Raw genomic sequence first — 72,089 nt, forward strand, 5'->3', positions numbered from 1 at the left:
TTTCCCCCATCAACCAAATTCACAGTGTTTATAGAGTGAACCCTATTCTGTTCTTTCATCTGGGAAGCACTTCTGTAATCACTGCCTGGTGTCACATAGAAGGGAAGGTGGCAGTTTATTTCTCAAATCTGATATTTTTCAAAGAACAGGTGCCTAAATTATTAATTGGTGAAAAATGCAATGTCCAAGGAATGGTGGCCTATTTAAAACAGAACTTGAAAAGGATTTTGGGTGTGGTATAGCAATATAACTTTTAGGTTTTTTAGATCCATAAGGAGCAAATTTATACCTATTTCTGAATTAAGCACAAGATAAAGGACAGCTGTTAATATTTTTAAAAAAGGTAGTTCAAAATGTGACTTTATATAACTGACAAAAACGTCTTGCTAATTTTACCTAATATTTGATCATTAATCTCAGGACAACTTACTACAGGGCCAAAAAAGGGATTGTCTCCCAAGTAGAACTGTGAGAGTACGCATAGGTATCATTGTTTTCTATTTCCACTTTTACATGAGAATCACAAATTTTGTTCAATTGCTTTATAAATCTATATAAACCTGAAGATGTTTTAAAAACCATATTAACAGCTGTTAGAATAAAAAAATCAGTACATTTGTTTGGGGTCATTTTACATTGCTTTATTATGCTTACCATGATTTTCAGTGTTTTGCAATTATATTACTAGTACAAAATAAATGGCTAATTGATGTGTTAGTTTAAGTAGTTTTGGCTACACTACTTACTAATGAGATTTTAATAGTACCTAAGGGATTTGATGGCTCCATGTAATGTTCCCATTAATGAATGCTTCTTAATATCATTGGTTCTACTGATATTTTCCAGTTTTGTTCTTATGTCATCTATTTACAGTATGGATTATACAAAAAGTAAACTGGGGTCATTTTTTTAATTGGAGGAAGCTGAAAATAAATATAACACAAAGCACTTAAATTTATTTCTTAGTGAACTGGATTCTCTTAAACTTATGTTATTACTTGGAAGCTTCTATAAAATTTTCCCATACCATGACTTACAAAAAAACCTATTCAATAGTTCATATGCTGAGTTCTTGTTACACTAGACAGACATATCATTAAGTGGGGGGGGGAGGGGGAAGGATAAGGTTTAGTCCTATGTCTTTGAAAATTAAAAATTTTACCTGATTCTCATATAGGGTCTTCTGCCATGCTTTTTTGTGGAGTCTTAAAGTTATAATTGCTCAATATGTTTTTTGAACAATGTACTAAATAGCAAACCTACTGCCATATTATTATCCTGGATATACTAAAAAATTAAGCTAGATTACAGTTTAATAATTAAACTGTACATACTGTGCATATAAAGAATTTTTATCTTATGTAAATTATTTTTACAACACAAGTTGGGTAACATGGTTTCTGTTCATTTCATTTAATTAAAGCTACCTCTTATAGTGGCTGCCAGTAGCAGAATGTTAAATTGTGGTTTATATACTTTTTTCATTGTAAATAATCTCGGTTGTACATTGTCAGTGTAAAAACAGAATCTTTGTATATCAAAATCATGTAGTTTGTATAAAATGTGGGAGGAACGTATTTACAGTGTGTTGTAATTTTGTAAGGCCAACTATTTACAAGTTTTAAAATTTTCTATCACGGTTTGTATATTTAAACATCTGATAAATATTAAATCATAACTTGGTAGTAATCTTAATTAAACTTGTTTTCTCAAAATTCAAGTTATTGAAAACTTTTCATTCATTTAAAAAATAGAAAGCAGATTTATAAAATCTGTGGTAAACTGTGCTATATATTGTATGAAATACAATACTCTATGTTTTGAATTATTAAAGTTTCTAGAGAGCAATATATTTTGCCTTAATTTGTAACTAAGTATGTTAATGCATTTATTAACTATTATGGAGACAAATTTAAAAAGTTTTAAATAGAAAAGACAGTATTCGGAAAAATGTTGGAAGTAACCATTAGAAAATATTGTTTGATAGCTATCTGTCAATATTTAAGAACACTTAAACTTAAAACTTTTATCCTGTCTTAAATCTGAACTATATTGTGGAAAACATATTTTGAAATATAAGTGAATACCACCAATTTAATCTTTATTTAAAAGCAAATGATTAAAAATATCTACATGATATTAATTGTAGTCAGTTGCCTAGAAATGTAGTATTACAATCTCCAAGCTCTCTTTGGACAAATGAGAAAACAAAGGGTTTAATGAAATTTAAGTGAATCCCTGAACCACAGCAAATTAGATCCCAATCAAAACTTAGTTCCTCTTAATTTTGGACACATTTTGTAGGTGTTAGTAAATGTGTATGCCTCTTCCTGTTTTAAAATTTATATGTGTTTGAAATTTTCACAATAAAAAGAATGGTTTAGGTACCCCTCTCGCTCTCCCCTTACCATACCCACCACCAAAACCACAACACACAATAAACCCTGTTTCATCTTCACCTTATTCACTAGCCCCTCAATCCTTCTGCCTCTTAGATTATTTGAAGCAATCCAAGACATATTGTTTCATCTGTAAATGTCTAGGAATAATTATTTTTAAAACTAATTGAAAATGGCATGATTTTTGTACAATGTCATACAGGAATTTGTAAGGAAAAGTCATTCTTCACTTACAGGTTACAGAACCAGTAAAAAAAAAAAAATCTCAAATATATCATGAAAGTGAAAATAAATGAGTAGTAAGAAAAGACATTAGTAAGTAAAACTTATTGGGAAAATCTTTTAATGCTTTTAATACCCTTCTTTATGACTTCTTGGCCCCAATAATGTAAAGGCAGTATAAGAGACCACAAGACTTGACTACATTCAAATATGTGTACCTACAGTATGGAATTGCCCCATAGTCTTTGGGTCTCAAGTATTGTTAACATATAATGTAATTGTCATAATGATGACCCTGAAGCATGAAGGAAAGGGAATTTTTTATAAAGCATTTTTTAAAAAATAAAACATCTAAAGGAGGAAGGGAAGTATATAATATCTTAAATTCCCATACCAAAAAGTTACAGTGCAAAAGCTTTGGCATTCAGGTAATACAATTTACTTTTAAATCTGTCAGATCCTGAACTAGAAATTTTGAGGATTAATTAGACAGTATGACTGTGATGTAGATTATTTTCTTAATATTATAGAGGAGTAAATTAGGATCAGAAAGTTCAACAGCTTATTTATGGAAATTTATTAAGAGAAAAACCATTGGTTAATTTTTTTTCTTTCATAGATAAAACCTGTGAGTTTTCCACTATGCTTGCATTAGGTTTGTTGGGAAATTTCTCCTAAAGCTTTCTTCCTTGTGAAGTCCTAAAACAGTTTAGGGTCTTTTGATATTACTGATTCTCAAAATGTTCTAATGAAAGGTTTCAGCCAGACATGCCAATATTGAATTATTAGGGTAGAGAATGAAAAAAAAAACTCTACTAAATAAGTTTTATTCTTTGATCAATTTATTATTCATTTGAATTGCTCTGATTTTCTTCATTTCACTGTTGTTACTAAAATTTAAAAATATTTCATTTAAGAAGTTTTAAGCATGCATATTTATTTATTTTTTTTTTGTGGTAGGGGAATCAAACTCAGGGTCTCCCATGCTCCATGCCTCTAGCTGGCATATCATGTTTTATTATAGCTTCTACTTCCAGAATTGTCTTTGATTGTTAATATTTTTATCATATCTCATTGTCCTGTGTCAAATTTTGTAGATCTAAACTTCATCAAGGATGGTGTATTACTCTTTGATCAGTAACAACTTTATGTGCTATTTTTAGCCACTGTCCATTTTCACATTACCAGTTATACAAATTATGAACTAGACAGAGCTAAATTTACAACAGTATAAATAAATCATCCAGCTTTATAATGTTTGTCATCTTTCTTGCTACCTTTATCCCCATCTCCAATCCCTGAGTTCCCACAAAATATTCTTTCCTCATAAAATACACATCACAGCATATTTTAATTAAATTTTTGGCCACCAAAAGATGAGGAATTTAGAGTAACAGCAGCTTTTACCCCAGTGCTTAGCAAAGGTTAGAGGCTTAGCACATAATAGAGGCTTAAAAAAGTAAAAACAATTCGCAGGTGTAGACAGACTAGTTGCCTTAAGACGCCAGGCAAACAAGATGTATCAAAACACTAAAAGATTGTCCTAAACCTGCATTATTTTTGGTAGCAAGGATGGAACCCAGGGCCCCATGCATGCTAGGCAAGCACTTTACCACTGAGCTACATCCCCATGCCACCTAAACCTGCTTTCTTGGATACACTTGTAAAGTTAAATTACCTCACCCTCAAAAAAGCATGACCTGTTCAAGGAAATCAAGATTGGTGCACATAATCCTGATTTTATGTGTGTGTTGGGGTGGGGGGTGGGGTGGGGGGGTGGATGTTAGTCCTTAATTCTGCCTCTTTCCCTTTAAGAGGAGTTGCTTTATTCAGTAATAACGTTATTTCAAATACCAAATGGTCTGCAACAACACCTCAAAAAAAGCCCAGGTCCCCGCGAAGGTGTCAGCTGGAAGAAAGGCAGAATTGAGTAAGTTCAAAAGCAACAGGCACCTTCCAGACACAGGAAGAAGGGCAGACAGAGAGGAAGCCACGCGCTATAGGCCCAGACACAGCCGTCGCATCCTCCTTGCGTCGCCATGGCAACGCGGCACCTGGCCGGCCCGGATTGGCCAGGCCCAGCGCGAGGGGCCTGCTGGGAGAGCATGTCCCCACCTCAGCTCAGCAGGTTTGAACTTGACGGGCCAGACGCGGGCTGTGTGGCCGTGGAGTGTTGCTTCTTCCCCTCCTGGCATCCTGTTCTCTGCGGACTGCAGTTCCGAGTCTGAGGCCTCCGTGGCCTCCTTCTCCGCCTTCATGACGGGTCCCTGGGGGCGGTGGCGACGTCTATCTGTTGGTCGCCACTGCCTCAGAGCTGCAGCAATTCCACCATGTCACTGTTGTCTCCCCTCAGCCACCACAGCTTCTCCTTTGACGATGAACATGGTGAAGGAGAGAATGAGGAAGATGTGGACGAAGATGCCCATGACGTAGAGACCGAGGTGTTGAGCCTAAGAGGAACAGAGTTACCGGGGCGCGCCAGGTAAACCTGAGGCTGCCCGACCTATACAACCGGTCCCAAGGTTTCTTGGACCCTTCCAAGTACCTTCAGCAAACCAAAACCATCTCCTGTCTTCCACCTTAGAGGCTGAGCAGGCGCCTGCATCCTTAAATGCAGCCCTTTCTGCAGAGAGTCCTGGGCCATTTCTTACAGATGACATGTTTTCTGATTCTTAGCTCTTTAATTGCTGCTATCTCAGTTTCCTTAAAAATGACCCGTATATAGTCTCAAACACACGAAACTGCTTCTATTTCAGGAGTTTTACGAATCCTCAGAAATCCAGATGGTGAACTGAAAAACTCTTGTCCATAATCTTAGTTCCAAAATGTGTTTTATGTAGTAGGTTGTAATAGTGTAAACAGCTGAAGCACAGATTTTAGTCCACGACAACATGCAGAGGCAGGGTTGTGTCTGATCTGAGGACAAACTTTCAGTGGAATAGTTATTGTTGTATCAAAGAATATTTGAAGCAAAGGGATTATTAAAAACCATCATAATGTTTATTTCTACAGTGATTCAGTCAGCAAACATCTATGTTTTGCCACATATTAGTTTAGGTACTGGGGATCATAAATAAAATATTCAAGATTTATTAAATTAAAGCCCAGCTCGGTCCACTCTTTTACATGTGATAAAACTGCATCATAGAACACAAATAAAAAGTCTGACTCAAAGGCATACACCAATTTATTAGCAGACCTGGGCCTAGTAGTGAGGTAAACTGATCAGGTTCCCTCTTATACAGCATGACTATTTTAGGGTGTATAGAAATAGAAGCAAAAGGCCTATCACTGTAATAATGTAGGTCTATTTTGGGGTAAACGTCATCTTCAGAAGCCAATTTACAAGTTTCTGATCATCAGACTATATAAGGAACAATACAGGAGATCTAAAAAATGCAGACCAGAGAACCCATACTTTATGTGTGAGTGAAAAGATGGCCCCTCTCTGTATAAGGAATGAATGAATGGAATGTGGAACCATCTGAAATGACCCATACATGGTTACAAAAGTTACTCTTTTAAAGATGAGTGGTATGTTGGTGGAAATGTAAACCAGGAAGAGTAACCATGCAGGCTGTCCAGGGTGCTTGAAAAAACAAGAAAGAGGCCATCTCATATTAACCCCATAGACTCAGTGGTAAGAGTTAGGGTTTTAGGAGACCATTTTCATCTATGTTTTATAGGGATTATTTAGGACTTAGTGGGTATTAGATATTTTTAAAATGAATTTTAAAGATGTGTGAAATACCTTCTGAACATAATTAACAGGACTAAACAAGGTGGACATAGTTTATCAGCCTGAGGAATAAATGACCATGAAAAACTGCAGCTCAACTACTGAGACCCTGCATTAGCTTCCACAAGCCAAAATGCTAATCAAATGGAACCTGTCAAGGGAGGAGCCAGACCTATCTATGTCTCACCCAAAGCCTGAATGAGCTAATAGGGCTAAGGCTGCCTAAGCACATTTCATTCCCCATGAGTCAAAAGAATGCTGAGGATGTGGGTCTAGAAAGATTGCAGAATTTGTTAGGTCTTGTGTGTGGCAAGTGTTAGATTTTTATTAGGTACTCAATAAATGTGTGTTGAATGAATTCCTGTTTCTCCTTCCTGGAGAATAGTTAGATACCATGATTATTTTCAAATGGTTCAGAAAAACTAGCACTTCTTTTCTTTTAGAAGATGACTGTGTTCCTTTAGTTGTTGTTCTGGATAGCTTGTATGGGATGAGATAAAGGAAGGCAGCCTGAGTCATAGCCCAGCCATTGTTTTGGGCTATCAGCATCCTCTGTAGAGTACAGAGAAACCAAGAGCTCTGGGATTTTATGCCTCTCTCTGCCCCTTACTAGCTACATCTGATTGTGGCATACTAGTAGAGTAAGGCTTCTTTGAGATAGACTCAGGCATTGGCTGCACATATCTATGTGCTCAGATTTGTGTGTGTGCTGGGCCTCATACATGCCAGGCAAGCATTATGCCACTCAGTTACACCCCAATCCCTCAAGATAATTTTCAGTACAAGTAGATTTATGCTTAAAAGAGGATTAACCTTCAAGTGTATTGGCTGGGATTGAGAAGATGATCAAAGATGACCTCAAGACAAGATGATGAAAAGTATTTTTCTGGAGTCTTTTATAATATGCTTTGGGCCTACTGCTTTTCTATTTAGTTCTTTTCTGTCTTTCATATAACTATATTTAGAAAAGTTATGCCTTAATAAGTTTCTTGTCATAAATAGCTAATTATGAAGCTTTTCTTTATTAGGAGTATATCTGTAGTTTATATGCTATACATTTTGAACACGTTTGCTAAAAATGTTAAGGCAGGAAGTATTTAAAGTGTTATCTAAAAAAAACTGATTTGACTAATTTCTTCTTTCAACAGTGTTTCATAATCTAGACCCTCAGTCTAGACATATTTGGTTTTCTTCCTTCCTTTTTTTTTCCAGTCCTGGGGATTGAATCTAAGGTGCTTTAATCTACAGCCTACTAATCTACAGCCCTAAACCTTTATATTTTTCCGCCTCAAACATACAATCCTCCTATCTCAGCCTCCTACATTGCTGAGATTATAGGTCTATGCTATCACAACCAGCCATGTTCTTATTTATTTATTTATTTATTTATTTATTCATTCATTCATTCATTCATTCATGTACTTTTCTTTAAGGAACTCATGGCCGGTGGCAGAGGGAGACCAGTGACAGGAAGCTCAAGGCAGTTAATCCAGAAGTTTTTAGAAAGTTTCCCAGACAATATAGTATCAGAATAAATCTTGAAGGAAGAATAGGAGTTAGTTATAGTAATAATTATAATAAATGGCACAGCATGTACTTACTGAGGGTCCAGAACTATACTAAGTGCTTCACTTCTTCATGCAGCTACTACTGTCATCTCCATTTTACAGATGAGATCTCTTTTTTAGAGAAATTTTAATATGTGCAGAAACTAGGAAGAAGCAGATAGAGATTTTATCCCCAGGCTGTTTTACTCATGAAAGTAAGCTCTTAATCTGGCCATATGTGAAGGTAGAGGAAAGGCATTTCAGTTTTAGGCAAAAGCTGAAGAGTACAACACCATAGTGTATTTACCAACCCACAGAAGTTCAACATGACTGAAATGTAGAGTCTGGATCACCCATTTATGAAAAGAAAGGCAGGAGTCAATTTATGGATGTCAGGCTAAGGAGTTTGGATTTCATCCTGTGTGCAAATGGACCCTGAAGAACTTTGAGATGAGAAGTTACATGATAAAAGGATGCATTGGTAGGGGCAAATCTGGCAGCAGGTTTAGAGAATGATTTAAAAGGGAAGGCTAGGCACTGTTTATGTTTGGAGTGCTTGAAAGGTTTGAGAAGAGAATCACTTGAGAAAATTGAAGGATGTAGAACTGATATGACTAGTGATTGTATGGGCATGAGGGTAGGGGGAATCAGACATGGAGGGGTAACGGGTGGAGTCAGATCTGGATTTCTGGATTAGGTAACTGGGTGGATGGTGGTAACATTCATTTAGGATTATAAAAGGAGTAAAATTTTTCTTAGTGGGGAAGAAAGAGGGTGATGGATGCTGGAAAATGCTTAGAATTTTTTTTCAATGGACTGAGTTCAATATCCTGGAGCAGTCTATAAAATTGTTGGAAATAAGTCTGGAACTTAAGATAGAGATCTGGCCCAGAATAGCTGATCCAGATATCACCAGCATGTAGTGATAGTTGAAGCTGAGAACAGATGAGGTCATAATGCAAGACTGAAAAGGAAAGATGTGCCTAAGAAATAATATATTAACAATGTCTCTTTTCCACTTAGAATACAAGTTCTGAAAAGACATGAATGGATGATTAAATAACATAACCCCCCCAAAAAAAATTAGGGAAACTGAATCTATGAGGTATAAAAAGTGGTACAAAGCAGTTGTGAGGCAATTGTTTGTTAGAAGGAACAATGTTGAAGATACACATACCTGAGTCTATATAATAAACTTGCCCCTGGAGCTATGTTGGGTACTGAACAACCTTCCTATCTCTGAGTACTATAAGTTTTCCATAAGTTTTGTGAGGCTTATGTATCCAGCCAAATCCTTCTGTTCTTTATTTACTCATATAGTTAATTTTCTGTGTACCCAGAAGAGTCAGACTGATAGAAGGTACAAAGTGGAGATGAAGACAATGATTAGAGATAACCAGATTGGAGAGTCTTGTATATTCTAAGAACTGGCAAAAGGTCATCAAACAAAATATTAAATGTTGAAGGAGAGAAGGGCCACAGCAGTTGTGGGTGTAGCTCAGTTGATACAGAGTATACTTAACATGAATGAGGCTCTGGCTTTGATTCCCAGCACTGAAAAAGAGAAGGGTATATTTTTTTTCTATAGCTTTCTATTTCAAAATAATTTCAAATTTAAAGAAAAAGAATATAAAAAACTTTTATATTCTTTTTCTTTAAATCCTTTACCCAGAATTCCTAATTATTAAATTATTTGCTTTTCATCATTCTCTCAGTATATATGTACACATTACTTTTTTTCTATTCTATATAGTGGAGGGAAAGGAAAAGGTCTGCCCCAGGATCTGATTAACATTATGTGTATATGTGTGTATGTGGTAGTGGAGCTGTAGATATAGTTCAGGAGCATGTCCAAGGCCCTGGGTTCAATGCCTGGTACCACACACACACACCTACAAAAGATTATGTGTACTAGTAGTAATTAGTGATTACTTGTATAGATAGAATTTTTATTAATAAAAAATAAAATTTTAGAAATAAATAATTTCCTCAAGTGACCTTGAGTTACATAGGTTGGGCTCAAGCTATTCCATTGGGTTTTTAAATAATTTGGTTTTTGAAGAGAGTGGCATAACTAAATGAGTAAAGTAATTCAAAATTAGATTTCCTTTTCCTGATTTTTCATTTTTTTTGCTTTATATAATTGATTCATATGTTTTTAAAATAACAGTATTGAAATTATGTTGTTAGATTTTGTTTTCATTGTATAGTTAAATGATTTTTGACTAGTAAGAGAAGTATTTCGTGTACAAGTTCTACAGTATCCTTTCTTTCATAACAGTAAAGTTGAATCAGAAGATAACCAAGAAGAACAGAAACAGGTCCACTTAGGAGAAAGCAGCCTGACACCATGGGAGGTGTGGTTTGTTGGCAAAGAAAAAGAAGAACATGACCGGCTGCAACAGAAAGCTCTAGAGGTACAAGTAGACAGTATTCTTTCTATATGACAGTGAGCTCACAGAGTAGAGTTGCTGTTGTAAATTAAAATGTTAATCTTATTGTTCCTGAAAACAATGTGTGTGCATTTATTTGTATTTGTTTACTATGTTAATCTTAATAAATCTAATTGTAGAAGCAGTATATTTATTAGAAGTACATTTAGAAAATATAGCTAAATATAATTAAGAAAATGAAAAGCTCTTTTAATTTCACCACCTAATAATAATCTTTGTTAAAATTATGGAATATAGCCTTCTAAACTTTCTTCTATGTAAGTTTTTTAAAAAATAAAAGCAGTCATCTTAAGTATCCAAGAGGTTTGATTCCAAGACTTTCTTGGATTCCAAAATACTCAATGCTCAAGTCTTTCTATATAAAGGCATTTAACGTATATATCTCCCAATCTACTTTTAATCTTTTCTAATTACTTATATCACCTAATACAATGTGAACACTACCTAAGTAGTTATTATACTGAATTGCTCACAGCATAATGACAAGAAAACAATGTGTCCCTGCTCAGTATAGGCACAATTTTTTTGGCATATTTTCAATTTATGCTTGATTAAATCCATGGTTGCAGAACCCATGGATACAGAGGGCTGATTATATGTACAAATGTATATCTAGAGAGACATACAATAGAATTTTGCTCTTAGGTAAATTAAACTATATACTCAGGAAAAGTTCTAGGAAAGAAGAGAAAAATTGAAATAGAGACAGGAATCTATTCTACCTACCAAAGAGCATGTGCCCTGGCAAGTAAATAGATTTGTGTAACTTGCCATCACCTAAGCTCCCTATCCAGACTCACTCTCTGATTTCTTTTTATCACAGAAATGGTGAAAGATACTTCTTGTTTTTAGTGAAATAGTTTCAATCTTTTTAATCTGTTTTTTTGCCTGTTATATTATTAATATGTTTCCATGTTATTTTAATTTTTTTTGTACTTTTTGGAGCTGCATTGGGGATCTAACCCAAGGCTTTGTGCTTGCTAGGAAAACATGTTACCACTGAGCTATATCCCAGCCCTCATTAAATATTTTTCAACATCACTATAAAATGATTGTTTATTATTGGCTGGGGATATAGCTCATTTGGTATAGTGCTTGCCTCTCATGCACAATGCTCTGGGTTCAATCCCTAGCACCACAAAAAAAGAAAAGCAAAGAAAAGAAAAAGATTGCTTATTATTAAAATATAATTAAAATGTATTAATGTGTATTAAAATATAGTAAACTGGTACACTATGGTTGGATATTTTAGTTTATTCTAGTCTGTTAGTAACCATGTTATTATAAAAAATCATGGGAACTAAAGCTTTGCACTTTCTTTGCCCTTTATGATCTTCCTTGAAATTTTTCATATTGGTTTTGAAATTAGTTGTTATTTTTGTGATGAGTTTATACCAGGTAGGCAATCATCTGTTCAGGAGACTTGGAATGATTCAAATGATTGTGTAAATTAGTATATTCTGGCATTTCCCTTTTACATGATACTTTGTATTCTAGAATACAAATTTATTCCTGGAAATGTACACTGTGAGAGTAGTATTTATTTCCTCTTAGCAAGCACAGGGCTTGAAAAAGACTTTGTGGTTTGGTTTCAGCCAGGCTTAATAAAAGCTCTAGTTCTAGTCTTTTTACTTGCTGGATGATCTTAGCCAATTTATTTAGATTTCATACTTCAGTTTCCCCATCTGGACAAGGTGGGAAAAATAGTACCTGTCATGGGATTTTTGTGAGGATTAAATGAAACAAAGTATAAAGATGGCTGATTTGGTTTTTTATTGGTATTGGCATTTCTATCATTGCTAGTTTTAGCCTTTGGGGAAGATTTTTTTAAATTTGTTTTCATAATTAATGTTTATTTTTGAGACCCCAGTCTCTTCCCATTACCTCAACTTTAGATTTTAACATTACTAGTTCTTTTAACATTACTAGTTCCAATGTTTAGTGTGGCTTTTATTTTTCCTGCTTCTTTTTTTTCTTAGACTGCTAGAGATCAAACCCAGAGCCCTGCACATGCTAGGCAAGGATTCTACCACTGTTCATCCATCCTTGGGTAGTGTTTTTGAAAAATATCTGTTCACAGTGAGAAATCTAATTTTTTCATGTTGAACATAACTATAAACCTATACATAGATGTATATACATATATATTTGAAAAAGTATCTTACTTTATTCAAAACATGGTATTCTTTTTTATGAAAGTCAATTATAATCTGTTAAATTGATTTTAGACTTACAACTTGGAAAACACTGGTAGAGTAAATTAGTGGTAAAGCACAGTTCATTTGTGTTTTTTTCTAGCTACTATAGAAGTCACTTGTAAGGAGAATCACTATCAGTAAAAGGGGGAGAATAATATTTACCTCTTATTGTTATTATGAGGTCTAAATGAATATCAGGATATGGCCTACTATATATAAAGAATTCAATACGAGTTAGTTATTACATATGAAAGTATATAATAACTACTCTGAAGATTTGTTTCAAGAACAGATTAAAATAATAAATATAAAGCCCTTACCACAACCATTAAGCATATCGCAGGGTGTAATTATTTGTATGTATTAAAGCCTTTTAATGTTTTGAGTAATTTGACATTTCTTATGGCAACTTCATTACTTAACTTTGAAGCAATTTAAGATATTTTTGAATGAACCTTGCCTGTTAGTTATGCCAAGGAATTGTACCTATCAACCATAACATACGCATCATATACTCAATGTTTTGTTAGCTTATTTTGAGCTATGATGGTCTTTATATTTTATTTCTTTTGAGTGAAAACTTTATTTATTTTTTTTCTTTTAAAGAATACTGCCTAAAACTATTATAGCTTTCTGCAGAAATAATATTTAACTTCTGTCATCCAGAAAGTGTAAATTGGAGGTACTTTCATTGGAAGTAGGATCAGTTTGCTTTGCAGGATATATGAGGGACATTTGGTGTTGGGGGACTGATGATATTGGTAGAAAACAATGCAGAATTAGAAGATGGCTTATCATCATAAATTTCAGCCAAAATCTATTTGGATTTTCATGCCTTTCTCTTTATTTCCTAAGTCCTGCTTTCCCTTATTTTTCTATTCCCTAATTTGCTTACAAACCATGTCATTAAAAGGACAGATTTTTGACCATAAGGAATTGTTTATTTCAGATCCTTATAAAAGCTAAGAAGCATGAAGGCGAGAGAAGTAACTTTGCCAAGGTTTCGGTTAGTAGCAGAGCTGGAACTGGTATTAAGTTCTTTAGATTTCCAATTTATGTGCTTTTTATTAAGAAACATTCTAGAAATAAATAGATCAGACTTAGTATTTGCTTTTTAACTTATTCTTGTTTTCTTATTTTCTTCCTTTAACATTTAAAGAAAATTTTTTTTCAGTACCACGCAGAGGTACTTAACCACTGAGTCACATCTCCAGTCCTTTTTTGTAGTTTATTTAGAAACAGGGTCTCACTAAATTACTGGGGGCCTCACTAAGTTGCTGATTGCTTTGAACTAGTAATCCTCCTGCCTCAGCCTCTCAAACTGCTGGGATTACTGGCAAGTGCCACCATGCCCCACTTAAAGGATAGTTGAATCAGTAAAAAGCTCATTTCATTCATGAATTTGTTTTCAGTAACAGACATTTAAATTTGTTTTAGACATCTCTGTGAGATTGAGTTAAAAAATTGTTTTAACCCTTTACAGTTACCCTATTAAAAATGTTATACATTTGTAATAATGTTGAAATGATAAACATGGTAAACACTGAAAATTAACATTGACATTATGCAAGCTAGCATATTGGTTTTGTAGGTTATTAAATATAGTTACATTTTTATTATTTAAAATAATTCTTTAATTCTTCTAAGTTCTCTGTGGTCTTTGGCTAATTCTAATTTTTAACATTTGACTTAACATTTTAATGTAATCTGTTCAAAATTATAAAAATTATTTATTTTGTGACTAGTCCAGGTACTTTTTTTCCTGTTATTTTTTAACCTCACCATTTAATCTTCAGCTATTTAATTTATCAGCCATTAAGGAAGGAATAGGGTAGGATATAGAGTTGGTGAAACTCAAAATTGTCAGTTTGTTTTTTGTTTTTGTTTTTGTTTTTGTTTTTGTTACCTTCAATAGTAAAAAATCATTTGAAAATAGGCAAAGTGTATTGAAATAATGATGCATGTTTAGGACCCTCTTTGGAGTTTTGTTTTCCATTACCAAATGTTTATTCTAAGGGAAAATAGCTATAATCCTGTTGAAATTCAGTGGTGTGCCAGAAGAACACACAGGGTCTTTTGGAAAGAAGACTCCTGCTGTATCCTGGAGGAGGCCTGCCTCAGTGGTGAATAGATGGAGCCATTCAGCATGGGAAATTCTAAGAGTAGCTAGCCTTGGAAGAGAGGGTAGTGTATGAGAATGTGATGTATATTCTGGGTAGCCAAATACTTAAATAGACATTATAAGAATACAGTACTATTCAGGTCAGTGGTAGCATTTTCTAGCTACTTTTGGATCTTTTATTTATTATCACCTATATCAACATTAACTAAAATTTGGTATTCATAAAATAGTAATGCAACATCTTAATTTTCCCCCTTTTGAGTTACTTGAAGACTGTTAAAAAGTATATAAATATAATCAATTATGCTTAATCATACACTTAAACTTTTTTTAAACAAAAATTTAGAACTGGTTTGGAAAATTTTGAATGTATAGTTGTCAGATTTATATCTAGCCTTTTACTATATGTAAATTTATACACATGTATATACACATACATACACACATGCGTATCAGCACACCCACACACACTCTGTGTTTTTCTCCTTTTACTTGTTTTCTGGCACAAGTCCAGAATGTCTTCCCCTTATAGGGTATATTGTCATAACCTTCTAGTCAATCTCCCTCAGAATAGTATTGATCATTTCAAACTCAGCCTTCAGTCTTAATAAGAGCTCTAAATCATCACTTTTGACTTTTATTCTTCATCATAGTGTTCAATTTACTGTCTTCAAAAAACCTCTTTCTATCTAAAGAGGAAATTAGTACCACACTTTAAATTAATCGTCATCCCCACCCACATCTTTCACTTCTTTTAAAGTCATCTTCTCTCACTATTTTAAGAAACTGCTCATTTCTGACTATCCTGGTTCAAACCATTTCTCTTTGTCTTCCCTTTTTGTTCTTTTCTCCAAACTCCTTTTTTTATACCCAGTAACTCACAGTGTAGCACTTTATTCTTTGGTATATATTGAAAAGATTAGATGAGAGACTTCTAAAATTTCATCTTTCTCTCTGTGTGTGTGTGTGTGTGTGTGTGTGTGTGTGTGTGTGTGTGTGTACATGCACAGTTCTTGTTAGATCAATAGCAGGCACTCAATTAGAGTGTATTGAGTGAGTAATGAAGGAATAACAGCTATGAGGTAGTGAAGAATCCTATCAAGGTGGATATTTGTTTTGTGGGATATGGTATTTCAAGGTTTGAAGATTTTCTAAGTGAGACAGGGCAACTATTTTCTTTGCAGTGGAATTTTAAGATCAGAAGTCATAGTAAACAAGTATCTTTTGATTAGTCATTCTAAAATGCAAAAAAATATGTTCTTGGTGTAAAGTTTTATCTTCATTTAAGACCCTGGAATTAACCTGAGAGTTGGAAAATTGCCCATGGAGGTAAGTATTTGGAGAGAAAGGAAAGATGGGAAGGAGAAAGGGAGAACAATGGAAGATTCATAAATGTATCTGATTATTAGTATCTAAGGAAGAAAGAAAACTAACCAATAATTATGATTGTAGAGTCCTAGAGAAGTCTAGTTTGAATAGCTTTCTCAACTAAAGCCATAATTTAGTTGATGAGTGACAGAGTGGTAGCATTCAACTTGTAGTTTTATTTGGCCGTACCTTCCACATTCTTTCTTCTAAGGAAATGCCCAGACGTGTAGATTCTGGTGACAGCAAGACAGTTAAATAATCTGAGGTATGAATTTGGTTTTGTTTTATATCCCAGTAGCTATAAAATCTGTGAAGAAAACTGATTCTTTTTTTCTCTAAGGAAAACTGAATACCTTTTTTAGATTTCTTCTTGGGTGTAACTCTGATTTAAAATTTTAATTTAGGGATTACTTAATTCCTATTCTGTAGCTTCAGTAAGAATCTTGAACCTTTTTATAACTGTAAAAAAAAGTTGCAATTCTCTTGAGCCACTGCCAATAGCTTACAGTGGTGCCAAAATTTATGTATGGGAAAGTTGATTTCAATGAGGGTAATTTAGCTGAAATTTAGTCTAAGAAACTAGTGTTTTGCTGCCAAGCAATTATTTGCATTTCTAAAAAATGACTTATATTTTTACCAATGCTTTCTTTCATTGTAGACTAGTTACTTAAGTAAGTTATTATCAGTAGTGGTATATATTGTATAATGGAAACTATATTCTTGTTTAATTTGGTTAAGCTCAACCTTTTTTAAAATATGTGATTTGGGAACTTCCCTTAAACATTGCCTTTTGTTTAAATGAAATCCACAGGAATTAAATCAACAACTAGAAAAAAGAAAAAAATGGAAGAATGTGAAAAAAAAAGATAATTGCTGAAGAAAAGCACAAGGAATGGGTTCAGAAAAAGAATGAACAGGTTAAAAGGAAAAAAATGCATACACAAATCCTAACATCTCTTTTCAAAGTCTTTCTTCCAATTAGTCCTTAGCTATATTTTTCTTATATTTCTCTTTGGTTCTTTCTCTTTTGGGGTTTTGCTTTTGTTTTTTACCCCTACCCTCATGAATATTTATCAAGTCTCTTGTCTTCTGCCCTTTGCCCTTTACTCTTCTTTTGTTTTTGGTACTAAGGATTGATCCCAGGTATGCTTTACCACTGAACTACATCTCTGCCCTTTTTATTTTGTTTTGAAACAGGGTCTCACTAAGCTGCTGAGACTGTCTCTAATTTGCCATCCTCCTGCCTTAGTCCCCTTGAGTCACTTGGATTAAAGGCATGCACTACAGAGCCTGGATGCCCTCTAATTTTATTCTTTTCTGTCCCTGTGAACTCTACTAGTGTCTGCCTGAATTCAGCAATTCTAAATATTTTAAAAATATTTTTAGTTGTATATGGACACAATATCTTTATTGTATTTATTTATTTTTATGTGGTGCTGAAGATGGAACCCAGCACCTCACATGTGCTAGGCAAGTGCTCTACCCCTGAGCTACAATGCCAGCCCCACCAAGTCTGAATCTTTAGACTTGAATTTTTTGAGTCTTGGATTTCTATCCATTAGATCATCAGGAAACTCCAAATGTGTACACCTAAAAAAAATACCTTTGCTCCATTCCTCTTCATAGACTTTTTCCTATTATTCCTTTATTTCTATTACTTCTACTGTGTCTTCAGCCACTTAATAATAATAATTATTATGTTGCTCCAAAACATCCCTTTCTTTACTATATATAATTGCTGCTTCTATTTTATTTTCTGAATGGTCTCATTACTTCCTTCAACTTTATTGTTTACTTCTCCACACTAGGATATAAGTTCTTATAAGATCAGGAATTTTGCTTCTTTTTTTCAGTTATCCAACAGCTTAGTCATTACCACACATTAGAGGTACCCAGGAATATTTGTTAAATGAATAAACCCTTCCTGTATGTCTCTGCAAGATTAATCTTTGCTGCATAGATCTGACTGTCATTCCTTATGTCTATTTTTTTTATGTTCCACACCTGTACTGTCTTCTGACTGAGATTTTACCAACTCTAGACTGACTGGTTAAAGTGTCTCCACTCTATTCCCTGAGCCAAAGTAGCATTTCAGCCATGTCTACCATCTGTTTTCTCTTTATTCTATGCTGATTCTTTTTACTGAGATTATTTAGGGAGCTCACACAAGATAATCACAGCCGCCCCCAATCTTCTTGGAGTATTAGTTTTACTGGAAATGTTTTGAGAGGAAAATGTTATATTTTTATAGTAAAGCAAACATAGGTATATAAAGAAGTAGACTGTAAGTTTTATTTTTATTTTATTTTTCAAAGTGTTCATGATCAAACCCAGGGCCTTGCATATACTAAGAGAGCACTAAATTTTTTACATTATTTTAAAGATACAAATAAATTTCCTAGAAATCTTGAGCTTTTGGCTGTACTTCCCAGGCCTCAAGAGTATGTATTCTTGAGAAATTTTGAGAATACTTATCTTTTTACTATTTTTTATTTCCTAATTTTTACATATGGTATTTTATCAGGATGGAATCTCATCATATCCTCTGTTCTACTTTTCAATTTGTCATCTAACTCAGATTACTTTCTATATACAGATTGGCTGTTCACATGTTAGAGATTCTTCCCTGTGAATCTTTGTTCAATTTATATTAACTTTAATAGCACTTTATCATATGGTGCTTTGTATTTTCTGTATGTTTTATAAAAAACGAAAAAAAATGGCTGTTTTGTATTATGTACATCCCTTTGCTTTCCTTGTAATTTTAAGATCCTTAAGATCAAGAATTCTTTTTTATATTATTTTTTATCCATTACAAGGTTTATAATCCTTTGTATATAGTAAGCTTTTGTTAATTGAATGAGTGAATGAATTTTCTTTTTTCTTTTTTTTTTGCAGTGCTGGGGATCAAACCTAGGGTTTCACTCATGCTGGGTTTTACCACTGAGCTATATTCCTATTCTTCCTTTCAATTTTTGTTGTTGTTGTTGTTGTTATTATTATTATTATTATTATTATTATTATTATTATTATTATTACTTTTTAATTTATGGTGCTAATTGAACCCATGGCCCTAAGCATGTTAGGCTAGCATGCAACCATTGAGCTATCCTTCATATCCCTACTTTCAATTTTAATACATTCTAATGTTGGATCACACATTAGAATTTTTTTAAAGGTCTTTATTTTGTTTATTAATTTTTATATGGTGCTGAGGATCGAACCCAGTGCCTCACATGTACAAGGCAAGTTCTCTGCCACTGAGCCACAACCCCAGCCTGATACATTAGAAATTTTAAAATAACTGGGCATAGTGGCACATGCCTGTTGACTCCAAGTACTTTAGAAGCTGAGATGGGAGAATCACAAAGTTGAGGCCAGTCTGGAGAATTTTCTGAGACCCTGACTCAAAATGAAATGAAAAAAGGTCTAGGATAGGGTGTAGCTCTGTGATAGACTGCTTATCTAGCATGCGTGAGGGCTTGAGTGGAATCCCTAATACTGCCCCCCAACCTCCATTTAAAAAAATACTCTGCTATCACTTTGTTTTATATTGTGATTCTGTATGTTTCAAATTGATTTTATTATTAAAATATAACTATGAATTTAGATAAATTCTCAAATTATAGGACAAAGATTTAAATTTTTAATTATAGCTTTTGTCCTTACCTATTGTTGAATGTGATGCCAAGTGATATTATTATGAGTATCAAATAATTTCAGTAAGTTGAAGATAACATAATCTTCATCATCCAGGCATTAGAAGAAGGAAATTGGTTAGAGAGGTGTCTGTGTGTGTGTGTGTGTGTGTGTGTGTGTGTATTATAACCATAAAAGTATTCAATCCTTACTTAGATTGTGTTTGTTTAGAAATCAATTACTATGGATTGTGTTTGTTTACTTCATCCCCAAAAGAGTACTTTGAATAAATGTCACAATCAAAATAAGTCTATATGACCATTACAAAATTTTGGTTGACACATTTTTGAAGTTTATATAAAAATAGTTCTCCATGTATGGTGTGCTCTCTCCTCAAGAAGCTTCTCTTACCTTCTAACTTCATTAAGCTAATTTTACCATGCCAATCAAACATAATCGTTGTTTTTTCTAAGAATGTAAGATGCTGCTGAGGAATATCTGATATATATTCACTGTTTTAGTTAGTGGTAGTAGACCTCATCCAATTATTTTTGAGGTAAAAATTCTTTTGGAGTAAGTGGCTTGCCATGACATAAATCACTAATTATTGAAAGCAAGATTCCATAAGGTAGAAAATGATTCAGATATGAACCCTGAAAAATTAATTTACCTATTCTGCAGCATTCTTGTGCATGTTAAAAAATAATTGATCCCTCCTTTTTTTTCTTAAAAACTATCAGATTTCTTATTCAGCCTTAGTTACATTTACTTGTATTTGTAAAGACTGCTCTCCTGGTTCTTCTCTTCCTGTCTGCCATCTAGCTTTCTGTTTACATTTCATGGTGTGTGGTCCTCTGCTGCCTACAGCTTCATTTTAGTTTTATCTTGGGCTGCTATTTTCTCTAAATCATTTTCACTGTGTTTTATCAAAAAATCAGACAAAAGAATTTATGTACACATTAGTAAGATTGCTTTCTTCTAATATGACTGTAAATTGTGAAATTCTTTTAAAACAAATATCTTATCTCATTGAGTACACTTAATATTTGTGTTGCTATGCTAAATTATTTTCCAGATTAATGTTTTTACACATTAATACGAATTTTGAAAAAGACCTCTACTTTCAATGTTTTAAAAAGTTATTTAAAAATAAAATTGTTTTTAATTCTCAAAGCACACTGATATTTTATTTGAAAGACTTAATTCAAATCAACAAGGTGTATGATTGATAACACTGTTATCAGTGTATCATTCATGATTTCAACAAATGTTTACTTAGCTTTTTCTATGTGCCAAGTAGGCCCTATTAGAAGAATTAAAATAGAAAGTCAAAAACTTTAAGTATCCAGTTGTTAATTTCTTTTACTTGTAAGAAACAAAGGTTCTTTCAGGGCACCATTTTAGAAAAGAATGATTAATTATTGTCCTCTGTGATATAGAACCAGTGTGCTAGAAATTCCGAAACCACTTAATGGCAGACTGCTTTCTCAGTAGCAGTGACTATTCTGACTGCCTGCTGTGCAATAAAATACACCTATTTTAAGTTTATGAGTTTGACAGATGTGCATACCTGTATGATTAATAAGCACCACAGTCAAGAATACAAAATTTTCATCACTCCGGAAATTTCCCTTCACATCCAACCCCCATTCCCCTTCCCATAGCCAGCCACAGCTCCAAATATCTTGGTAATCTTTCTATTCTGTACATAAGATTGTACTGTCTATACTTTCTTAAAAGCAGAATGAAAGAATGTGTTGGACTTCTTTGTGTTGGACTTTTTTTGTTTTTAAATATATCCTGATATTTCATATATTGTTGATTCATTTTTATTGATGAGTAGTCTCCCATGGAATAGCACAAATTGTTTATCCATTCACTAGTTGATGGTCAGTGGATTGTTTTCCATTAGGAGATATTATGAATAAAATTCCATGACCATTTATATACAAGTCTTTTTTGGACATTTGTTTTCATTTGTTTTGGGTAAATGTTTAGGAGCTGAATTGCTGGGCTATGTGGTAAGAATGTGTTTATGAGAAATAGCCAAAGTATTTTCTCAGGTGCTTATACCAATATATATTCCCATGACTATTTATAAAAGTTCCAGATATTTTACATCTTTGGCAAACCTTATAATGTCAGTCTTTCATTTTTGTTCTTCCAGTGTATGTGTAGTATATGCCATTGTTTTAATATTCATTTCCATGAGATCTAATGCTGTTTCACATCTTTTTATAAGCTCATTGTATTAGTCTTTCAGGGATGCCATAACCAAATACCACAGACTTTGGTGGTTTAAACAACAGAAAATTTTCTCACATCCCAGTGTCTGCAGGTTTGGACTCTATTTAGGCCTCTGGCCTGCAGATGGCTTGTCTTCTGGCTTTTTCTCTGTGCACACATATCTTTGGTGTATTTTCCTCTTTAAAGGACTTCAGTCTTATTGGATTAAGACCTCATTTAAGTTTGATTTACTCTTGGAAGGTTTTATCTCCTCACACTGGGAGATAGGCCTTCAACATAGGAGGTGAAGGGACATAATTTAGTTTATTATACTTGTTGACCATGGTAGGCAGCATTCTACAACTGAGCTACATTTGTTGTTAGCTTCTTTTGGACTTGTTTTGTGTCAGTTTAAGTCTTTTGCCCATTTTTTTGAAGGGGTTACATGACTTCTTATTAAGATATAAGAATTTGTAAGAATTCGCGGTTGAGTAAAACTTAGTGGCAGAGAGCATGCTTAGCAGGCTCTGGGTTCAGTCCTCAACAAGTCTCCTTTCTCCGTCAAAAGACATGTAGGAATTATTCTTTCTTTTCTTTTCTTTCTATCTTTCTTTCTTTCTTTTTTTGAGATGGGGATCTTGGTGACATCACTTTTTTACCCCAGTTGACCTCAAATTCCTGGGCTTGTCAGGTGATCCTCTTGTCTGAGTCTCCCAAGTAGCTGGGAATATAGGTACATGTGACACTGGGTGAATTTTGTACATTTCTCTTCAATTTTTCTTTTCTTTTTTTAATGTGGTGCTGGAGATTGAACTCAGGGCCTCACTCAGGCTACTCTAGCACCTATCAATGAGCTAATCCCCAGTCTTGGAATTCTTTATATATTCAGACCACAAGTCCAATGTCAGATAAATGCATTGCAAATTTTTTCTCCCATTTATTTTTTTCTTCCTTTTTTTGCCAAGGACTAAATCCAGGGATGTTTAACTACTGAGTCACATCTCCAGCCAGTTTTTTTTTTATTTTTTGTTTTGAGACAGTTTCTTACTAAGTGGTGTAGGAGGGCCTTGCTAAGTTGCTGAGGCTGACTTTGAAATTGAAATCCTCCTGCCTCAGTCTGCTGAGTCATTGGGATTACAGGTGTGTGCCATCACTCATGGCCCATTTAATTTTTCTAAATACTATGTTTTAAAGAGCAAAATGATCTTCCTTCCTTCCTTCCTTTCTTCCTTCCTTCCTTCCTTCCTTCCTTCCCTCCTTCCTTCCCTGGGGATTTAACCCATGTAGTCTTTACCACTTAGATATATCCCCATCCTTTTTTTTGAGACACAATCTTGCTAAATTGTGTAGGGCCTCCCTAAGTTGCTGAGGCTGGCCTTGAACTTGTGATCCTCCTGCTTCAACCTCCCTATTCACTGGGATTATAGGCATGCACCTCTGTGCCCAACTTAAAGAATACAAGTTTTAAATTTTGACAATATTCCATATTTCAATTTTTTCCTTTTATGGTTATGGTTTGTATGTCTTTATTTAAGAAACATGGTGTAATTCAAGAGTATAAAATATTTATTGTTTTCTTCTAGAAGTTATAACTTCAGCTTTACCTGTATGTTTATTTTGAGTTCATTTTAATATCTTGTTGAGTTAAAGGTTGGGGTTCATTCATTTGCATACATATATTCAATTGTTCCACTGTTAATTGAATAGATAATCCTTTCCCTTTCAAATTACCTTGGCACTTTGTTTAAAATCAATTGAACACACACACAGACACAAACACACACACACTCACACACACACACACATAGATCTATTTCTGAATTCTATTCTCTTCTATTGATTTTATATCCTGTGTCAGCAGTAATAACTTATTACTACACCTCTATAATTATTGAACTTATAGTTTTTAAAAAATAGACATATAAATCAACTTTTGTCTTCTTTTCCAAACTTATTTTAGTTCCTTTGCACCTTTCTATATGTAATTCAGCATCTGATTATCAGATTTGCTAATTATGCCTGCTTGAATAGTGCCTGGCACTATTGGGATTTTGTTAAATGTGTAGTTCGTTTTGGAGAAAATGGCTTTTAGTAATATCAAGTTTAAAATTTATGAATATGTTTTTTTCCATTTATTTGTCTTATTTCTCCTCAGTTTTATTTAGTTTTTGATGGTATTATGCCTCATTTGTACATGTATTTCTAATTATTTCACATTTTGGGCTATAGAGCAGTTATCTTGCCTTGTTTCTGATATTATCTTGAATCATAAAATTAATTTGTGTAGTCATTTGGTATTATTTCTTTCTTAAATGTACATTGCAAACTACCAATGGAGCTATCAAAAGCTAGAGTACTTTGTGGTAAATTTTTAAATTTTGATTTTTTTTTATAATAAATGGTTATCCAGATACTATTTCTTCTTAAATTAATTTTGAGAAGTAGTATGTTTTAAAAAGTTTTGACATTTCGCTTTGGTTTAAATTTTTTGGCATAACATTATTTTTAGCATTCCTCCATTTTGAAGTCTTTGTGGTCTATAGTGATCTACTACTTACTGTGTGATCTTAGACAAATTACTTACCCTCTTGTGCCTTCCTTTCCTCTTTTGTAAATAGGATAATAATAGTACCTACCTCATACTGGGATTGTAAGAATTAACTGATGGTCCATATGTATAATAAAGTACATAGAGTAGTGCGAGGTATAGATACCAATGAAGTGTTAGTTTCTGTCATTAAAAACATTGTAGGGACTGGATGATTTCTTGTTGGTGAGGTTAGGCAGGAGAGTCATAAATCACACAGATTAAGAGAGATATATTCCAAGACCATTTTCAGTTTGTAGATTTTCTGTCAGTGAGGAGTAATTAAAACCCATTATTGTTCCATTGGCTTTTGAGGTTTTGTTAGGAAAGGATTCCTTTTCACAACTATTGACTGCAGAGCAAGAAAGATATAAATCAACTTGAGGAATGGTACAAGCCCTGATTTTCAAGACTTGCTTGTGCTGCTCAGCACTGAACAGGACATGTATTATATGTAACTGATGTTTATTAATTAGGTGTTAATTTATAATACAGTATTTTACAAGATACTTTCAGGGAAGGAATTTCTCTTTTGGGATCATCTCTCTTTGCTCCATGAAAACTTACATGTATATATATATTTATATATATATATACATATATACATATTTGTATTCCATATTCCTTTTATACCTTTCAGGTTAATTTCTAAAAGTTTGATAAAGAGAAATCTCCATGTCATTATTTATTTAAAATTTAACTACAGGTGGTAGGTTATCATTTGAGTAAGGAGAAGAAAAGCATTGAGTTATATTTTATGTCAAAAATTATTTTTTTTTCTGAAAAGGGCCAGATCTTAAACATCTCAGGTTTTCTGCTCATGCAGTCTCTATGGCAACTATTCAACTTTGCTATTGTAGAATAAAAGAAACCATATGCAAATATATAAGCAAAATTAGTTGGCCGTACTTACATAGAATGTTGTTTACAAATACAGATGGCCTGTGGGCCGAATTTGACATTTAGCCTTGTTTGCAAATCTCTGATCTCTATAAAACAGTATACCTAAATATTTGCCCAATTATGTTCTTATATGCAATCTTCAGCAGGCATTATTCATTTAAATTCTATAACACACTTTTGGTGAATACTTATCCAAGTATTTGTATTGACAAATTGTCTATCTAGGAAATGTGCATATATATGAGGGTAAACATCCATTAAAAATACTAGGATTCAGCAGTCTAACAGATAGAAATATTTATTCACTTATTTATTTAAAGAATATTTATTGAGAACCTGTTATTTACTCAGTACTATCCCAGTTGCAGGTATATGTTGGTGAGCAAGATCTTTGTCAGTGTCCTAATGAAACTTACAGCCAAGCAGTAACTATCTGTTATTGACATTGAACAGGTAATTGCAGTATGTTATATATTCTCATAAACCGCATTGTGCCAACCACTGTTACACCACTTATTTTAAGAATAATAGAAGTTTAGAAAATTATTTCATATAATAATCCTTCCTTATGTGAGAATAATTACAGGTATTTCAATTAAAATTTCTATTTTTATTTAAGAAAAGGAAAGAAAGAGAACAAAAAATGAATAAAGAAATGGAGAAGAAAGCAGCAAAAGAACTAGAGAAAGAACATTTGCAAGAAAAAGCAAAAAAAAAATATCAAGAATGTTTAAAGAAAAAAATTGCTGAAGAATGTGAGAAGAAGAAGAAAGAAAAGGTATTTTTATTAAAGTATCCAGTTAGAATATGTTTTTGGTGTTCATAGGTGCCAACTATATTTTAGAAAAAGTATAAGATTAGAAAATTGACCGTATCATAGCATAAAGATATGAAACTATCCTTACTTATATTATGCTGTCTTTAAGCTTCAAAATGAATATGTATTTTTGGTTTCCTTACATTGAGTAATTTCAATAAGCTTATATATTTTTCAGTCATATTCAAAATTGTTGTTAGTTGTTTTAAATATTTTTTCAATATACTTTTATCTAGTCATATTACTGTATAATAAATTACTTTAAAAAGAAGGTGGATTCCTTTTTCTTGGGTTTGATATCTTATTGTTTAGAGGAAGACACATTAATATCACATCCCTGATCATGTTCAATTTTACTCCCAAATTACAGAAATATAATTCAATATTATGGCCAGTAAGCCATTGAGAGAGGAAACAGCTGGGAGAAAAGACTCAGTAGAATTTGAATGGAAAGTTTAGTTATAGAATATCCTTGGGAATGCTTTGGTCTTGTCATTTTAAGGAAAAAGAAAAACAATGGCAAGCTGAATTGCAAGAGAAAAAGGAAATAGCAGATAAAAGTTTAAGGAATGGTTGGAAAATGCAAAAAGTAAACCTTGTCCAGCTGTAAAGAGCTATGGGTATGCCAATGGAAAACTTACAGGTTAGTTTTAATGTTATGTGGCTTACGTAAGTATGGTTTGCAAAAGCAAATTTTATACATTTTGTTTCTTTTTCACAGAAATAGAAACATAAAATTTATTTTTCTTTCAAATTACTATCTTTTAGAAAATTATACTATGTTGGTAGGAATTTATTCATTCTCCATAAATGATATATAGAGGTAATGGTTGTAGAACTTCAAACTTACACTTTTAAGCAATGATTTCTAACATTTGGAAATAAGTTAAATTCTCAGGAATGGAATTGTAGTTCAGTCACAGAGAATGTTCTTAGCATGCATACAGCCCTGCGTTCAATTGTTAGCATCCCTGGTAGTGCTCTCACATTCTTGGATGAAAAAGCCTTACTCAGGATGTTTTTAATGGTTCATCTTGCCTACCCTTTTTCTAACCTCTCTAAGGCAGAGCTTCCAGTGTCTTTGGCACATTATTTTTACAGGGTGGGTTATAAATAGCACATGATCAAACAAAACCAATTGGCCTTTAGGCTTGGTCTGATGATAAATGGCATTGCATATTTTTCGTTGTGTTTTATGTTGAAAGCTCATACCTTGATGACAGCTGCCTTCACTTGTTTAAATGATTTATTTTTAAAAATACTCCCATTCTCTTTTGTTCACACAGTGGAACATATTCCAGACTTTGTTTTGACCATCTTGGTGAAGTGTGTGTTGACATATTATGCAGTCAAAGTGGGCTGCCAGGGTCTGAAAGAAACATTCCTTCTGTCAGGATTAGACCTCTCTTATATGTCATAGAGTTCATCCATTGTATCCATTAGTCCATTTTAGCTACTGAGGATGGCTTCTTTGTTCTCCTTCTCCTCCTCCTCCTACCCCAACCTTCCTCCCTGCCACCCTCCCTTTCTTTCTTTCTCTCTTGCTTAAAAAAAGGGCAATAAGCAATGATTTTGACCTACTGATTAGATAGAAAAGCTAAGACTTTAGGTGGGAATATACATATTGACTAGAAATTAATTGCTAAAACAATGGACTATTTTATTAAATTACTTTGCTTTTTGAATGAGTTTAATTATTTTTTATTTGATTGGTTCTCTTTAGTCATACATGCTTGTAGAATTCATTTTGATATAACTAAACAAATATGGGACATACCATTCTTATGGATGTACATAATGGTGCAATTATATACATCATATGAAAATTATTTTAAATTCATTTCACTCTATTTTTTTCCTATCCCCATCCCTTCCCTTCATTCTAATAAGCAACATATTTGGCTGCATGCTGTACTTCTGTTAAGTCTTTATTCTTTATCCTATCATTTTTATAAATTATGAAATAAAGGAATCTGTGTGCCTATTATGACCAAAGGATTTGAAGATAATTTACAGAATGTTCTTCCTTCACATAGTTATTATTGTCAGGCATCACAATTTTTAAACAGTATGTTCATCAAAAGATGCTCTCTCTAATTAGTAATAAAATTTCACTGATTCTGTGAAATCTTATTAACTTGAATAATAATAAATCAAAATTCCCTTGTTCTAAAAAATCTGATTCACTTTAACTGTATAAGCAAAATAAATTTTCTGTAAATTTTAGTCTCTGACAAGGGAAAACTAGTTCACAAATAAGTCATTTCCTAGACAGGGTTAAGAAAATGAAGGTTTTATTCAATATTATGGTTCTGAAATTAATTCCATATTAAAAACTTTGCAGGTGTTATTATTTGCATTGATTTTAACAATATTATTTGGGTTCTCAGCATTATTTTTTGTATATGTTTTAACTATTTTTTGGCTTCTCAGAATTATCTTTTACTACATTGCTATATTTGAAAGTGTTAGATTTTTAAAAGTATTCAGATTAGCTTGGTGTGTCAGTGATAGTTCGCCTTTTTGACAGTTTAATATTTTCTAGGAATTTTAAAATAAGTAATTATTGTCAAGAAGTTTAGTTGTTTTGTTTTGTTCTGATTTTTCAGTGATTGTAGGTTTTTACAGTGGAACTTCCTATCCAGAACCAGCCTTTTGTAATTCAATTCCATGGAAACCAATTCATATGCCACCTCCCAAAGAAGCTAAGGATCTATCAGGAAAGAAAAATACAAGACCTGTGATAGGTCAGCCACACAGGTAATCTCTGGTAATTCATAAAGCCAGAAGCAATCTCTGCCTGGGAACTCTGTGCAAAATGGAAAGATAGTATATGTGGAAAATACTATGCTTTTACCTAAAGCTACTTAATTTTGAAATCAAAAAGATTTTTTACCTATCAATCAGCAAGTTAGTACTTGATGTGATTATTTTTGTATTTTATATAGAGTCTAAATGATTAATTGAGAAAGGTATTTTTTACATTTTGGTTTTTCTTCTAAGATTGATCTTGGCATATTGTTTTGCATGATAAATCTAACAAGTTTGCTTATGTTTAGCTTATATTAAAACCACACTGTAATACCCATAAAACCAAAAATTTTTCCTATATTATTTCATACTCTATATTGTTTGCTGATGTTTATGTTCAAGAACATAACATTAAGATTAATTTGTCTAAATATGCATTTCTAAACTGCATGCTTTATTAAATGGGTTACAAACCAAGAATACTCAAAACAGTCTTTATTGATGTCTTTTAGTATACTTTTTCCATTTTTGATATTTTAAAAATAACTGAGTAAAAGTTTATTTTGTTACAGATATAAGAGTTGGGACTTCCAAAGGAAAATCTAAACACATTGTTTTATGCTCTGTGTCTTAGATTGATGTGTCATAATCTTGAGACCTTAGTAATATTGTGCTTTATTTTGTAAAAATAATTATACATTAATTGTACTTCTTTGTTAGCTTTGAAATTGGGATTGTCATTGCAATATTTTTTAATATTGAAAGGTTAATTGTCAAGTTTATGTTGCTGAGGTTAAAATTACAGATCTTATTCATAAACACATTTTATTCATAAACACATTTATATGAGAGAGAGAGAGAGAGAGAGAGAGAGTGTGTTGAGGAAATTAAGAATTTGGGAGGCCACAGTATGAGGAAGAGGATTATTATTTTTAAAGATGGGTACTAAAATTGCCGAGAATGTGACACAAAGTAGTGGAAAAGAGGAAGACAGTAAGCCAGGTACTAGAATTTTAGTGAAATGAGGTCATGTCTTAGCCAAATGACAGTCAAGAGGAAAAGTATTGGCTAGTGTGGTCAGATAAAATAATCTTCAGAATATCTGGCAGTTTTGAAGGAAGAGGGGGGTTGAAGTTGTTTTGAAATAATATTTGAAACAAGGTAGGTGGGAAAACACCTATCTACCAGTATCAAGCCTCAAAGTTTCAGAGGGAAAACAGTATTTTCAGGAGGTTACTACAGGCATGAGCAACTTTCAAAAGCATGCCTGTAGTAGGATGGTTTGGATGGGTAGAGACCAAAGGTAGAGCTACCAGTAATAAGACTGTGGAACTATTTCAGGGAGAGGTGAGGATCAGACAAAGCCAATAGGGTTGGAGAGAGATGTTTGAAAGATCCATCAGAAGCATAACTTTCAGGACTGTTTTAGAAAAAAATGGTAAGATAATTGGTAATAATATTGGCAGAGAAAGAGAACACAGAAATGAAGGACAGATTTCAGGGGAGGAAACTGAAGGTCTTTTTGGGGGAGGGTACTAGGAACAGAACTCTCAGGAGTGCTCGGCCAATGAGGCACATCCCCAGCCCTATTTTGTATTTTATTTAGAGACAGGGTCTTGCTGAGTTGCTTAGAGCCTTGGTGTTGTTGAAGCTGGCTTTGAACTCTTGATTCTCCTGTCTGGGACCCCTCAGCTGCTGGCATTACAGGTGTGCACCACCGTGACCAGCTTTTTTTTTTTTAAGTCAAATAGTACTAAATTTTTTTTGTTAGGAAAGCAGCATTTTGTTTCACTTCTCACTATCTCTTAGTGCTTCTCTCAGGAGGATATTATATTTTTTTCTGTGGTAATTGTCTCCTATAATATTTTTTGTTCATTTCCCCCTTAGAATCCTGTTTGGCAGTTGTCGGCCTTTCTGACTTAATTCTGTATTTTAAATGTTGCTTTTCTTCTATCTTACTCCTACCACCATAAATCTCTACCTAGTGAGGAGACTATTTTCTGAGAGATTTCTTTAATATTATCTTCAAATTCTTAGATAACTTTTTATGGTACCTTATTTTTAAATTCCAAGCGTTCTTTTGCTTATTCCATTTTCATAGCATCCTATAGTTATTTATGGATATAACATCTTCTCATTTCTAAAGACATTAATTACAATTTTTCTTCTATTTTCATTGGCTCTGTTTGCTCTGTATACCTTTTTCCCTTTCATTTTATCATATTCAGAAGTTTCCCTCAATTGTTTATTAATCTCTGTCTGACTTTATATTCACAATACAAATCCCTATATGTTGGTATTTAGCAACAGGTCATTAAAGAGCTGAATAGAAGCAGTGTGGGCATAGGTAGGGCTTGTCAGTGGTGGATATTTTTGTTGTTTGTGGTGCCTCCAAACTTTGAGAAGTCATTCCCCCTGGGGCTGTCAAGTTTCTTGGAGAAGCAGCTTCTAATTTTCTAGGGGGACATAGGCCTTGTTCCAGGGCCTGGTTCCAGGTTCCAGATAAACTGACAGTTAAACTGAACGAGTTAATTATACATTATGTACTGTCAGTTTATCTGGGTTTCTGTCTTGCCAGTACATAAACTGTGCTCTCCTTGGTTCTGTAGGCCAAATTAGTTGTTGTTCTCCTCCTTCTCCTCCTCCTCCTCATCTTCCTTTCTTCTTTCCTTTAGTAATCAATGCTTAGAAAACTTTAGATGGTTAATGAGAAAAGCAAGGAAAAAAGCACCCTGTGGAAGCAACTAATTAAAAAGAAGAAAAAAAAATCAACTATTGTAAAGTCCTTAAAGATGAGAAAAAAATACTGCATTCATACTGACTTCTAATTCAGACATTTCACTTATATCTGCTTTCTTACAAAAGTTTGTTGGAATTTTTAGTTAACCACTGTATTCTCTTCTGTACTCTTTGTCCTTGTAAATTTGTATATATTTCCTTCAGGATATTTCTTAGCTATCATTCTAAGGAATGGGACAGATTAATCTGTGTGTGTGATTAATCTGCTATTTTTAATTGGAAATCTTAAGTTTCATTTTGAACATATTGCTATAGATATGCTTGTGGAGATAGAGGTTTGTTGCCAGAGTTGAGAAATTTCACTTAGTGATAGATATTTAGACCTAATCAGATTAATATCATTATTGAAGCATATCCCAAGGAGTCTGAAGCATGACATTATTTCATTTATTCACTCAACATGTAACTATCAAGCGTCCACTGTGTGCTGGCAAGAAGATGACAGACTTGGATGGAACGTGAGGAAGGAGCTAGAGGTAAGGCAGAGGCAAAGAAGCCATTGAAGAGCACCAAAAGTGGTGGGAGGAGGACACGAAGAGAGATATCCTATAGTGAGAGTGGGTACATTCAGTAAGGGTGAGCATCAGGTGTTCTGTAGCACCAAGTAAAGCTAAGGTTCAGGGAGAATGAGTGAGAACTTCTGCTATTTACTGCATCCCTAACATGGTGCTAGATTCTGGGTGAACAAGATTGTCCTAATCTGAAAACTGTAAGAGCTTAATACATGCCATCAGAGATAACAACAATTAATCTTATACTTACCCTATGAGGAGGTGGCCCTAAGAGTTATTAAACAGACTCAGGATGAGCCACCAATCTAAACAGAACTTTGAAGAATTAATAATAGACTCAGAACTCAGGTGTATTTCCACATGTAACCTTTTTTTTTTCTTTCAAAGAACAACCTCAGATGATATGTAAGCTGTTGAACAACAAAGGGATTTTCAGAGGGTTTGCACACATTGACACATTAATACAAAATTACAAAGGAAATTTGAAAATTATTAATCATTTGTAAAGAAAATTTTAAGTATTTCATGGAAAAATATACTTTGAGGCTTTTAATGTTAAAAATAGTATATTTTGTAAATTATAAATACTATATTTCTGTGACCTCAAAGACTGAGGTGACAAAAATGGGCTATTTATTTGAAAAACAAATTTCCAGTGAACTAATTGGCAATTCAGTGTTTACACTCTCATTGACTTGCTTACTATGATACCCATGGCCCAGGGGAATAACAAAAGTATGGAGTAGTTTACAACAATTAGACTTTAAAACTAAAAACTAAATTTTCTTTATTCAAACAGAAAACAATATTTGTGTTCTTACTATTGCCCATTAATATCCTAAATTAAATCAAATGTTGGCTTGAGAAAAACATGCTCCACCCCAAAGCTACTTTACCTACCTACTGTTAATAATGGCAGTATGCCTGAGAGAAAATATTTTTCAGAAAGGACAGCAGTGTCATGGATTTCCTCTTAAAATTGAGAATACATATAATTATCTGTCAACCAAAAGAAAGCTGTGCTGTATGTGCAGGGACAAAAGTTGGCAAGGAACCCTACCTTATTTTTTTCCTAGAAACTGCAGAGCCCTTCCACCCACCCTGTTTCCCTTTTCTCCTTCATGTTCTTGTAGCTGATAGAATCATCACAGAACTTAGAAAAAGGAGAAGCCTCTCCAGCCTAGCTTTTACGACCCTGTGAAACACCTGAGGGCCAGAGGGAGATGGAATCTCTCATTGTTCCTTTTTAGTGGCAACAAAGGGTGGTATGGGAGTGGAATGTTTTCTTAGTTTGATTAAATTTACCAAAACAACCACCTAACCCCTACCTGTCTACAGCTCCCACTTCCTCATCAAAAGGCTTTCCTCCCTTGGTGTAGGCTGAGATGCAAAGTGCTCACACAGATAAATCTAAAAGGTGAATCAGAGAAAGTGTCTCTCAGTAAAATGCTCACCAGTTTTATCTGTTCAATAAAGACCCCATCCTGGATGATCTCAAAACCTCTTTTGTATGCTAACACTTTATTATTCTGAGTGATTAATTTTTGTAATTTTAGGGTGCAGATGTTGGTTACTAATCTCTACTAAGGACAGAGAGAGCAGCAGCATTTCCTTTGTAGAAGGGTATGTGTGAAATAAAAACAGCTTCCTTCAGGGAGTCTTCCTATGGGCCATGCCCAGCTCCTGCTGGGAGGTAGCAGGACTCAGGAGAGCAGTAGCGACTCACCAGAGTTTGAGTACATGTTTTGTGGGGACTCAGACAAGTCTTAACCCCCTTAAGCCTCAGTTAATTCTTCTAAAAAATGGGCCCAATAAAGCTTAGTCCATAGTTGGATGCAAAGATTAATTATGTAAAGTACCTAATACAATGTTTGGCACATGGAATTGCTTATTATGTCATTTGATTGTACTTATTAATAACGGAAGTAGTATATGCCCTTCTTAGTTTGAATAAATTTACCAAAACAACCACCTAACACCTACCTGTCCATAGCTCCCACTCCCTCAGCCAAAGGCTTTCCTCCTTTGGTATAGGATGAGATGCAAATGCCCACACAGCTAAATCTAAAAGGTGAATCAGAGAAAGTATCTCTCAGTAAAATGCTCACCAGACATACCCATGTACAATTTTCCCAATATTTCGTGCAGTTACAGAGAATTCGCCATTTTTTCCTGATCCCAGAGTGGACCCAGCCTCAGTTTGCCATCACAAGTGCTTTTGAAATACTGTCAAGTATTTGACATTTTCTTCACTCAATTGTAGTGTCATTTTGCTGTTGTTTTGTAAAACATTGGGTCTTTGGAAGCTGCATGATCAGATATCTATCTGAAAATAGGTGATGCTTTAAGGATTGACTATCTTTTAATGATGTAGATAGAACATTTAGTATAACCAGTTTTTTTGTTTTTATTTTGTAGAACTCTTCCATTTGAATTTCATAAATTAATTCAGGAACATTTTGGTTTTCTCTGGCTGTTTTACCTCATTAAATTTGATGCTTGGTTAATATGTCTCTTGGAAACTTATGTAAGTTGTCTTTGGTGGAAATGATGGGAAATTATTCCTCACATTTCATAAGAATGAATTACAAAAAATTCTCAAAAGTTATCACTTTATTATGTCTGATTCGATACTCTAAGAAACAGACACTAAAATAATATTAATCATTCAAGAGGTTATTTGGGTCATCGCCTGGGGGTAAATGGGAATGAAGCCAATGAATCCCAAGAGATCATGATGCAAGTCTGGTCCCTGTGGAGGAGAGAAGAGAAGGATTACAGTTTGGTAGTAAGAGTCTTATTACAATGCAGTTCAAAGAAAAGTTCCACCAGTCTGATGAGTTTCCAACCAAAATTGCAGAGGTGTCCACTTGCAGTTATGGGCCTGCTTTAGAATCCCTTCTGTGCTGAACCACAAGCAAGAAGTAGGCCACTGGCAGGGTGGCCTCAGATAAAATCCTGCTTCTGCAGTAGATATGAGACTCCCATTTCCATGGCCACTACACTTTTATTGATTGCCATAGCCTATGTTACAGTCTTATGTTCTTTGTAATTAATATATTCTCAGCTATTGGTTCACAAAATTATTGAGATACTTGACAGTATTTCAAAAGCACTTGTGATTGCAAACTGAAGCTGGGTCCACTCTGGGATCAGGAAATAAAGAGACAATTTCTGTGTAAAGAATTTGAAAATAATAAAGCTGACTAAAATATTCTGGTCTTTTTTTATCACCATGTGCTGGCAATTCTAAGTGATGTCACTGATAAATACTTCAACCCATCAGGACAGACGACTCCATCCATCACACCCCCAAACTTTAATGTCACTGCCAGGCTTTCTTTTTCTCTTCTTTTTAATTCCAGCCATGAAAGTGTGCCAAAAAAAGTTGTACAGTTTTTCTCTCCAGATTCCTGATAGGAATGTACTTAAGAGCATCTTTGGGAATGCTAGATACTGAATGGCTTTAATGTTGCAGTACTATATGGTTTCAAAAAGTGAAGACATTACTTTATTTTATTTATTTATCTATTTATAGTTGTAGTTAGACACAATACCTTTATTTATTTATTTATTTATTTATTTATTTATTTATTTATTTTTATGTGGTGCTGAGAATCAAACCCAGCTAGATGAGGGCTTTCATTGCTGAGCCACAACCCCAACTCCAAAAGTTTCTTAAAGAGTGGCCAAGGAAGCCCTCAGGTGCCAGGCCTAGATTTTGAAAGATGGTAGATTTTGGCTTGGCAGAAAAAGGCACATTGTAGGCTTGTAGGGTATAGGTAGAGTATTCAGGGCTCAGAGGATAAGGAAGTATAAAATATATTTGGGAAACCATCAAAAAAATTGGTGTCATACTGGGTATGAATAGAAAGTAGGACTACAAAAGTAAGTTAGAATCAGAATGTTAAGATGTTTGAATGCCAGTTTGAGTAGTATGTGCAGACAAGTTTAGAAACCACTGTCTTAATTTTTTTCAAATATGACTTTTCTCTCCATACCCACTACTATGACACTAGTCACAGGTCACTTGAATTACTTCCTTTTCAGTTATCCTCCCCAAGGGAAACCTGGTGATCTTCCAGCAATACAAATATGACCATGTCAAATGCTTCTGCCTTTATCTTTTCCAACATCTTCAATCCTTTTATACCTCCTTGCTCCACAACTTTTACCACTATAACACAGGCAGGTCCTTCGATGAGTATTCTACATGGTGATTTTCAGCCTATATATTCCCCTTGGAACAGTGTTTAGAATCTTGGGAAAGAAACTCTTTGTTCTCTCCACCATTTCTTTTTTCCCTGACCCCTTTTCTCCATTCTGAGACATATTCTTCTACCAAAGGGCTTGACCCTTAATATGGTATACAAAGCCACTTTATGAAGTATCCCTGTTTCTCTAATCTCGTCTTTCACCAAGCTCTATTTTGTTACTTTAACTTCTTATACTCCAAACTTCTGAAAATTTCCAGAAGAGACCAATTATTCCTAAATTGTGTGCCTATGCTTAGTTTTCTCCTGTCTTTTTAGAATGCCTCGCCATTTTACCTTCTCCAGTGCGCTCTCTCTCTCTCTCTCTCTCTCTCTCTCTCTCTCTCTCTCTCTCTCTCTCTCTCTCTCTCTCTCTCTCTCTCTCTCTCTCTCTCTCTCTCTCTGTTGTAAATGGACCTTTTATTTAATTTATATGTGGTGCTGAGAATTGAACCGAAGGTCTCACACATGCTAGGCCAGTGCTCTACCACTGAGCCACAACCCAGCCCACTCTAGTGCTCTCTCTTAAAAAAAAAACTTGAAGTTTTGAAAGCAATCAGCAAATCTCTCAATGTGGGGATTATCTCTTTGGAGATTACTCTGACTCCTTACTCTGCTGGGTTTGGACTCTTTTTTTATTATCAAGGTTGCTATGTATTTTTCTTACTAAGCTTGCTGTGTTATACTATAATTAATTGTTTTAATAGGTCTATAATTGTTACCTATGTCCTCTAGATTTTAAAATTTTATAATACTTTGATTTAATTTAGTTTTTTGACTTCAAGAAATTCAGAGAATTATTCTTAACAGAAGCTAACATCAAAATACGTCAATATTGAAAAAAAAATATATATTTTTAAAGAAACTTTAACTGCTACATAAAACCATATATATTTATGGGGTACCATGTGATGTTTTTGTACACACACACACACACATACACTCTTTGTGTCATGTTCAAATGGAGGTAAACATATCTATTTCTTCAAATATTTACTATTCCTTTATGGTGAAAACATTTAAATCTTCTAGCTTTTTAAAATGTATAGTACATTATTGTATAGTCACACTACTATACAGTAGCTCATGAGAATATCTTTCTCTTATCAAATGGCACTTAATATCCCCATCCTTTCTTCTCCCCTACTCTCCCTGGCCTCTGGTAACCTCAAACCTACTATGAATTTCTATGAGATTAGCTGTTTTAGGTTAGACAGACCTAAAACAAAAGTAATTTATTTTGTTTAATCACAAAAGTGTGTTTTATACTTGCTGAATTTGGGGAGGGTGCCATCTTTCCAAATGGAAACATTGCAACATGTTTTAAAAATATGAAATTACACTACATGCTGGAAAACTTAATTAAAAAAAGGTAGGTGAAACTCCAAAAATAAAGTATATATAGGAAGAACAAAGGACTGAAGACCAATCATTAGGGCAACATCTGCCTTCAAAAAGCAGACATTCAGGAGTTAAGTAGACAAAAGATTTGTAGAAGGAGAGCCAGCATAATGTATAAAAACCAGAAAAAGGAGTGTTTTGAAAGCAGAGATGCGATGGAACTAGTATTCCAGGTGGCAAGGGGTCTTGTGAAGTTTCTCTCTGGTGACACCTACTCTGGGAAGCAGCATCCACAAAAAAGGAACCAACATCTCCAGGAATCAACCTGGATAAATTAATGGAGGCTCCAATCCCTTTAGCAATAATCTAAACCCAAGTAGTTCTTGGCCTTTTTGAGACACATAACTTTTTGAAAAATCTCATAAAATCTAATGACTATCTATCCTTAGGAAAATGCACCTGGGTACACATACATGTGCAATTTTACTTATAATTTCTCATGGTTCTCTCTACCACTACCCCTAAACCATCCCCACTCAAGCTTTTAAATGGACTTCCACATTACAAGTATGGTTCCACCATCAGATCACAAACAATGCTTGGTCTCTGAGGACAGGTGATATGCTTGAGGATTAAGAATTATTATCTCTCTTCAACTCTTAGTAGGTTTAAACTCATGGAGGCCTTAGGAGAAATCCTTTTTTTCCTTACCATTCTAAGGAGCAATGGACTCAGAAGAAGTATCCCTTGGTGCCTGATAGTCTTTCCAGCCTGCCAATTGAACATTTTCTGGATTTCTACCTATTGACTAACCAAGTCACTAACTTAGGCTTCTAGCTACTGTGGTTCTACAAGCCTTGGCTTCCTAAGAGATCTCCTTTAGATTTTTAACCAGAAAATAATTTATTTCATCCATGTCTGGCTTTTGGCACCCCTTCTTTTAAAGGACTCACCTTCATTTATTAACTTTTTGAATATAAGAATTTAGGAAAGCAATGAAAACATTCTGGCTTCGAGAAAGAGTTGTTTAAATTTTTAAAGGAAAGGTGAACAGAGTGATAATCAACTTTTGTCAATATTAGCTCAAGGAAAGAGCAGTGAGAGATGTGAGAGATTCAGAGAACTGGACAATAAAAAATATTATCTTTGACTGTGATTTATATTATGAAGTTGCTTTGTATGTATTTTATGATTTTATTTTTTCTGAATTAGCATAAAAATATTTTTGCAATAACTGTTTCAAGAGAGAAATCAGATGTGTTGGGAAATTGTTTTGGGATTCTAAGTGTATTTATTTGATCTATATGTGTCCTTAGTGATTAAGTCTTGATATCTCTTCAGGAGAGAATTTTAGAATTTGATAAATGGAGATTCCTTTAAGTAGAATATGATATTTTGTGGAAAAAAAAACTAAATGTAGTGAATGTGAAAGAATATTAGTCTAGAAATAATTATTATAGTCAATATTATATTTGATTTTTAAAGAGTAAAGTGTTTGCATAAAAATGCTGCCCCATTTTATAAGAAGTCTTGGGGGTGATGGGCTAGTCTGGTGCCATGCTGTTGAATTACATGACTCTGCATTTTTCAAAACACATAGAACTGTATACCCATAAAGTAATTTTTCTTGGATGCAAATTTTAAAAATTAACCAGTATGGAAAGCAGACTAACAAATGGATCGAAATATGTTACAAAAATAACCTCTCTGGAAGGGACATGGAAGAAAGGACTTAACCTAAATAACTTTGGGAAACAATGTTTCATCTAGATAGTACAAAGGATCCAGAAGTAAAGACTAAGAAACCATTGCAGATCAAAGGAGTCTTAGGAGGAAGATAAAAGCAGTATAGTAGCACAGGATAGTATAGGCCATCGATGGAAAGACTGCAGAAATTCAGATGAAGTCTGCAGTTAAGTTAACAGTGTTGTGCCATGTTAGTTTCTTAGTTTTGATAAATGTGCCTTGGTTATATAAATGTTTATACATGGTTATGTGTTAATGCACCATGGTTATAACTAAGAGGAATATGGGTGAAAGGTATAGGGAAACTCTCAATAATAGTATGTGCTCACCTGTTGTAAGACCAAATTTATTTTCATATAAAAAGTTTAAAAGTGCTGCCTCAAAATCCATAAATTTAAAAGTTAAGCTTTGTTGATTCTAGTAAATACTGGATATTTTGGTATTATTCTACTTTAATATGATAGGTTGTCATTTGGTAGAAGACCATTTAAACATAGATATAAATGGAATTTAATTAAAGAAATAACTTTATTTTTAGGTCTTAAATAGAAACTAAAACCAAACTGAATAATTTATCAAGACTAAAACAGGTTATGAATGTGCATGTGTGACTGTGTTTCATCCAGCATAATGCTTTTGCCAAACAGAACAAGTGTTTGAAATATTTCCAATAGAATATTATTCACAGAGAACAATGCATGATTTCACACTAAATGCATGAAAAGAAACTGTAATTTTATGGTGTCAGTGGGGGAAAACAGCCTATTTTTTATGTCATTGTATCTTCTATTTTAAAAACACAGGGCTGGTGATATAGTTCACTGGTAGAGTGCTGGCCTAATGTGCACAGTGCCAGAGATTCCATCCCCAGCCCCCAACACAAACACAGACACACAGTTCTTAACACTGCCTGTTGCCTCCCATCCAGGCAGTGATAATTACTTTATCATCCTACCCCTCTAAGCTTATGCATTTACATTATCTGGTATGCCATTATGGTTTGGATGTGGAATGTACCCCAAAAGCTTTTGTGATAAAATCATGATCCCCCCATGCAGCAAGGTTTAGGGAAGGGTTTTAAAAGCAAAAAATAAAAAAGATTAAAAAACTGTATCTGGCCCTGGCCCCTTCCTCCTTCCCCACTCCTCCACTTCTGCCACCTTCTTGAGCTGAGCAGTTTTTCTCCAATATACTCTTCCACCTGATGTTTCTGCCTTGGAGCTGTGGACCATGGACTGAACCTCAGAAACCTTGAGCCAAAATCAATCTTTCCTCCTCCAAGTTGTTCTTTCCAGGTATTTTGATCTCGGGGATGAAAAGCTGACCAACACACCTACATAATGGGAATGGGAATAACTGTTTCCCTACAATTCCTGCAATTTTATTCAGTATAAATCTTAATAATTAAGTTTTTACTTAAATTTACTGTAACTATATTTTAACTCTACAATAGATTTGTTTTTTTTTTTCCTCCCTAGAAGTGGTAATTTTCTGATAAATACTGAGAACAGATGAGCTTTCTTTAAATTTTTGAATTTAAAAAGTTGTACAGTTTCAAATCTAAAACTAGAGATAGAACTTTGTCCCCTTTATACTAATCAGTGGCAGTCCAAAAGTATAATCACTCAAATACAAAATGACTCCTCCAGCTTTTTTGTAACCTGGTCTAAAGGTCTGCCATACCTCCCCCTCTCTGCCCCCATACTCCTAGTACCCCCTCTGATTTCTCATTACTTACCATTTAATCATTTACTCTAAGTAACATGACTTAACTTCTGTATGGTTGTGTCTTACCTCCCTTTTTAGATTGTAAAGGCCTACTGAACAGATTCAACATTTTAAATTTTTTAAAAATGTTTTAGTGCAGAAAAATGGAATATGTGTAAATATTTGAATTAGTGACCCACAAAACCAAAATATTGCCCTTTACATTGTTCCTAATTTCCCTAAAGACCTAAAAAGAGCATACTACAGAGATACTGCTACATCGATGTTCATAGCAGCACAATTCACAATAGCTAGACTGTGGAACCTACATAGATGCCCTTCAATAGATGAATGGGTAAAAAAAAATGTGGCATTTATACACAATGGAGTATTACTCTGCATTTCACACTTTTAATCAAAGCTGACTCGATTGGTGTAGTGCTCAATAAAACAACAATCACCAGACTTCCCTTCCTCCTTGGTTTCTGCAATAACAAGCTCCAAGCTTGTAACACCTTGGGCACAATAAAGAACTGAATGGCAGCGAGTGGCTTCTCTCAGTTCCGCCTGTTAAAGAGCAAAGGAGGGTATTCTCGTTTATACTTCAGGGGGCTCCATCTGTAGTGACCACAAGTGTCATCACAAGCATTTAGCTACATGAGGAGGTATTCAGAAGGCGGGAGAGGCCAGACTTTTTCCCTTATTGCAAAAGGTGAATTGAGAAAACTCAGGCTCACGTTTAAGCAAAAATGAGTTAAAAGCTTGATTCTTTTAAAAACTTGATTGGGGCGAGGGTGGTCACATTCTGAGAATCTGAATATGGCAGAAATAATCACCCTTTCATTTCTGCACTCATATGAATGAAAAAAAGAAGGAAAGAAAGAAAAAGAGCCAGAAATAATGGTACATGCCGACAATACCAGTGGCTCAGGAGGCTGACGCAGGAGGATCACAAGTTCAAAGCCAGCTTCAACCAAAGTGAGGCCCTAAGCAACTCAGGGAGACCCTGTCTCTAAATAAAATACAAAACAGGGCTGGGGATGGGACTCAGTCGTCAAGGGTCCCTGAGTTCAATCCCTGGTACCTAAACCTCCCCCCCCAAAAAAACAAAACAACAACAACAACAAAAAAAAAACACTTGAACCCATGTCCCTCAATTTCACTGAAGTTAAAAGAATTCTAAGAAATCATTTGGTAGTGGAATTTGCTCTCTTAGCTTTAAAAGAATGAATCAAAAAGGATTATAGTACATTCTAATGCAAGGCGAATTTTTTTTCTTTCAGTGGAAAACAATATATTATAAGACATAATAAATTTTCATGTGGAATCTTTAATAAAAGGAGAAAAGAAATTACTTTGACATCAGAGTTTTCACTGTGATGCAAAACAACTAAATCCCTATTTTGGTTCTCAATTGCTTGTAACTGTTGTAGTTGAAAAAAAATATATATATCATATATATATGATATTTATGTGTACTTATAGAATGCATATGACATAATAATATGCATTATATGTACTTCTCAACTACAGCAGTATAATATATATTATATGTAATGTACAATATTATATATTATATTGCTATAGTTGAGCAATATGTAATATTTATATATGAACATGTATTCATATATAATAGCACTTATTATATAATATATTAAAATATATCATTAAATTTTGTATATATATTTATATAATGTATCATATTATCATATTATATGTAATACATATTTATATATTACATGTATAAATTATAATCATAATACATTTATACATCATATATAATCATATGTAATGTGTATATATCAAAATATAAATGTTCCCATATTTTATGTGTAGATACACAATATATTAAATATATATATATATATATATATATATATATATATAAATAAAAGTATATATTTAAATATATTTAGTATATTAAATATATTATATATGTAATATATTTATATAAAAATATAAATATACAAATATATTTATATATTTAAATATATAATATATTTTAAATATTAGATAAATTTATCATTGATGGATTTTATATATTATATAATTATCATATATTGTATTTTTTATATATCATATAAACTCATAAAATATAGAAATACATTTATATAGAGATACAGAATATATAAAATATTATATATCAAATATATAGATATGTAATATGTAATACATTCTATATTAAATATATAGATATGTAATATGTAAACATATCTATAAATCATATATACTCATATATTTAATATAGAATGTATTTTATGTATTATCTATTTATATATTATAAACTATACGTATAAAAACTATATGTATAAAATACTGTTTTTATATTTATTTATGTATTTGTCAATTTATCTATTTATATATTTACATATTATAAACTATATGTATAAAAACTATATGTATAGATACCTTTGTATACACCACGTCCCATCATTTCAAAGTCATCATCATCTTTTTCTACAAGTGGGTTCAGTAAGGATGACTAATTCAATAGGGCAGTTGGGGTTAGCTCCTGATAAAGCCCTTTCTTGCAGGCCCAAGGTTCAAATCCCAGTCCTGCAAATACAAAACAAAAAAGAAAAAAAGAAAAACAAAATCTCCACCTTGGGTTCTGCAGAGTGGCCATTACCCCAGGCTGACTCGTTGCCAGCTCCCAGTATGATACTCGGGACGATGTGCAGTGAATTAAAGGGGGTGGACCCAGGCGCGTCTTTCTCCAAAGCTCCACTTCTTCACTGATGGAGGAAAAGATCCCAGATGGGATGGAGGCGATGCCTAGGGAACTGGGAGGGATTCTTCAGAAGCACAGGGTGCTCCTGGGCCATGCAACTACACAGTGCACTCTCCTGCGCTGCGAGGGCCAGGGGTGAGTGTGCAGGAAGATGGACACCGGACATCTGGCCGCTCGGGTGGCCCTTGGTGACACTCTTCCCAGGCACACCATCTTGCTATTCTGCAATTCCTCCTTTCCTGCCTCAGAAGGTTGCTCTCTGGACACAGAGCAGAGGGCGCCACCTACTGGTCAGCTCTGGTTGCTTCATGGAACCCGTGGCATGGAATTGGTGTTTGATTGATGGGTTTTGTTTTGTTTTGTTTTATTTCTTTGCTAAAAGATGTTTCTCATTGAAATATGGATGTATAGGCGTGAAAAAAAATAGAAACAGATAAATATGCATAGGATGTTGATATCACTTATGGATCTTATTGATATTCCTATCCTAAAATCTTATGAGGAATCAATGAAGAAGGTCAGTCAATTATCCAAAGTTAAGCAGCTGAGAACATGGAATTCAGGCAGGATCTAGACCACGCGCTCTCCTCGCTCCCAAAATATTGCCTCCAGATGTGGGGAGATGAGAATGAATGAGCAAATCATTGTCCCATGTTCTTATTGGGACAGCTATTTAAAGGACCTGCATAAAGTGATACAAAGTATCTTTAATGGCTTTCGAAAATACCCTCCAGACCCACAAGAGGTGAGACTCTGTTCCCTGATGTATACACCAATGGCTTCTGCTTTATACATTGGCTTTGGCTTATGGAAGGCAGAAAGAACATGTTTTTACCAGGAAATCCTTTTTTGTTATACTTAGTCTTAGACTGACCTTCCGTTTTGAATCATTGGAACAAATGGGGTTATCAATGATTATATGTGCACATATGTAATTATAGATATAATCATGCATGATTGTAAATCCATGCAATTTATCCTCGTGAGGCATACATGCTGTTTTCTTGTACTAGATCGTTTGCACACATGCATGTGGTCAGGTGTAGATATGGCTTATGGGCACCCTGAGCCATTAAAAGTCACCTCTGCCAGAGGAAGGAGAAGACCACCTTTGGTTTTCTTGTAGGAGGTGACATACATGTCAGTTGAGCTGGAACATGCAAGTGGTCCTTTATACTATGGTCTTCTTATATTAGCAAAAAAATGGGATTTATGTGACTGGGGCAATAATGAGAAGATGAGGAATTTGCTACACGTGTGTCAACTGATCTCTTTGTGGGTTGAATGATACCGTGTCCATGTCACTAGATGGATCCCAAAGATGCTAATGCAGAGAGACTCAGCACATGTTCTATGTGACTTTGTTTTCTGTGACAGTATAGCTTTGAATAATGTTGATATCAAGAATAACAACAAATAACCCAATAAGGAAAATGTACTATAGCTACAGAATGGAATTCTATTCAGCATTAAAAAAGACATTCTGGCCAGGCGTGGTGGTGCAGTCCTATAATCCTAGTGGCTCAGGAGGCTGAGGCAGGAGGATGGTGAGTTCAAAGCCAGCCTCAGCCAAAGCGAGGCCAAAAGCAACTCAGGGAGACCCTGTCTCTAAATAAAATGCAAAATAGGGCTGGGGATGGGGCTCAGTGGTCAAGTGCCCCTGAGCTCCATCCCTGGTACCCTCCTGCAAAAAAAAAATCTTACAAAAATGCCCTAATATGTATCTATGTCCTCCTTTCCTTCATCTCTCAGGGATACCTTCAGAGGATATTTAGCGGGGAGACGAGGAAATTGGGGTGAGGGCAGTATAGAAAGGAGAAAAAAGGAAGAAGGAATCTGATTCTTCCATCTGAACACCCCAAGTGAGTAACTGCATGATTCTCAGGAGAATCCATGTCTGCCCCAGTGTGACCTTGACGGTGCCTTGGAAATGGTTCAGGGATGTGGGTTCTGGGTGGAGTGAGCTTGCTTCCATGAAGTGCTTCGGTTTCTACCTCAGAAAGAAAGTGCATAAAAATAAATACCACAAAGAAAATATCTTCCTTGATTAAGTTGTTAATATTATAAAGAATTTTTGCATGATTATCACATATGATTAATATGATAACCTCATATGCAATTATATATGACTCTATATCTTAATACTGAATATTTTATTGTTTTATGGCAGATAATTGTGTTTTAATATTATGTAATTGTATTATTAATATTGTATTTAATCATATTAATACAATATATAATTGCATTGTTAAGATGATCTATGATATTTTTAATGTATGTGATGGTACTAATATTACACTTTATTATTTATGTAAAAGTCTATTAAGATAACCCCTAATTACATTATTAATGTATGAAATTGCATTAATATATCAATTTATTCTTTACATATACAATTACACCATTAAGATAATATATATAGCCAGATGCGTTGGAGCACGCCTGTAATCCCAGCATCTTGGGAGCCTGAGGCAGGAGGATCGGGAACTCAAAGCCAGCCCCAACATCTTGGTGAGGTGCTAAGCAACTCAATGAGAGCTTATCTCCAAATGCAATAAATACAGAAAAGGGCCTAGGGTATGTCTAGGTGGTTAAGCACCCCTGGATTAACTCCCCAGTGCCAAAAACATCAAATGCAATATCTAATCTCTTGGGTGACCTGAACCTTTGTTCTTCAGATATGAGGGACCCCTTGATCCATGCCATATCGCCTGGTGCCAATGGAACTGGGGACCAGGGTTCGAACACAGGCATATTTTAAATCATTTCCGTTCCTGAGAGGGAGACAGACAGGCCATGTGTGTTTTTCCCCTAGCCCCCACGCTGGCTAAAAAGGTTAGTGTCCTTCCCCCTCCATTGGTTCAGCCTGCAGGTTGCTTAGCAAGGAGGCTTCAAAGATTGGAAGACGTCAATCTTCCCAGGACACAGACAGAGAAGCTCCTCTTGCAGTAGCTCTTCATGGGAGGGTCTCTGCTCCTGGATATTCCTTCCAAATGTGTACCCCTGAGAGGTCCCCTGCACCCACTGTCCCCCAAACAGACGAGCAGGTAGGCAAGTTGGCAGCCTGTGACTCTCTGTGATTGCATGTACTGTTTGGAGTGGCCAGGAGACTTCTCCCCACCGGAGGAATCCGGTGAAGATATTGGACTTGGGTGCTCACCCTGTCTCTAAATAAAATACAAAATAGGGCTGGGGATGTGGGTCAGTGGTCAAGTGCCCCTGAGTTCAATCCCTGGCCTGAGTTCAATCCCGATACCCACCCACCACCACCAAAGAAAAGAAAAAAAAAAACAGTACAAGACAGTGGAAGAAAAATACTTGAGTTAACAGCTCAGAATATGTAACTATAAAATTTGAAGCTACTTTTGGGGGGTACAAAAATGAATGCCAAAAAAATGGTCAGAAGCAAAGGTTCCTATTTATTTCCCCTGTTGCATATGTGTGAAATATTTTATGTGTGTGTTTGTGTTTCCCTATCTTTAGGGAATAATACTTTCCAATACGGTATCCAGACTGCCATAGGGTAATGTCTTACATGCAAACAAACAAACAAACAAAAATCAATAAAAATTAAAAAAAATAATGGGACCCCCTTGGTTATACTTGCCATAATTCCTGACAGACTGCAGAGGAAAATTCAAACTATTTAATGAGAAAGGCAAAAGGCAAAGCTCTTGATTATTATCTGACTCAGCCAATTTGTCAGGCTTCACCACTTTCAGTGTTCTGCCTCTTGCCTAGTAAACCGCCAGCTATGAATGCTTCCATGATCTCCGTTGTCCTCCACTACAGTAAAATTTTTCTCTAAGAACCTACCCTATGTCAATAAAAGCTGGTCACCAGCTCCAGTACTTCTTTACACACCAGGCCCTCCTCCATTCATTCCAAGTCCATCAAGAAGTTCCCAGGCTTCATACTCTTGCCACATCTTCACATCTCATTCTTTATGAAAGTGAATCATATGCATATCAAATTCTAAATTGTGGATGAAATGATATATCATATGATGTATATATACTGAAAAAATAGGAATATAACAATTTTGAATAAAAATTTAAATCAAAATACACATCATGTCCCATATGAATATACTTTCATTGATGTTAAACTGGGTCACTGACAGTAGAAATATGAGGGTTAGTACTCAATATTCACTGAAGTTCATTTTGAGTATTCCGAAATAAATATGTATGTCAAGAAAATGAATATTTCTGAAAAATATCTCGTGAAAAGTTGATTATAAATCCACGCAGATGGACATGAAAGAATCAAGGTAGTATAAGTATATGAAACATATATTTCATGTTTGCAAAACACATATGTACCCAAAATATTCATTTTCCTCTACATTGTTTCATGTCTAAACTTGTTGAAGTATACAGCTCACCACAGATTGAATTTTCAGTTACCTCAGTGTATTGGGGGGCAATGGTCTCTTCATTAAATTCATATTTTCCAAAGTGAGAGAACTCTCAAGAATATACCTGTGATGGCAGTAGGATTATATATACGTATCCAAAAATATACATTGTGACCCAGGTGACAGAGACAGAGAGTCAGGAAGTTACATATTTGTTAATTTTGAAAATTCATGGGAAGTAAAATGAGAAAAATATGTCACAGGTTTTATAATATGTATCTCTGATGAAGCAAAAGGCAAGTCCAAGTATACACCATGCCTCCTATCAAATGCCCCTACTTCTATTCTTTTAGGATTATTTTTATAGATGTTAGCATACGTAGTCAAAGCCTAGAAGGTTAGTGTCAGAGATTCAATATTTCAAATGGCAAAACGGAAAATGAGTCTAATATATATGTTAACACGTGGCACATAAAAATCTTCCACTGTCATCCACCACAATGCCTGGACATTACTATCACCCCAAAGAAGACATAATGAGAGAAGAAGAGGAAAAAATGTCTATGAATACATATCTGGAATTGGAAATTCTGAGGAGCTCACAAACATGGGTGTGGCAGAAGAGATCCAAAAAGTAGAGGACAGGGCAAAATTTCCACAAACATGGAACTTTGCTGGCCTAATGACTTCTTGACTATCTGCCTCTGACATTTGTGCACTAGAAATATAGCTTTGTGCTTTAGCTTCCGTTGTAGTGAGACCATGAAAGCTTGGTCTGACTCTATGTGAACAGAAGGACATGGGTTTATATTTTCCAATAGGAACAGGAGCCAGCAGAGCTGAATCCTCTCTTTGCAGGTAACTGTGGCCGTTGAGGTATGAATGTCTCCCTGGGTGGATTGTGAAGCCTTTGGCTCACCGTCCAGTTTTAATGGCATTTCTTGCAGCTTCCCTGGAAAATTGGTGTTTGTTTTTGAAATACAAAAAGGTCAACCAGGACACAGTGATGCAGGGAGCTGTGTCACGTGGGGTGAGTCAGGGTCTGAAGGAAAAAACACAAACTGGGCTGCAATCCCATATATCTTTCCCACTGAAGCCAAGCAACTTGATACTGAGCATCGCACCCAATCCTCTCCCCACAACAACATGCCTTTACATTTTAGGGTCTGCTGGCTGCACCTTGTCAGTCACATGTCATTTGGAAGCCAATGACAGAACCACAGGGCCCCACCACAGATGTTGGATCACACACCTGCACTCCATTGCTCCAGGCCCAGTTCCCTGCTGGATCCTACTCACTGGCATCTCTGTTCTTCACCATGGTCATGAATTCCACTCAGTCAAAAACAGCACTTGCTGATTCAGTCATGATGAGCAACAGGAGATCTAAAGGTTCTCCAGGGAATTCTGGTCATGGGATTCTCAAAAACTTCAAGGTATTGGCCTAGCCATATTTCAAGAATGAAGAAGTTGGCACTGTGGGTTTTGATTCATTCAGGAGCCATTAAGTGTTGAGGAATCTCCTTTCAGTAAAAGCTCTGGAGATCCCATGCAGGCAAGGCTTTTCAAGGAGTGGCAAAAGGTCCCAGGAATCCAGGCCCATTGGGGACTAAAATGTGAGGTTCATGTGAGTTTTGGCTCTCAACTCTAGCTGAAAAGGTTTTAACTGTAAAATCATGTAAACTCCTGGCTGAGATTCCCAGTTCTCTGGAGAAAGCTACCCTTGGCCTAGATCTCAGTTTCCAAAGGCTCCTCAAATGCCTGACCTTGTAAAATCCCAACTCAATTCATGGCAATAGTCTCTGAGATCAGTTCCAGAACTCAGTCTCTAATGGCATCACACCAGAGTTCAAGCTGAGCTGGACCCAGTCATCTTTTCCAAACACCACACAAAAGACCACTATTCTAAGAAAAACACTCTCACATGGCCCTCATCTTCTTCCATACAGACACTCATCATAACATTCTGGCTGGGGGTTTCCATAGTGGGAGAAGTCTAAGATGGTGTGCAAAGTAAGCTCTCATGCCCATCATATGCCAAATGTCATGGTGGCCTGGACACCCTTCCTGAGAAACAGGATAGCTAAAATGGTTCTGTAGTTAATACTACTCTGTTTCTCCAATTAGAGGCCTCCTGCCTGCCAGGGGTAGATTCTTTATGTGAACTGGACTCATGAAAAAACCCAAACACCTGTGTGCTAGTTACTGGAGGGCTTGCAACAACTCATTTGACCCAGAGGATCCCTGTTCTTACTTCATAGGGGGCAGGAGCCTGACCAGAGGAAGGCAAGAGACTTCATCCAATATTACACTTCTTTTTCACACTTTTAGATTTGGATGGACACATGGGATTTTTCTTGAGTTTCCTGGGGTGCTGAGAATGTGATTCACAGCCACATCCAGGGCCAAGAGTCTGATTCAGACACAGCTTTTACAAAGCACTTTACCTAAAAAGGCACAGATTAGGCCTCTTCATTTCCATTTGAAACTGTTTTCTTGAGGATTCCCACAGGAGTGCGCCAAAGCAAACACCTCCCTGACATTCAGGGGAACATAACAATAGGTAAGAAAGAAGCCTGGAGAAAAACTTTTCTTTAATTGAACACTGTGGCACTGACAGCTCCTAATCATGCAACTTGGGTTGCTATCTATCCAAGCAGGGATTCTCCAGAGAGATCCTTACCAGTCATGCTAATTTTTGAGTTTTCTGAGATGCTTGGCATTCCATTCAACAATGCAGTCCATGGCCATGTCACAGAGTTTGAAGGTGGTACACATCTTGGACACAAAGCCAGGAACCCCTTCAGAGAGTGGCCAAAATTCAGGAAGAATACAGGAACTAAGGATCTTGGTAGGTGTTGCCCATCTGCAAGGCAAGCAGCAGTCCATTCATAAATTGGCCATGAGGAGTCCTGCAAAGATTTCCACTAGTCAGGACACATTCATGGCTGCATTCTTCTCTCTACTCTCGTTAACCACAAACCTAGTGGGATCCACTGACATAGAAAGACTCACTAGTTAACAGTCCATTTCAAACCAACAACAACAACAACAACAACAATAACGATTTGCCTTCATGTTCTCAGAACATGAGACAAAATGACAAATTGAAACACACACCCACTAAGACACACAAACCACCCCTGTATTTGGTCTGCATCTATCCACTCTGTCCTCTGTCTGGTGGGTGAAAATATGTTCCCTAGCAGTGGCCTGTCCTGTCTCCCCTCTGGTCTCCTTGGCCATCTCTGTGTACTTGTCAGGAGCCAGCAATGAGCCAACTCTTTTTTCTCAGGAAAGGCCCCTGTTCAGACCATTCAAGGCATTTGGCTATCCACACATCACTAGGTGTCATGAAAGAATGACTCTGGCCTTGGTACAGACAAACAAGTGAGCCCACTGGGACTGCAACTGCCTCTGGGTGCCTCACCTCCTGGATTCCAAGTTCAGAGAGTTCCATCACCAAGGAAGTGAGGTGAGGTCACTTCCTTCAGGGAAGTGAATGAGGTTACTGTCTGGGCAACCACTTTGTCCTAACAGTTGTTTCCAAGGGTCCCATGAGATTGAGGCTGCCCCACCTTCCTGGGACATTTTCACAAGACATAAAGGTCTATACACCCTAGGAGCCCGGGATCAGCAATCCACACAGGCCTGACTGAGTCCATCTTCCCTGCATTGAGAAGAGAGAGGCTGATTCAGCTTCATTCCTTCATCCTGACTGGGTTGTTGGCCATGGAAGATGACTTTAGACTCCACAGGTCCTACCTAGCTGCCTACATTTGCTCCAGGGATCATTTCTGCATCTACCTTTGAGCTTCTCAGAGCTGTAGGATTCCCACATACCTGTATGGAAAGATCAACTCAGGACATGCTGTTATGTGAAAATAGATAGAGGGAACAGAGTATGGTTAAGGGACATATCATGTTTGATTTGGATTAGGAGTCATTCTGCTGAATGAATACAGGAATTTTGCAACTGGGATATTTATAAGAATGTAAGGTGAAATGTAAGTAGGAAAATAACTAGGTAAAAAAACTAGGTAAGATCTGAAGCACACAAAAGTGTTGGGCCCTTGGTTTGGATACATAGTTTTGAATTATGTTCTGCAGAGATGAATCCTCTAAATCCATAGACAATGGCATAAGATCATGTACCGGGGACTACTGAATGTAAAAGAGAACTGCCAGTGAAATAGAGATAGTAGGCACGATACCAGTGTAGGCTAAAGAAGAAGAGTGAGTTTAGGATTCGGACCAGGGGCCCTTTTTGCCATCCAATAAATTTCTATTAGAGTGTAAATGGGAATGTCAGCACAAATGAAGAGTCAGTCACAACAAGGCACTTGGGGAAATATCAATACCGATGTTAGTTGATCTGGCAAAGTACAAAATGAGTGATAAGATCAGGGATATTTTCAAAAGGGGGTGGTTGAATACACTATAATAGGAAGAAAAATGTGTATTATCACCATGGGATTGAAATTTGAAAACAATTGGCAACGCAGATGTAGATGATTTTAGTAATCCATGCTCTCATTAAAATTAGTCTTTGGTAGAAGAATAAGATAACTGTGAGTTTTGCATTTTGTGTCCAGAAGATGATGTGATGAAAGGAATACATGGAGCAGGTGACATGCGTATTTCTTCCATCATTTCTGGGAGCATGTTTTGAAACAGTATCATTTAGAGTTTGGGGATAAAAATAGGTGTACCCTGGGTCTACGTATATAGAGATGATGCAGGAAGAGACCATACGGTGAATACAAAATATAACAGGTTACTATTTTAGATAATAGATTGAATTGATATTTTAAAAAATACATGAAATCTGGTCTTCACATACAAACACTCTATCCAAGGAGTTATGCATCTAGTGGTAATATTAGGATTACTAATTATAACAAACTGTGTTTGAGTTTTTATTCAAAAATGATGATGGAATTCAAAAGCAATGTGTTATAAAAGAAATCTCTTGAAAAAGCAAGTAAAGCAACATGGAGAAATACATGGATTCTGATACAGGGAGTGAATGAAAGTGAATCATATGCATATCAATTTGTGAATTGTGGATGAAATGATACATCCTATGATGTATATATACAGAATAAAAAGAAATATAACAATTTTGAATAAAAATTTACTTCAAAATACACATCATATTCCATATGAATATACTTTCATTGATGTTAAACTGGGTCACTTACTGTAAAAATATTAGGGTTAGTACTCAATATTCCCTGAAGTTCATTTTGAGTATTCAGAAATGAATATGTATGTCAAGAAAATGAATATTTCTGAGAAATATCTTGTGAAAAGTTGATTATAAATCCACACAGAAGAACATGAAAGAATCAAGGTAGTATAAGTATATGACACATATATTTCATGTTGGCAAATCCATACTATATATATATATATATAGTATGATATTGAATACATTAAAATGTAATAGGACGTATGCCAATCGAAATTCATAAAGGGATATATATCCTTCACACATGTACCCAAAATATTCATTTTCCTATACATTGTTTCATGTATAAACTCTTTGAAGTATAAAGCTCACCACAGCTTGAATATTCAGTTACCTCAGTGTATTGGGGGGCAGTATTTTCCAAAGTGAGAGTACTCCCAACATTATACCTGTGATGGCAGTAGGATTATACACATGTACATAAAAATATACATTGAGACCCAGGCAACAGAGACAGGGAGTAAGGAAGTTACATATTTGTTAAATTTGAAAATTCATGGATAAGTAAAATGAGAAAAATGTGTGACATGTTTTATAATATGTATCTCTGATGAAGCAAAAGGGAAGTCCAAGTACACACCATGCCTCCTATCAAATGCCTCTACTTCTATTCCTTTAGGATTATTTTTATCGATGTTAGGATAAGTAGTAGAGTCTATTAGGTTATGGGTTAGTGTCAGAGATTTAATATTACAAATGGCAAAAAGGAAAATGAGTCTAATATATATGCGAGCATGTGGCAAATAAAAATCTTCCACTGTCATCCACCACAATGCCTGGACTTTACTACCACCCCAAATAAGACACAATGAGAGGAGAAGAGGAAAAAATGTGTGAATACATATCTGGAATTGGAAATTCTGAGCAGCTCACAAACTTGGGTGTGGCACTAGAGATCCCAAAAGTAGGGGACAGGGTAAACATTCCACAAACATGGGAGCTTTGCTGGCCTTATGACTTCTTGACTATCTGCCTCTGACATTTGTGCACTCGAAATATAGCTTTGTGCTTTAGCTTCCTTTGTAGTGAGTCCATCAAAGCTTGGTCTGAGTCCATGTGAACAGGAGGACATAGGTTCATATTTTCCAATACGAACAGGAGGCAGCAGAGCTCAATCCTCTCTTTGTAGGTAACTGTGGCCATTGGGGTATGAATGTCTCCCTGGGTGATTGTGAAGCCCTTGGGTCACCCTCAAGTTTTAATGGCATTTCTTGCAGCTTCCCTGGAAAATTGGTGTTTGTTTTTGAAATACAAAAAGTCTACTGGGACACAGTGCTGGAGGGAGCTCTGTCACGTGGGGTGAGTCAGGGTCTGAAGGAAAAAACACAAACTGGGCTGCTATCCTATATATCTTTCCCACTGGAGCCAAGCAACTTGATACTGAGCATCGCACCCAATCCTCTCCCCACAACAACATGCCTTTACATTTTAGGGTCTGCTGGCTGCACCCTGTCAGTCACATGTCATTTGGAAGCCAATGACAGAGCCACAGGGGCCCAACATAGATGTTGGATCACACACCTGCACTCCATTGCTCCAGGCCCAGTTCCCTGCTGGATCCTACTCACTGGCATCTCTGTTCTTCACAATGGTCATGAATTCCACTCAGTCAAAAATGGCACTCGCTGGTTCAGTCATGATGAGCAACAGGAGATCTAAAGGTTCTCCAGGGAATTCTGGTCATGGGATTCTCAAAAACTTCAAGGTATTGGCCTAGCCATATTTCAAGAATGAAGAAGTTGGCACTGTGGGTTTTGATTCATTCAGGAGCCATTAAGTGTTGAGGAATCTCCTTTCAGTAAAAGCTCTGGAGATCCCATGCAGGCAAGGCTTTTCAAGGAGTGGCAAAAGATCCCAGGAATCCAGGCCCATTGGGGACTAAAATGTGAGGTTCATGTGAGTTTTGGCTCTCAACTCTAGCTGAAAAGGTTTTAACTGTAAAATCATGTAAACTCCTGGCTGAGATTCCCAGTGCTCTGGAGAAAGCTACCCTTGGCCTAGATCTCAGTTTCCAAAGGCTCCTCAAATGCCTGACCTTGTAAAATCCCAACTCAATTCATGGCAATAGTCTCTGAGATCAGTTCCAGAACTCAGTCTCTAATGGCATCACACCAGAGTTCCAGCTGAGCTGGACCCAGTCATCTTTTCCAAACACCACACAAAAGACCACTATTCTAAGAAAAACACTCCCACATGGCCCTCATCTTCTTCCATACAGACACTCATCATAACATTCTGGCTGGGGGTTTCCATAGTGGGAGAAGTCTAAGATGGTGTGCAAAGTAAGCTCTCATGCCCATCATATGCCAAATGTCATGGTGGCCTGGACACCCTTCCTGAGAAACAGGATAGCTAAAATGGTTCTGTAGTTAATACTACTCTGTTTCTCCAATTAGAGGCCTCCTGCCTGCCAGGGGTAGATTCTTTATGTGAACTGGACTCATGAAAAAACCCAAACACCTGTGTGCTAGTTACTGGAGGGCTTGCAACAACTCATTTGACCCAGAGGATCCCTGTTCTTACTTCATAGGGGGCAGGAGCCTGACCAGAGGAAGGCAAGAGACTTCATCCAATATTACACTTCTTTTTCACACTTTTAGATTTGGATGGACACATGGGATTTTTCTTGAGTTTCCTGGGGTGCTGAGAATGTGATTCACAGCCACACCCAGGGCCAAGAGTCTGATTCAGACACAGCTTTTACAAAGCACTTTACCTAAAAAGGCACAAGTTAGGCCTCTTAATTTTCATTGAAACTGTTTTCTTGAGGATTCCCACAGGAGTGCGCCAAAGCAAACACCTCCCTGACATTCAGGGGAACAGAGCAATAGGTAAGAAAGAAGCCTGGAGAAAAACTTTTCTTTAATTGAACACTGTGGCACTGACAGCTCCTAATCATGCAACTTGGGTTGCTATCTATCCAAGCAGGGATTCTCCAGAGAGATCCTTACCAGTCATGCTAATTTTTGAGTAGTCTGAGATGCTTGGCATTCCCTTCAACAATGCAGTCCATGGACATGTCACAGAGTTTGAAGGTGGTACACATCTTGGACACAAAACCAGGAACCCCTTCAGAGAGTGGCCAAAATTCAGGAAGAATACAGGAACTAAGGATCTTGGTAGGTGTTGCCCATCTGCAAGGCAAGCAGCAGTCCATTCATAAATTGGCCATGAGGAGTCCTGCAAAGATTTCCACTAGACAGGACACATTCACAGCTGCATTCTTCTCTCTACTCTCGTTAACCACAAACCCAGTGGGATCCACTGACAGAGAAAGATTTCACTAGTTAACAGTCCATTTCAAACCAACAACAACAACAACAACAACAACAAAAACGATTTGCCTTCATGTTCTCAGAACATGAGACAAAATGACAAATTGAAACACACACCCACTAAGACACACAAACCACCCCAGTATTTGGTCTGCATCTATCCACTCTGTCCTCTGCCTGGTGGGTGAAAATATGTTCCCCAGCAGTGGCCTGTCCTGTCTCAGCTCTGGTCTCCTTAGCCATCTCTGTGTAGTTGTCAGGAGCCAGCAATGAGCCAACACTTCTTTCTCAGGAAAGGCCCCTGTTCAGACCATTCAAGGCATTTGGCTATCCACACATCACTAGGTGTCATGAAAGAATGACTCTGGCCTTGGTACAGACAAACAAGTGAGCCCACTGGGACTGCAACTGCCTCTGGGTGCCTCACCTCCTGGATTCCAAGTTCAGAGAGTTCCATCACCAAGGAAGTGAGGTGAGGTCACTTCCTTCAGGGAAGTGAATGAGGTCACTGCCTTGGCAACCACTTTGTCCTAACAGTTGTTTCCAAGGGTCCCATGAGATTGAGGCTGCCCCACCTTCCTGGGACATTTTCACAAGACAGAAAGGTTTATATACCCTAGGAGCCCGGGATCAGCAATCCACACAGGCCTGATTGGGTCCATCTTCCCTGCATTGAGAAGAGAGAGGCTGATTCAGCCACATCCCTTCATCCTGACTGGGTTTTTGGCCATGGAAGTTGACTTTAGACCCCACAGGTCCTACCTAGCTGCCTACATTTGCTCCAGGGATCATTTCTGCATCTATCTTTGAGCTTCTCAGCAGCTGTAGGATTCCCACATACCTGTATGGAAAGATCAACTCAGGACATGCTGTTATGTGAAAATAGATAGAGGGAACAGAGTATGGTTAAGGGACATATCATGTTTGATTTGGATTAGGAGTCATTCTGCTGAATGAATACAGGAATTTTGCAACTGGGATATTTATAAGAATGTAAGGTGAAATGTAAGTATGAAAATAGAAATCTAGGTAAGATCTGAAGCACACAAAAGTGTTGGGCCCTTGGTTTGGATACATAGTTTTGAATTATGTTCTGCAGAGATGAATCCTCTAAATCCATAGACAATGGCATAAGATCATGTACCTGGGACTACTGAATGTAAAAGAGAACTTCCAGTGAAATAGAGATAGTAGGCAGGATTCCAGTGTATGGTTTATATACTTATAAGTATGCTAATAATCTTTTTTTTAAAAAAAAAAAAGTAGAAACAGATGTCATTCTTCATCTGAAGCACATAGATTGCCACAGTGCCTTATCATTGAAATGTCAAGTGGTCACAGGCACGTGTGCACACACACACACACAGGATGGGAGAATCTGCCTTCTCCTCAGAACCACAGCTCAGGTCTCCCACAGGTCTCGGATCTAGAACAATTAACTTGGATCTGGAAACAACATATTTTGCCCTTTCTTTATGCCATTCTTTCACTTCACTCAATGGAGAAGTATTTACTGAGTCCCACAAATCAGAGTGAAAGGAAATTCTTGTTCTTACATGTTCTGGCTGTAGGAGACAGACAGAAATCAACCAAATAAATATGATAAATAGTGATACGTGTCATGGAGAAAAACAGAACAGGGATGAGACATTGAAAGTTTGAGGGTAGAAGGACATCAGCAAAGGCTTTCCTGACACGGGACACTTGAGCAGGGATGAAAAAGAGGAGAGAGGGCAAGACCTGGACCTTCCTCTAGAGGAAGAGAAAGTACAAACGTCAAAAAGAGGAGGCCAGAAGAGAGGCAGACCAGTTAGGAGGCTACTGTGACAAAAGGTCAATAAAGGATGATGAGTGGCTTGGGACAGGGTGATAGCAGTGAGGTGAGGACTGGTATGATCCTGGGTATATCTTGAAGGTATGACCAACAGTGTTGGTGGATGAATTGGATATAAAGTGTGATAAAAGGTGTCAAAGAACTACCCTAAACTGGGAGAATGGCATTGCCATTTATTCACAAGGAGTAAGTTTGGGGATAAGATTAGGAGTTCAGTTTTGATAATACTAGTGGAGATACTGGGAAGTCTCTTGGATATGCAAGTCTGGAATCAGAGGAGGTAGAGCTAGAGATAGAACTATGTTTCGATGATGATATTTAAATCTTGAGATTGGATAAGATCATCAGGGCTCCAAGAAGTGCATGCAGATAAAACGACCTGAAGATTAAGCCTCAGGACACTGGAACAATGAGAGGTCTAGCAGAAGAGAAACCAGCAAAGGAGTATGAACAAGAGAGTTTAAGAGGCAAAAGGAAAATCATGAGAAAATCCTGCCTGGAAGCCAAGGGAGGGCAGTGCCATGAGGAGGAGGTGGCCAACCATGTTAAATTCTGCTGATCAAGATGAAGGCTGGGGGGCTGGGATTGTGGCTCAGTATTAAAGTGCCTGCATAGCATGCATGAAGCACTGAGTCTGATGCTCAGTACCACATAAAAGAAATCTAAATAAAAGGTATTGTGTTCATCTACAAATATATATATAAAATGATGAAGCCTGGGAAAAGATACCAGAAGCTTTGAAAAAAGAAGCTCAGGCGTTGTGGACTTAAGGGCCTGGTTGCAAAGGACTCAGGACAGAACAGAAGTTTGTCCTAGAGGATGTAGATATATTTGAAATGGGTGTGCTTTTTTTATTTTTGAAATAATGGCACAGAGTCACATAGTGGCATCTTGTTGTTTTAGGATAATATATAAGATGATGCAGGAAAAACTACAGATCTGGAAAGGTCCATCTGTAAATGAGAAATGTGAAGTCCATGGAGTCTGAGGCACCTGTCCAAGGTGGCCCTACTTGGTAACATTGGCGCTGAAGCGAGAAGCCAGGTGGTCTGATTCCCAGCTCAGTTTTATTTAGACTGTACCAATTTGTTGGCCTTCTTTTACTGAATTTGAGTTTTGTGAATTAGCAAATGAATGTAATAAAATCAAGGACTCTGTGCTATGAAGTGTATTTTGTTCATTTACTTTGACAAGGGTAGTTCAGCCTCAATTATTTATGTAACTTGATAGTATACACAGGAGAATGCCCTGTGGTGTATTTGGGAAAAGTAATGAATTTCTTCTAAATCAGCCCTCCATTTACTTTCCTGCAATTAAATCTTTGTGAAGAAGTGGGGCAAGGCTGTTGGGGTTTTAGGACAGAGGGAGAATGATAGGGTGCCAGTGGAATGAGCCAGTTTGAACTGCCAGACCCCAGGTAACTATATCATTTATTCTTGCTTGATGCATTTATAATTCCACCAATACATTACTTCTAAATTTTGATGTTATGCAACTGCAATGAATGCTCAGTTTTAATGTGCTTCAGCATCCATTTTGAACATAAGCTGAATTTTCTCATATGTAAAGCAGGGCTCAGTTGCCCTGACACAATTTCCAGTTCTTACACATCCCCCACTGTAGTTCCTCAATCTGGTCCATCTAGGCACCTGCCCTATATAGCTGCTCCCTGATGACTACTTCCCTATGGGACATCCAGGCATGGCCTGCTGGACTGGCCCCATGACTCTCCCACCCTGCATGGACTGTGGGGACATATGTAGTAGCCACCACCAGTTACAATAAGACAAAAGGAATTCTTGTCTGTTTGCTTTAAATCTGCCAATTAAAACTCCCCAAGGAAAATCTGTTTGGAAGAAAACCCTGGACTACCCAAAGGTATTGACTTCAGTGTCCCCTCCTCTTGGTGACTGTGCTCCCTGACTTCTGTACTACAGGCATGCAGTGCACCCCTCAGGACCTATAAGTACTAGAACTTGTATAATTTCACATTGTGTTTGTATAACTGCAGCCATTTCTGAGATTTGTCTCCTGAGGGTAAAGCCTCTGTGAAATGACCCATGCAGGTGGACCTCTGTGAGTACTCTACTGCCTGGGCCTCTAAGTTGATAAAGAAACCTGAAAGTTCCATTCACATCAGTAACTTGATGAGTTTTTAGGAATAGTCAAATATCAAAGATATTACATTATTGTTTTCTTCCAAAGCAAATAAGAATCTAGCATAAGCATAACACTTTATTTTTTTATACAATTCTATGAAACAGCTGCCGTTCCCTGCAGTACCTATTCTACAATAACCCAGATGCTCTTCTCAAGGGTCTGACAGATCAGAGCACACCAAGAAGGCTAGGGGGCACTAATATTTTTGTTCCCCACCTTCTTTTTAAAATTATCATGATTATTATGATTATTATATTACTATGATAGTGGGGATTAAACCCAAGGGCACTTAACCACTGAACTACATCTCTAGTCCTTCATATTTTGACACAGGGTCTCATACTCTGTTTGTTTAGAACCTTGCTAATTTGCTGAGAGTGGCCTCAAACTTTGGATTGTCCTGCCCCAGCCTCCTGAGTGGCTGGGATTACAGGCATGTGTCACCATGCCTATAGTCTTTTATTTTAACCTGGTTGTACTACTTGTTGGAATAAGTTTTTCTTTTTAGGGCTATAAGCCACCTTAGAGAATGAGAATGCTATGGACCGATTTGAGTCCCATTCCCAATCCAGGTATTGATGCCCTAAACCTCAACGTGATGTTATTTGGAGATGGGGCCTACAGAGGTGGTTAGGATTAAAGGAGGTCAGAAGGGTGGGTCACTAGTGATGGGATTAGTAGCTTTGTCAGAAGAGGAAGAGCGAAGTGTTCTATCTACTCTGTGAGGACACAGCAAGCAGGCCCTCTGCCAGACAGAAGGAGAGACCTCAGCAGGAATCATTCTGTGGGCACCTTCATGTTGAACTTCCCATCCCCAGAGCTGTGAGTAATAAGTGCCTATTGTTTAAGATACCCACTCTGTCGTATTTTGTCATAGCAGTCTGAGCTGATGAAGACTGCGAGATTCCTGGAATTGGTGAGTCTGAACAATGACTTGGTTGCTAAGACAATCCATTTATTGATTCTGCAACACTTCTTCCTCCCATGTGGACCTTCTTCCAACTCCCCTTGGAAGAGAAGTACTTGAGGGCTTTCAGCTGCTGCTACTGTGGCTGCCATGGAGTCAGATGGAGAACTTTCATAAGACTACAGTAACACGAAACTTAATTTTAAGAATTTCTAAACGTAGTCTGCATAATATTAACCCAGACAAGAGAGTCACCAAAACCAGTCACTTCACTTAAAGAAATAATGCTCAAAGTCTATGAACCGGGGAATTCTTTGTTTTGTAAACATGTTTACAAGTACAGCCGCGTTGTTCTAAATGGAAATGACTATAGTATTTAACACTGGGATTGTCCTTGCTTGCGACTGGATTTATGCTTCATAATGATTATCTTCTAGACACAGAAATAGCATTTCTGTAACTCAAAATTGTTACTGGAGGCATTTAGTAGAATCTTGCCTTAAAAATATATTGATTTTTCATCTTTATTCTCCCCCGTTCAAAAGGTTTCACTGCTCCTGATGTTTAACGTTATGCAAAGACGTGTTTCTGCCAATGAATATCGTCTTATGGTTATGCTTCTGCAAATATCCTGCTGTGAGCTGATAAAGGGATTAATGCAGCCAAAATTCTTAATCTGTGAAATTACAAATTAAATTCTCATATTAAAAATACCACCCTGAGGTATTTTTTGTGGTTTTAATTCCCCTCTTGTGTTCTGCATACATTGTGCTTGTTAATGATGGGGACAAGGCTGTCTCCACTGGCAGTCTGCTGTGGAGTGATAATGTGTAGGCATTTACTCACTGATAGAAACTGGATTTAACCACTGGCTGATAAATGTGTAGGCATTTACTCACTGATAGAAACTGGATTTAACCACTGGCTGATAAACTAAGTGGCAAGTGGGTAATAAGTCCATATTAGCAGAAAAATATTACTACAGAATTCAGAATTCCTAGACCATCAAAATCCTGGCTTAAACTCAATCATCAAGTCAGATGGGATTGAGATGTCACAAAGGAGGAGTGATATCAAGTTACAAGTTCCACAAAAGAGGGAAAACAAGCCATATGCTTGAGTGTGGTGAGCAGTAAATGAATGAGCCTATATACATCTTTTTTTTTCCTCAGTATAGTAAGATGTGTCACAAAATCATTACTTTCCATAGAAATTTCATGTTTTCTTTTTTTATTTGGGGGAATGACTGTTATAATGATGGGCAGTGGGTTGATTTTTAGAAAGGAAGTAGAGTAGAATATAGAGTAAATATGGTCAGGGACATTATGAAATGTTAATGAGAATTTGCTAGACACAAGGAGAGTAGTAGATTAATATATCTATAGTCACTTTCAGGTAAAAAAAGTTGTTGGAAGTAAGTGTGGGATAGCAAAAAGATTTAGGGTAGGAATACTCAACAGGAGTTGTTACTTGGGGTTTAGTTATAAAGTAAAGGGCTACTGTAAAGGAGAAAGCAGTGCTGCAAAGAGGAGGGGAAAAAACTAAAATTTAAGAGACAAAGGAAATTAGCTTTGTGTCTACTGTAAATGTTGTATACACAAGGATTAATATACATATCACAAATATTTGTGCACAGAGGCAGTATGTTATTTTAAGGCAATCAGAAGAGTATGAGAAAAAATATAATGGGCATTTAAAAAAATGCATCACCATTGAACAAAAATATTCCTACTGCAACAGTGTTCTGCATAATTTCACAAGAATTCTGTTTCACACTTGGGAAGAAAGCTGAGATCCTCCCAGCCATAAATCCTCTCCCAAATATTTTAAATGTAATTGAAAAAGCCTGTGTAAAAAAGAATACTTTTGTAAAAACAAAACACAAACCCACCCAGGAATGTGTTTTGTTTTAAAAGATCTAGAGAAGAGCTGTCTGTACAAATAGCAAGAGCATGTGCAGTTAAAATGAACTACATGTCTTCAGTCTTTACATGTCAATTCAGTGCATTAGCCAATTGCCAACTCTGTTCCTCAGCTCACTGAGTAGCAGTCCTTTTTAAGGTCATTGTTACAACCAATATGGTTTCTGAGAATTAAACAGAAATGAATCATTTCTCCGCTGTGTACTGCAGCCAGTTAAAATAGTACTGTATGCATAAAGCACTAAATATGTAAATCATATTTTCCTTTTTTCCTTTATGACTGCTCAGATCATTTTTTGGACAGACACATAATCAAATACAAAGATGCACAGCTGCAGACTGCAGAGCAGAGATAGCAAAGAAGGAATCCATTTTCTTCCTGTGTCTGGTAAGCTAGAAATTGAATAGCAGGATTCCACTAAATATATATATATATATATATATATATATATATATATATATATATATATATATATATATATGTGTGTGTGTGTGTGTGTGTGTGTGTGTGTGTGTGTGTCCCCCACCCCTGCTCTTGTGCACTCACGTGCTTGTTCTCTCTCTCTCCCTCCCCCCACCTACCCACCCCCACACACAAAATGCAAACACATATATACATGATCTTGTGTTTGTGCAAACATAAGCAAATGAATCTCTCCTCATGTATGTTCTCTATAGATAGTAAAGTACTTTGATTGGATATGCAGATGTGTCATACTCACTATCAGTTCCCATAGCCATGGGGGAATGTCACTATAATACTCATGGCTCAAGGCAGCCTGTGCTGATAGTCTGTTCTATGGGGAACACTGTAGGAGCTTAGAGGCCAGATCTTCTGCATGATTCACATAGCTGAGCCTGAAAATACAAACCAAAAAAGAAATCAGACCAAAGAAGAAAATCTACCAAATAAGACATAAGGATAATGTAATTTTTCTGTATTTCAATTTGTGCCTGGCCAGGAAGACAACTTAAATTACCTGCTGAATTCACACTGGTTCTCAGAGTATCTTTTACTCAAACTGACATTTACTCTAGTATCAGTGACATTAGGTATCATAGTACCAATGATTTAAAATGTTTCTACTGTAAGCAAAGGGTTGCTACTTTCAGAATGAATAAAACTAAGTCCAGAGAAAGAAAATTTCAGAGACAATTTACCAAATGGTTGCCAGCATTTTGTTCATAGGCTCTATATACTGCATAGACATCTGGATATAGTTATAAGAAATTAATACAAAATAACTAGGAGAATTAAAATAGCACTGCTATTAAAATCTCTAGTTACTAAAAATTACCTATCCTTCAAGAGTTTATATTTTCTTGCATTGAATATAAAAGTATGAAAACAAGTGCCCCTGACAAATATCAGCCATCATGATATTACAGGTTAACAAAGGGGATATGCTGAAATGATATGGGGCAGAATCAATTCAAGAGGACCGTTGAAACAACAGTAGATAGAAAATACGTGTCTCAAGATTATCGAAAAAAAAAAAAAAGAAAGAAAGAAAGGACAGAAGTGAAGTCTTTTATAAGCTTTCAAACCAGAGGCAGCAAAACTCAGCCCAGTCCTGCCTTGGTTTCCAGGGAGTCTCTATTTTTCTGCTGGAAGCAATCAAATACTTATGATTAACATAATACTGATAAGAAGAGTATTCCTAATAACAGCTACTCAGGAACTTTTCCAGGCATTTTTCAGAATCTCATGTTTATTATGGTCCACAAGGTAACTGTCCCCATTTTCTAGGAGTACAAAGTAAGGAGGAGTCAGAGATGGTAATGGATTGCTCAGTTACAATCCAGCATCTCTAAGGGCATTCAGCCAAGGACCCTGAGTTTGTGCAACACAGTGCAGTATGTGCTTTGATCCTCAGAGACAGTTAGGAGCGGGTGAGAGAAAGTTGCTTCTGTTGAGAGGGCTTTTTTTTCTTTTTGGAAAGCCTCCAAGCTATTAGCACACAATTAGTAAAGAAACATCTTTTCTCAATGACCAACACAATTCTCCTCATGCAACTCATTAGTATTGATTTGAAATTATTACGGGGGGAGGTGGTCAGGATTGAAAAAAAGGAAAGGAGGTAATGAATATAGGTTTCAAAACGGAGAAAAGCAAAGAAAGACAGTACCTCACAGATCCAGTCTAAGAAACTGCTCTGAATCTTCATGTATAGAAGATTCAAATGGGTTCAATGGTTACTGTGATGACTGTTTATTTATTTACAAATAGATCAACAGATTGATTTATTTTATTTGTGTTTGTTTTTGTGGTCCTGGGGATTGAACCCAGAGCCTGCTGCATCCTAGGAAAGTTTGCTGTCACTAAACTAAATCTCCAGCTCCAATAGTTTGGTTTAAAATGTTTCTTCCTGGCAAAGAGAAATTTGTTTACCAGAAAAGGACATTATAAAATGACAAACTATATAAGGACATTGTAAGAACCACTTGCTAAATCCACATAAGTAGTGTGGGTTGACACTTTTGGGAATCTACATTTTATCCTAATTAGAAGTTTTATCTGAAACCCTAATTGTGGCTTATCAGATTGCTAGAATGATTACTGTTCTCATTATCCTATTGTGATGTACATTTTTTTCAATCTTTCCTTGTTAGACTATCAATTTTTGTTTTATATATTGCAAATCTGTGTAATTAAAGGCCTAACAGTTTAACAATGTTATACCTTCCTGGTAAATTAAACCTTTAATCCTTACATTGTAATTTTTTTTCTTTAACAAAACTGTCTAAAGTTTGGGGGTTTTGTTTGTTTGTTTGGGTGCTGGGGATTGTACCCAGGGCCTTGGGCATTCAAGACAAGCACTCTACCAATTGAGCTATATTCTCAGCTCAAAGTTTGGGGTTTTATTTCCTATTAATGTAATGACCTCTGCTTTCTTTTGCTTAATATTTGCCTGGCATACCTTATGTCAACTACCTACTTTTATTGTCTCATATCCTTAAATTTAAGGTGTTTCTTTTGTAAATATTGTGTAGTTGGTCTTAATTTTTATCTAATCCCTGTCTTCTTAAGAAGAAAGTTTAGTCCTTTTACATTTTGTGATTCCTGATATTTTTGGAATTACTGCTTCCCACTTAATTTTGTATTATATTTTATCCTCCTTTACCTTTTTTCTTTTCCCCATCTTTTTTTTTCAAATCAAGTTTTAAAATTCAATATCTTCCATCTTGTATTTTAGAAGTTCTACATTATATTTCCATATACTTAGTAGTGATCCTTAACTCTTTTTTTCCTATTTCATTATTTCCTGAGGAGCGTAAACTCTTGTAGTAAGTTTTTACAAGTTGGAGGACACTGAGAAATTATTTCATCCACAGGACTACAATCACAAATAAACACTTTCCAAGTAGTACATGTATACAGATAAACTGACATCGATATAAATCAGCCTTTTTTGGGTTATACAGCAAAACACACTATTAAACATGCAGCTATTATATCACATAGCTCAACAGCATATAAAGTATTAGATATCTGCTGAATTAAACAGTAGAAATTCACTTCTATCTTTGCAAGAGAGTTTGGGAAGAGAAGGGAAAAAGTTACACTTCTAACAAAAATAGTTGGCAAACAACTTTCAATAGATCTGGAAAAAATTACAGGATTTTTAAAAAAATTATGATTAAGTATTATTTTGGTTACAGCCACAAATCATCTCTACTTTAAAAGAATATTTACAAAATTAAAGGGCATATGTACTGCAGAAGGCAAACACATTTTGCTAAAAATATTTAATGGTTCAATGGTTCACTCCAACTTTTTCTTTAGTACCTCTTTCAAGTTGTGCCCAAAAGTGCAAATATGAAATTAAACTTTAAGACTTTTCTTTTGTCTGGAGACACTAAAGATATGTGCTTCTGTACAATGTGGACTTTACATGAACTTTTCAACTAGAGGTTTGTGATTTTCTCAATGGAAGTTTCATAGCAGAACAAAACAGAATTTATAGAAAGACATTAAGAAATCATCATAAGACTTGGACAAAGACCAACAAAATCAACGGTTACACAAACCTGATGTGTACTGTTTTAAATGTGGGAGATATAAACATAAAGTAGCAGGCAAACAGCCACACAGGCCTTACTAGCAACATGTGAACTGACTGAGGGGATAGACCACAGAAGGTCTAGGCTGTTGTTCATGACTTGTGGGATTTTAATTCTCTATGTGATGCTCAGTATTTTGTTACCTAGTCTCTCTTTATTTCTTACACATTGAAAAGGTTTGGGTGTGGGCATAGATTTGAAGAAGACATAAATCAGGCAGGTCAGTTGATAGAAAGGGCAAGCACATTTTAAAGATTGGACAGCAAGGCATTTTCTGCTAAGTTGATCATAATTTGAAGACAGAAGTTGCAATTCTGCCAAGCTTGAGGCCTGGTATAACTGATATGCCTATGGAAGTTTCATTAGACTTATCATTCAGTAAGCCTGCATTTGGCTAATACATACCATAAACCTGGTCCTACCTTAAATTCCATCTCCAAGCTAATAGCATAACACAGTTCAGTTTATTGACTGTAACAGTTGCTTCTATGACTACTGCTGTGTATGAAGTGCAGCTGTATTTTAGGGCAATACTTCTCATAATAGAAAAGTTCTATTTCACTTTTGTCTTCTGAACTTCATATGTTGTTCCACCTTCAAATAATGCAAGGGCACCAAGCACTAGTGCTCTCGTAGGGCCTTCAGCCTAGTGACAGCAACATCACAACCAGGTTCCTCAGGAAACTTTGTTTTATAAGACACTTCCAACCTTCCAGTCTGGTTGGATGGCAGCATACCATCATCAGATGGCCATTCCAGAACCTTCCTTAATAGAAAAGCAGTGTTGGGAATTGCTTCACTTATGCTCACCACTGTGGTATTGCCATACTTCTGAAAGTTTTCTGCAACTTCATTTAAGGTCACATGGGTTGGATTACCCTGTGTGTGACTTCACAAGAGGTGGCTGATTCATTTGAGTCATTAGGATTATTGAAAATTAGAAGAATTTGAATATAGAACACAGAACAGATGTAAAGACACTGAAGTCTGCTTTGGTACACCACATTTGGACTTCTCGGTGCTTTGAGTATTGAGCTGGAGCCACAGGAAGGGAGACAAACCTCCTCAGGAGCAACAGCAATTCTTTCATCCAGTACTGAGGTGAGAGAAAGGACATTCCTCCAGGTTTACCCATGTAGGTCAGAACACTTGCAAAATGCTTTCCTGGTTTTAAGTCAACCCTGTGGTGTCCTAGTTAGCCCCTCTGTGGGGTTTCTTGGTGGGAGAGAAGAGAAAGTTCACTGACTGCACTCAAGTCATGCAGTGTGCCTCACAAGAACCCCACTGCCCTTCAGATTCTTCACAAACCCACACCAGGAACACCACAGAGTACCTGACTTATGGCTAGCGTGGCCTCTCTTGCAGCAGGGTGACTTCATGCCTTTTTTTTTAACCATCAGGGATATTTGAAGAACCTTCACACTTTATGCTTTTACTTCCAAGTCAATGATTCTTTAACTTTTATTTATTTATTTATTGGGTACTGGGAATTAAACCCAGAGGCTCTCTGCCACTGAGCTATATCCACAGACCCCATTTTTTTTTATTTTGAGACATGGTCTTTCTAAGTTGCTTAGGGCCTCACTAAGCTCCTGAGGCTTTTCTTGAACTTGTGATCTCCTGTCTCAGCCTACCAACATTTAACTCTGGATATCTAACTAAAAGTTTACAGTTAAATTTTAATTTTACTCACCTGGAAAACAATTCATAAACATTACAATGCTTTAAATCTTACAAAACTTGTACCATCTCTTATTAGGGTCTAGCATTATATTTTTATTGTCTATGTTTATAAAGACACATATTAGACACTATTATTTTATTTTACTTATCTATATTTAGTAATTTATCAAATCATCTTCCTTCTCATGCTTCATCCCTTGAGTTTTGTTTGTTTCCATTTGAAATACAAACTGTATAAGTTCTTTCTAAGAGGATAATTTGTTGGTAAATTCTCCATTTTGTTTTCATTTCAGATAATAATTTGGCAGAGTATATTTTTCCATTTTTCCTTCACCTTTTGAAAATATTATCCTATAGGCTTTCTTCAGTTGTTGCTGTCTCCCTCCCCTTATGAGTTCAACCATTACAATGAAAGATGTTCTTTTTATTTAACCTGTTTTGTATTCATTATGTTTCTTGAATTTGAAGTTTCATATCCTTCATCAATTTCAGAAAAAATATCCTAGCCATTATCTTGTGAATACTTTCTTTCCCCAGTTTTCTCTTTTCTATCATTTCCTAACTCTAATGTAATGACATATCATTAAATTTTTGTTGTTACACACTCATATTGTCTGCTAGTCCCTCTGTTTTCCTGTCTGGATAGTTATTCCAGAGTCATCTTTCATTTCAATTAATTCTCTAATCAGTTGCATATAATATACTGTTTTCCCTGTTCAGGTTTTTTCATTTCAATTTTTTCATTTCAATTAATTCTCTAATCAGTTGCATATAATATACTGTTTTCCCTGTTCAGGTTTTTTCATGTTCAAGTTTTTAATTTGATTTTTAAATTGTTTAAATTTAGGTATAAAACATATCTGATAATTCTCAACATCTGAAGTTCTGGGTGAAGGGAGAGTTCATTTTTATTTCTTTTGCTACTGACCATTTCCCCCAGTGAGGTTTTCTAACATACTTTATAATTTTTGATTGTGAGCTCATTCTCAGTTAAGGTTGTTCTGTGGGAATCCTCAGGAACCTTTGTTGAGAATGTACTTCTCCATAGGGATTTTTTTTTGTTTCTGCCAGGAGTTCTGGGGCTCTCTAAAGACCTATGCACTCCAAGTTCTTGCTGCTGGTTTCTGAAACCCTGCCAAGTTGTGTAAATTTAAGTCAAACCTGTAGGAAGTCTCAGGGGAAACTTTTTTATCTTCATCTGGAAATAAGGCTGGCACAAACCAATTGTTCTTGCAGGCTCTCTTTGTTGAAAGTAGATTTTTTTTCCTTTTACCCTAGCCCATTACAGAAGTTGAATTGTATTATAGAAGTGCTTCTCTGTGTGGAGAATCCCAATTCCTATGTTCTTTCTCAGGTCTAAACCTTTGTTTTTATGTTCTTATTAAAAAAAAAAAAACTCTAGGGCAACTGAAACTTTAGCACTTGCTTAACACTCTATTCTTCTTTCTTCACCCTACTGAAGAATTCACTTATTTTCTTCTTGGTTCAGCTGTGCATTTGAAAGGATGTGCTTGCTGTATTTGATCTAGTATGGCAGGTGGTTTTTAGTAGTACTGGAGATTCTTTTTCCTCTATTCGATTACATGTGTGATTTCCACAATTTGATTAGTTTTTATAAGCTCATCTACATTTATAAATTTTGGATCTTTCTCCCTCGAATAATCATTAAGTTGGTGTTATTTTCTTACCTCCCTCTTTATACAAATTATAGGTCCCCTCTATTGAACCTCAAAACTAGTCATCAGAAGTTGAGTCAGGCTACTATTTATTTGCCATACTAATTTTAGATGAATCTCAAATGTATTATCCTAAGTATAAAAACTGAATAAAATCATTCATTTATAAAACATTTTGGAAAAGCCAAAATTATAGAAACAGAAAACTGATCAGTGGTTTCCAGATCATATACTGGAGAGTATATGAGAGGAGTTACCAAAAGGTAAGCTGGAGAATCTTTTTGGATGGCTGTACATCTTAATCTAGAAGGATGGACATAGGGCCATGTGAGAGGATAGGGTTGGAGTACATTCAAGGAAATTCAGAAAAGGGAACAGTTTAGAGCAATGAAACATTACAGATATCTTGCATGGAAACTTCAGGTATTAAGAATGGAGAGCTGTTCTCAAAGTGGCTGAAATTGGGACTTCCCGTGTCTTAGAATGATTCCCAGTGATATATCAAGGGATATTCTGGTACATGGGGAGATGCTGCTGTGAGTGGTGAGGCCCTCTTTGATTTCAGTGCTCCATTCCAGCCACTGGGTGGGGGATCTGCCTCAGGCTAATGGAAATGTGTCTAGGTTGGTGAGGGTGTACTCAGTAAGCCTCTATGTTCATAAAGGGTCAGATAAATATAGCAGATATGAGGGACAAGAGAGTGTTATGTTCATTCCACATTCATTTTTTTATAAAGAAAAAATATAGTTGGTTGTTTATAGAAACTTTTGGGGCAAGTCCTAAGGAATTTTAAAATTATAAATCTAGATGACAAGACATAAATAATCCTTACTGAATTCAGAGTGTGTATGGGAAGAGAATTTTATACGAAGAGCCCCTTTCAAACAAATGCT

The 72,089-nt window shown here is 35.9% G+C and overlaps 1 pseudogene; it reads left to right on the forward strand.

Moving 5' to 3' along the window:
* The first annotated feature begins 4,660 nt into the window (after positions 1–4,660).
* Positions 4,661–29,050, forward strand: LOC143386230 (coiled-coil domain-containing protein 34-like; annotated as a pseudogene).
* The last annotated feature ends 43,039 nt before the right edge of the window (positions 29,051–72,089 follow it).

This window comes from Callospermophilus lateralis, unplaced genomic scaffold (assembly GCF_048772815.1).
Source record: "Callospermophilus lateralis isolate mCalLat2 unplaced genomic scaffold, mCalLat2.hap1 Scaffold_107, whole genome shotgun sequence".
In the NCBI taxonomy this organism is placed as follows: Eukaryota; Metazoa; Chordata; class Mammalia; order Rodentia; family Sciuridae; genus Callospermophilus; species Callospermophilus lateralis.